The sequence below is a fragment of the Symphalangus syndactylus genome, chromosome 12 (assembly GCF_028878055.3).
Source record: "Symphalangus syndactylus isolate Jambi chromosome 12, NHGRI_mSymSyn1-v2.1_pri, whole genome shotgun sequence".
In the NCBI taxonomy this organism is placed as follows: Eukaryota; Metazoa; Chordata; class Mammalia; order Primates; family Hylobatidae; genus Symphalangus; species Symphalangus syndactylus.
The window spans coordinates 86,492,229-86,564,317 of record NC_072441.2 but is presented as its reverse complement, the minus strand read 5'-3'; the positions used below and the strand labels follow the sequence as shown (position 1 = coordinate 86,564,317).

The 72,089-nt window shown below is 39.8% G+C and overlaps 2 protein-coding genes and 1 pseudogene across 3 annotated transcripts; 2 read left to right on the top strand and 1 right to left on the bottom strand.

Annotated features, from left to right (window-relative positions):
- Positions 1 to 25,062: 25,062 nt before the first annotated feature.
- On the top strand, positions 25,063 to 30,074 carry LOC134734876 (small ribosomal subunit protein eS10-like; annotated as a pseudogene).
- Positions 30,075 to 35,238: 5,164 nt separating this feature from the next.
- Positions 35,239 to 40,349, bottom strand: CD1D (CD1d molecule). Of its 2 annotated transcripts, none has more exons than XM_063624942.1 (7): positions 40,254 to 40,349; positions 38,982 to 39,325; positions 38,417 to 38,683; positions 37,828 to 38,106; positions 36,981 to 37,259; positions 36,101 to 36,203; positions 35,239 to 36,007 (listed from the first exon to the last, which is right to left on the bottom strand). In XM_063624942.1, the coding sequence occupies exons 2-7, from the start codon at positions 39,040 to 39,042 to the stop codon at positions 35,986 to 35,988; spliced, it is 1,011 nt and encodes a 336-aa protein (XP_063481012.1). In that variant the 5' UTR covers positions 39,043 to 39,325; positions 40,254 to 40,349; the 3' UTR covers positions 35,239 to 35,985. The 2 variants fall into 2 exon arrangements, with proteins under 2 accessions (XP_063481012.1, XP_063481013.1); XM_063624943.1 differs by having other exon boundaries at positions 36,101 to 36,200; positions 39,983 to 40,347.
- A 1,935-nt stretch (positions 40,350 to 42,284) lies between these two features.
- Positions 42,285 to 44,291, top strand: LOC134733947 (RNA polymerase II elongation factor ELL2-like). The gene is given in 3 exon segments (XM_063624941.1): positions 42,285 to 42,575; positions 42,578 to 43,786; positions 43,789 to 44,291. Coding segments are annotated over 3 exon segments (1,887 nt in total). The 5' UTR covers positions 42,285 to 42,385; the 3' UTR covers positions 44,277 to 44,291.
- The last annotated feature ends 27,798 nt before the right edge of the window (positions 44,292 to 72,089 follow it).

Below are 72,089 nucleotides of genomic sequence, written 5' to 3'. Positions count from 1 at the left end.
CTGTGGGAATAACAATTCAAGATGAGATCTCGGTGGGGACACAGCCAAATCATATCATACCTTAAACTCATATTTTCACCTCACATTCTTTACATAATTTTACCGTAATTTATTATGTTTTATACTTGAAATACTTTTATTAATCACCCTCTCATACATACTTTGCTCCAATAAAAATTTTATACAAGTTGAAATTTTGAAAAACTTAATTTTCTGTGAATCTAACCTCCACATGTTAAAAGCTCTCTTCTAGATGGAGTTGTTGTTATTATTAATTCAAGATTGATCAAAACAGCCAAAATATATCATAAATTTTAATGTTATTATTAAATGTATAAAATAGAATTGCATTGAAAATACATCTCTTAATGAGATGAATGAAATTGAAATTATTTTCAATTAGTCATATTTACAGATGAATATTACTTATTGCTACAATAAGACAGGGTTTGACACCAACTGTTTTCTAATTTTTTAATTTTTATGGCGGAAAGCAGAGAGATAACATGTTCACGTAAGTTAACATATAGCAATGAAAGAATTTTAAATACAATGTTACATAATTTCTTGAATTCCAGCTAAGTCGTACCTCAAAATTCATAAAATGATGTATCATCAAAAATTATTTTTAATAATTACACAGATGAAAACTCACTTAGATCTTATTTCAGTTTTTTAAATTAAAAAAAGGAACTCCAATTAATTTGAAAAGGGATTTCTTTTTTTTTCTTTTTTTTTAATTATTATACTTTAGGTTTTAGGGTACATGTGCGCAATATGCAGGTTTGTTACATATGTATCCATGTGCCATGTTGGTGTGCTGCACCCATTAACGCATCATTTAGCATTAGGTATATCTCCTAATGCTGTCCCTCCCCCCTCCCCCCACCACACAACAGTCCCCGGAGTGTGATATTCCCCTTCCTGTGTCCATGAGTTGTCATTGTTCAATTCCCACCTATGAGTGAGAACATGCAGTGTTTGGTTTTTTGTCCTTGCAATAGTTTATTGAGAATGATTGTTTCCAGTTTCATCCATGTCCCTCCAAAGACATGAACTCATCATTTTTTATGGCTGCATAGTATTCCATGGTGTATATGTGCCACATTTTCTTAATCCAGTATATCGTTGTTGGACATTTGGGTTGGTTCCAACTCTTTGCTATTGTGAATAGTGCCACAATAAAGATACGTGTGCATGTGTCTTTATAGCAGCATAATTTATAGTCCTTTGGGTATATACCCAGTAATGGGATGGCTGGGTCAAATGGTATTTCTAATTTTAAGTCCCTGAGGAATTGCCACACTGACTTCCACAATGGTTGAACTAGTTTACAGTCCCACCAACAGCGTAAAAGTGTTCCTATTTCTCCACATCCTCTCCAGCACCTGTTGTTTCCTGACTTTTTAATGATGGCCATTCTAACTGGTGTGAGACAGTATCTCATTGTGGTTTTGATTTGCATTTCTTTGATGGCCAGTGATGATGAGCATTTTTTCATGTGTTTTTTGGCTGCATAAATGTCTACTTTTGAGAAGTGTCTGTTCATGTCCTTCGCCCACTTTTTGATGGGGTTGTTTGTTTTTTTCTTGTAAATTTGTTGGAGTTCATTGTAGATTCTGGATATTAGCCCTTTGTCAGATGAGTAGGTTGCAAAAATTTTCTCCCATTTTGTAGATTGCCTGTTCACCATGATGGTAGTTTCTTTTGCTGTGCAGAAGCACTTTAGTTTAACTAGATCCCATTTGTCAATTTTGGCTTATGTTGCCATTGCTTTTGGTGCTTTAGACATGAAGTACTTGCCCATGCCTATGTCCTGAATGGTATTGCCTAGGTTTTCTTCTAGGGTTTTTATGGTTTCAGGTCTAACATTTATGTCTTTAATCCATCTTGAATTAACTTTTGTATAAGGTGTAAGGAAGGGATCCAGTTTCAGCTTTCTACATATGGCTAGCCAGTTTTCCCAGCACCATTTATTAAATAGGGAATCCTTTCCCCATTTCTTGTTTTTGTCAGGTTTGTCAAAGATCAGATAGTTGTAGGTATGTGGCATTATTTCTGAGAGCTCTGTTCTGTTCCATTGATCTATGTCTCTGTTGTGGTACAAGTACCATGCTGTTTTGGTTACTGTAGCCTTGTAGTGTAGTTTGAAGTCAGGTAGCGTGATGCCTCCAGCTTTGTTCTTTTGGCTTAGGATTGACTTGGCGATGCGGGCTCTTTTTTGGTTCCATATGAACTTTAAAGTAGTTTTTTCCAATTCTGTGAAGAAAGTCATTGGTAGCTTGATGGGGATGGCATTAAATCTATAAATTACCTTGGGCAGTATGGCCATTTTCGGGATATTGATTCTTCCTACCCATGAGCATGGAATGTTCTTCCATTTGTTTGTATCCTCTTTTATTTCATTGAGCAGTGGTTTGTGTTTCTGCTTGAAGAGGTCCTTCACATCCCTTGCAAGTTGGATTCCTAGGTATTTTATTCTCTTTGAAGCAATTGTGAATGGGAGTTCACTCATGATTTGGCTCTCTGTTTGTCTGTGATTGGTGTATAAGAATGCTTGTGATTTTTGTACATTGATTTTGTATCCTGAGACTTTGCTGAAGTTGCTAATCAGCTTAAGGAGATTTTGGGCTGAGACAATGGGGTTTTCTAGATATACAATCATGTCATCTGCAAACAGGAACAATTTGACTTCCTCTTTTCTAATTGAATACCTTTTATTTCCTTCTCCTGCCTGATTGCCCTGGCCAGAACTTCTAGCACTATGTTGAATAGGAGTGGTGAGAGAGGGCATCCCTGTCCTGTGCCGGTTTTCAAAGGGAATGCTTCCAGTTTTTGCCCATTCAGTATGATATTGGCTGTGGGTTTGTCATAGATAGCTCTTATTATTTTGAGATACGTCCCATCAATACCTAATTTATTGAATGTTTTTAGCATGAAGAGTTGTTGAATTTTGTCAAAGGCCTTTTCTGCATCTATTGAGATAATCATGTGGTTTTTGGCTTTGGTTCTGTTTATATGCTGGAATACATTTATTGATTTGCGTATGTTGAACCAGCCTTGCATCCCAGGGATGAAGCCCACTTGATCATGGTGGATAAGCTTTTTGATGTTCTGCTGAATTCGGTTTGCCAGTATTTTATTGAGGATTTTTGCATCAATGTTCATCAAGGATATTGGTCTGAAATTCTGTTTTTTCGCTGTGTCTCTGCCAGGCTTTGGTATCAGGACGATGCTGGCCTCATAAAATGTGTTAGGGAGGATTCCCTCTTTTTCTATTGATTGGAATAGTTTCAGAAGGAATGGTATCACTTCCTCCTTGTACCTCTGGTAGAATTTGGCTGTGAATCCATCAGGTCCTGGACTCTTTTTGGTTGGTAAGCTATTGATTATTGCCACAATTTCAGAGCCTGTTATTGGTCTATTCAGAGATTCAACTTCTTCCTGGTTTAGACTTGGGAGGGTGTATTTGTCGAGGAATTGATCCATTTCTTCTAGATTTTCTAGTTTATTTGCATAGAGGTGTTAGTAGTAGTCTCTGATGGTAGATTGTATTTCTTTGGGATCAGTAGTGATATCCCCTTTTTCATTTTTTATTGCATCTATTTGATTCTTCTCTCTTTTTTTTTTTTTTTTTCTTTTTTTTTTTTTCTTTTTTTTTTTTTTTTATTATACTTTAGGGTTTTAGGGTACATGTGCACAATGTGCAGGTTTGTTACATATGTATCCATGTGCCATGTTGATTTCCTGCACCCATTAATTAGTCATTTAGCATTAGGTGTATCTCCTAATGCTGTCCCTCCCCCCTCCCCCCACCCCACAACAGTCCCCGGAGCGTGATGTTCCCCTTCCTGTGTCCATGAGTTCTCATTGTTCAATTCCCACCTATGAGTGAGAACATGCGGTGTTTGGTTTTTTGTCCTTGTGATAGTTTACTGAGAATGATGTTTTCCAGTTTCATCCATGTCCCTACAAAGGACACGAACTCATCATTTTTTATGGCTGCATAGTATTCCATGGTGTATATGTGCCACATTTTCTTAATCCAGTCTATCGTTGTTGGGCATTTGGGTTGGTTCCAACTCTTTGCTATTGTGAATAGTGCCGCCATAAACATACGTGTGCATGTGTCTTTATAGCAGCATGATTTATAGTCCTTTGGGTATATACCCAGTAATGGGATGGCTGGGTCAAATGGTATTTCTAGTTCGAGATCCCTGAGGAATCGCCACACTGACTTCCACAATGGTTGAACTAGTTTACAGTCCCACCAACAGTGTAAAAGTGTTCCTATTTCTCCACATCCTCTCCAGCACCTGTTGTTTCCTGATTTTTTAATGATGGCCGTTCTAACTGGTGTGAGATGGTATCTCACTGTGGTTTTGATTTGCATTTCTCTGATGGCCAGTGATGAGGAGCATTTCTTCATGTGTTTTTTGGCTGCATAAATGTCTTCTTTTGAGAAGTGTCTGTCAACTTCAGCAAAGTCTCAGGATACAAAATTAATGTACAAAAATCACAAGCATTCTTGTACACCAATAACAGACAAACAGAGAGCCAAATCATGAGTGAACTCCCATTCACAATTGCTTCAAAGAGAATAAAATACCTAGGAATCCAACTTACCAGGGATGTGAAGGACCTCTTCAAGGAGAACTACAAACCACTGCTCAATGAAATAAAAGAGGATACAAACAAATGGAAGAACATTCCATGCTCATGGGTTGGAAGAATCAATATCGTGAAAATGGCCATACTGCCCAAGGTAATTTATAGATTCAATGCCATCCCCATCAAGCTACCAATGACTTTCTTCACAGAATTGGAAAAAACTACTTTAAAGTTCATATGGAACCAAAAAAGAGCCCGCATCGCCAAGTCAATCCTAAGCCAAAAGAACAAAGCTGGAGGCATCACGCTACCTGACTTTAAACTATACTACAAGGCTACAGTAACCAAAACAGCATGGTACTGGTACCACAACAGAGACATAGATCAATGGAACAGAACAGAGCCCTCAGAAATGATGCCGCATAGCTACAACTATCTGATCTTTGACAAACCTGACAAAAACAAGAAATGGGGAAAGGATTCCCTATTTAATAAATGGTGCTGGGAAAACTGGCTAGCCATATGTAGAAAGCTGCAACTGGATCCCTTCCTTACACCTTATACAAAAATTAATTCAAGATGGATTAAAGACTTATATGTTAGACCTAAAACCATTAAAATCCTACAAGAAAACCTAGGCAATACCATTCAGGACATAGGCGTGGGCAAGGACTTCATGTCTAAAACACCAAAAGCAATGGCAACAAAAGCCAAAATCGACAAATGGAATCTCATTAAACTAAAGAGCTTCTGCACAGCAAAAGAAACTATCATCAGAGTGAACAGGCAACCTACACAATGGGAGAAAATTTTTGCAACCTACTCATCTGACAAAGGGCTGATATCCAGAATCTACAATGAACTCAAACAAATTTACAAGAAAAAAACAAACAACCCCATCAAAAAGTGGGCAGAGGACATGAACAGATTCTTCTCTCTTTTCTTCTTTATTAGTCTTGCTAGCAGTCTATCAATTTTGTTGATCTTTTCAAAAAACAAGCTCCTGGATTCATTAATTTTTTGAAGGGTTTTTTGTGTCTCTATTTCCTTCAGTTCCGCTCTGATTTTAGTTATTTCTAGCCTTCTGCTAGCTTTTGAATGTGTTTGCTCTTGCTTTTCTAGTTCTTTGAATTGTGATGTTAGGGTGTCAATTTTGGATCTTTCCTGCTTTCTGTTGTGGGCATTTAGTGCTATAAATTTCCCCCTACACACTGCTTTGAATGTGTCCCAGAGATTCTGGTATGTTGTGTCTTTGTTTTTGTTGGTTTCAAAGAACATCTTTATTTCTGCCTTCATTTCATTATGTACCCAGTAGTCATTCAGGAGCAGGTTGTTCAGTTTCCATGTAGTTGAGTGGTTTTGAATGAGTTTCTTAATCCTGAGTTCTAGTTTGATTGCACTGTGGTCTGACAGACACTTTGTTATAATTTCTGTTCTTTTACATTTGCTGAGGAGAGCTTTACTTCCAACTATGTGGTCAATTTTGGAATAGGTGTGGTGTGGTGCTGAAAAAATGTATATTCTGTTGATTTGGGGTGGAGAGTTCTGTAGATGTCTGTTAGGTCCACTTTGTGCAGAGCTGAGTTCAGTTCCTGGATATCCTTGTTAACTTTCTGTCTCATTGATCTATCTAATGTTAACAGTGGGGTGTTAAAATCTCCCATTATTATTGTGTGGGAGTTTAAATCCCTTTGTAAGTCACTCAGGACTTGCTTTATGAATCTGGGTGCTCCTGCGTTGGGTGCATATATATTTAGGATAGTTAGCTCTTCTTGTTGAATTGATCCCTTTACCATTATGTAATGGCCTTGTCTCTTTTGATCTTTGTTGGTTTAAAGTCTACTTTTTCAGAGACTAGGATTGCAACCCCTGCCTTTTTTTGTTTTCCATTTGCTTGAAAGATCATCCTCCATCCCTTTATTTTGAGTCTATGTGTGTCTCTGCACGTGAGATGGGTTTCCTGAATACAGCACACTGATGGGTCTTGAATCCTTATCCAATTTGCCAGTCTGTGTCTTTTAATTGGAGCATTTAGCCCATTTACATTTAAAGTTAATATTGTTATGTGTGAATCTGATCCTGTCATTATGATGTTAGTTGGTTATTTTGCTAGTTAGTTGATGCAGTTTCTTCCTAGCTTCAATGGTCTTTACAATTTGGCATGTTTTTGCAGTGGCTGGTACCAGTTATTCCTTTCCATGTTTAGTGCTTCCTTCAGGAGCTCTTTTAGGGCAGGCCTGGTGGTGACAAAATCACTCAGCATTTGCTTCTCTGTAAAGTATTTTATTTCTCCTTCACTTATGAAGCTTAGTTTGGCTGGATATGAAATTCTGGGTTGAAAATCCTTTTCTTTAAGAATGTTGAATATCGGCCCCCACTCTCTTCTGGCTTGTAGAGTTTCTGCCGAGAGATCCGCTGTTAGTCTGATGGGCTTCCCTTTGTGGGTAAACCGACCTTTCTCTCTGGCTGCCCTTAACATATTTTCCTTCATTTCAACTTTGGTGAATCTGACAATTATGTGTCTTGAAGTTGCTCTTCTTGAGGAGTATCTTTGTGGCGTTCTCTGTATTTCCTGAATCTGAATGTTGGCCTACCTTGCTAGATTGGGGAAGTTCTCGTGGATAATATCTTGCAGAGTGTTTTCCAACTTGGTTCCATTCTCCCCGTCACTTTCAGGTACACCAATCAGATGTAGGTTTGGTCTTTTCACATAGTCCCATATTTCTTGGAGGCTTTGTTCATTTCTTTTTATTCTTTTTTCTCTAAACTTCCCTTCTTGCTTCATTTCATTCATTTCATCTTCCATCACTGATACCCTTTCTTCCAGTTGATCGCATTGGCTACCAAGGCTTCTGCAATCTTTGCGTAGTTCTCAAAACTTGGCTTTCAGCTCCATCAGCTCCTTTAAGCCCTTCTCTTCATTGGTTATTCTAGTTATCCGTTCATCTAATTTTTTTCAAAGTTTTTAACTTCTTTGCTGTTGTTTTGAATTTCCTCCCGTAGCTCAGAGTAGTTTGATCGTCTGAAGCCTTCTTCTCTCAACTTGTCAAAGTCATTCTCCATCCAGCTTTGTTCCGTTGCTAGTGAGGAACTGCATTCCTTTGGAGGAGGAGAGGTGCTCTGCTTTTTACAGTTTCCAGCTTTTCTGCTCTGTTTTTTCCCCATCTTTGTGGTTTTATCTATTTTTGGTCTTTGATGATGGTGATGTACAGTTGGGTTTTTGGTGTGCATGTCCTTTCTGTTTGTTAGTTTTCCTTCTACCAGACAGGACCCTCAGCTGCAGGTCTGTTGGAGTTTGCTAGAGGTCCACTCCAGACCCTGTTTGGCTGGGTGTCAGCAGCGGTGGCTGCCAAACAGCAGAATTTTCGTGAGACCGCAAATTCAGCTGTCTGATAGTTCCTCTGGAAGTTTTGTCTCAGAGGAGTAACTGGCCAAGTGAGTTGTCAGTCTGTCCCTACTGGGGGGTGCCTCCCAGTTAGGCTGCTCAGGGGTGAGGGACCCACTTTAGGAGGCAGTCTGCCCATTCTCAGATCTCCAGCTGCGTGCTGGGAGAACCACTACTCCCTTCAAAGCTGTCAGACAAGGACATTTAAGTCTGCAGAGGTTCCTGCTGACTTTTTGTTTGTCTGTGCCCTGCCCCCAGAGGTGGAGCCTACAGAGGCAGGCAGGCCTCCTTGAGCTGTGGTGGGCTCCACCCAGTTCGAGCTTCCTGGCTGCTTTGTTTACCTGAGCAAGCCTGGGCAATGGCGGGTGCCCCTCCCCTAGCCTCGCTGCCGCCTTGCAGTTTGATCTCAGACTGCTGTGCTAGCAATCAGCGAGACTCCGTGGGCATAGGACCCTCCGAACCAGGTGCAGGACACAATCTCCTGGTGTGCCGTTTTCCAAGCCCGTTGGAAAAGCACAGTATTAGGGTGGGACTGACCCAATTTTCCAGGTGCCATCTGTTACCCCTTTCTTTGACTAGGAAAGGGAACTCCCTGACCCCTTGCACTTCCCTAGTGAGGCAATGCCTCGCCATGCTTCGGCTCGCGCATGGTGTGCTGCACTGACTGTCCTGCACCCACTGTTTGGCACTCCCTAGTGAGATGAACCCAGTACCTCAAATGGAAATGCAGAAATCACCCATCTTCTGTGTCGCTCATGCTGGGAGCCGTAGACCGGAGCTGTTCCTATTCGGCCATCTTGGCTCCACCTCTCAAAAAGGGATTTCTTATCTAGCCAACAGAAGAACTTACTTTCTCAACCACATCAGCAATGTTTCAAATTGTTCTTTTGTTTGGAACCCCTGAAGTTTAGCATCATTCCTTGACAATACATCAAAATAAGGTTTTGAGGGATGAGCTATATGCTTTTCCACATGGGAAACCAATTATGAAAAGGGTCATGGGAAGTTAGAAGCATCAAGGAAATTACCTAAGCATGTGAATTTTGGTGAAGAGTATGTATAAAATTTGGAAATTTATCCGCTTAAACTATCCATCCCTATACCCCCTTTGAAAGTTTTTATGTACCTACTAGGTATATATAAAGTCTTTATGTACCTACTAGAATATACTTTGGCAGAACAATGATTTGTAGGCCTATGAAGATCGACAGAGGGATATCATGCAAAAGGGAAAATTCATCTGGTTCTTGTCCATGTACATTTATAATATCTCCTTGTTCTAGACACTGAAAGAATCTACCCGTATTTTTCTAAGTGATGGAGATTATGAGCCCTGCTATGGTCTTTGTGCATGAGTTGACTCCTTCCATGAAACTTCAATCTGCCTTCTACCACCTCGTGCTCTTAAGAGATTCACAAGAATCCACAAACCAGCCTGGACCCAGTGGGCTTCTGTCACTTGGGATTGGCTTCCAAATATTCCATATAAAAGATTTTAGACTTCTATCAATAACATAATTGACTAGAATACTTATACACAAGAACTAAGAAATACCTTTTGAGAAAATGATAAAGGGGACGTTCCCAACCAGAAATCTAGATTATCGTTATCCATTTAAGGGGTGAAAGTGTTACAGGATCTTTGGGGTGTCAATTTTCTGGCTGGAATCTTCTGTGGCCAGTGGCACCTTTATCCAACTTTCACTCAGAGACTGCTGGGTTCATTCCACCCACTTGGTCTGGCAGGCTGCACTTGACTCGCACTACCAGTCTGGATCCCACACCTACCAAGGGCGAGCCAGGTGCAGAGTGGCAAGAGGTGTGTGAGACAGCATGGGATCCAGCCACTGTACACAGTCAGACACACCAGCTGCTGCCAAGGGATGGGCAGTTCCAGGTACTGGCATGGATGCTGGCTCTCTGCAAGGCTGTGGCTGGATCAGGTGCACTGCAAGCAGGTTCCCTGGCTAGCACCAGGGAATGCAGTGGCACCCAGAAGGTTTAAGACGCCAGGAACTGCAGGACCCCAAAAAGGAAGCCACAGCCCTGGCATGGGGAGCTCTTAGGTCTGGGCTCCCGAAGAGCCACAGCTCTTCTCTCCTTCTCGTCACCCACAATGTGGCAAGTAAGGGGCATGTCTCAGCCCCATTTGTGTTACAGCTCTTTTAGCCTTGCCATTTGGTAGCTCCTGAGTTTCTGTCCTGCAACCAGGAAGAATGAGGTATGCAGACAAGTGGAGGATGAACAAGATGAAGATGAGTTTTATTGAGCAATAGAACAGCTCAAAGGAGGGCACACACTGTAGTCTCAGAATACAAAATCAATGTACACAAATCAGTAGCACTGTTATATACCAACAATGACCAAGCTGAGAATCAAATAAAAAATTCAATCCCTTTTACAACAGCTACAAAAAATAAAATAAAATACTTAGATATATGTTTAGCCAAGGAGGTGAAAGATCTCTGCAAGGAAGACTACAAAATGCTGCTAAAAGAAATCACAAATGACACAGACAAATGGTAACACATCCCAGGCTCATGAATGGGTAGAATCAATATTGTGAAAATGACCAAACTGCCAAAAGCAATCTACAGATTCAATGCAATTCCCATCAAAGTACCATCATCACTAGTCACAGAACTAGAAAAAACAATCCTAAAATTCATATGGAACTAAAAATGAGCCTGCATAGCCAAAGCAATACTAAGCAAAAAGAACAAATTTGGGGCCATCACATTACCTGACTTCAAATTACACTACAAGACTATAACTACAGTTACCAAAAAAGCATGATATCCGTATAAAAATAGGCGTGTAGACCAATGGCGCAGAATAGGGAACCCAGAAATAAAGCCAAATACTACCAACTGATCTTCGACAAAGCATACAAAACCATAAAGTAGGGAAAGGATACCCTATTGAATAAATGGTGCTAAGATAACTGGCAAGCCACATGTAGAAGAATAAAATTGGATCCTCATCTCTCACCTTATACAAAAATCAACTCAAGATGGATCAAAGACTTAAATAGAAGACCTGAAAACATAAAAACTCTATAAGATAAAATCAGAAAAACTCTAAAAGATAAAATCACTCATCGGCTTAAGCAAAGAACTCGACTAAGAAGCTAAAATCAAATGCAACAAAAACAATAATAAATAGAAAGGATATAATTACACTAAAAAGCTTCTGCACAACAAAAGAAATAATCAGCAGAGTAAACAGAAAACCCACAAAGTAGGAGAAAATATTCATAGATTATGCATCTGACAAAGGACTAATACCCAGAATCTACAAGGAATGCAAACAAATCAGCAAGCAAGAAAACAAATAATCCTGTCAAAAAGTGGGCAATTGACATGAATAAACAATTATCAGAAGAAAATATAAAAACAGCCAATAAACATATGAAAAAATATTCAACATCACCAATGATCAGGAAAATGCAAATTAAAACCACAATAAGATACTGCCTTAATCCTGCAAGAATGGCCATAATTTTAAAATAAAAAAAAAATTAGATGTCAGCATGGATGTGTTGAAGAGGGTACACTTTTACACTGCTGGTGGAAATGTAAATTACTACAACCACTATTGGAAAACAGCATGGAGATTTCTTAAAGAACTAAAAGTAGAAACACCATTCAATCCAGCAATCCCACTACTGGGTATCCGCCCAAAGGAAAGAAGTCATTATAGAAAAAGGACACATACATGCACAGGTTTATAGCAGCACAATTCTCAATTGAAAAAATGGAATCAACTTAAATACCCATCCACCAACGAGTAGATAAAGAAAATGTGGTATATATGTACCATGGAGTACTACTCAACCATAAAATGAAATGATATAATGGCCTTTGCATGAACCTTGATGGAGTTGGAGACCATTATTCTAAGTGAAGTAACTCAGGAATGAAAAACCAAATATTGTGTGTTCTCACTTATAAGTGGGAGCTAAGCTATGAGGATGCAAAGGCATAAGAATGATATGATGGACTTTGGGAACTTGAAGGGAAGGGTGGGAGCAAGGTGAGGGATAAAAGACTACATAATGAGTACAGTGTACACTGTTCAGGTGACAAGTGCACCAAAATCTCAGAAATCACCATTAAAGAATTTATTCATGTAACCAAAAACCACCTATTACCCAAAAACTATTGAAATAAAATAAGATAAAATTTGAGGATATTTAATGAGAGTTACAGAAAAACTAGAAAGGAAAAACAAAATGAAAATATATGAGAATATAAAAATGTATGAATTTACAAGGACCAAAACTTTATTCTTAATGGAATATATGTCTTAGCTAGTACAGCAGATTTCTCCTTCTTTTCTTTGCCTCCACTCTACTGACAAATTTCCATGTGAAAGGTCAAGAACCAAAGTTCAATATGTTTGGTCACAAATTCCAAATTCTTCCACTACACCATCTCTCTCCCTCTCCCTCTCACTTTCTACCTTCTTCATTCGCTTTCCTTTTCACATGTGAATTCCAGTCTTCATCCACAATGAAGCAGCAGGTACCTGTATATAAATATCCATCATTGGATAGGGATGAGATATTCACGTTTCTTTGGACGCATGAGCACAACAATCACGGAAGCCATGATAAAGCCCAATGGCATATTTCCCCTTAATTGAGAGGACAAAATATATATCTCTTTAAAGACTCAAACCACAAGAGTTTAGTGTCATATAGCTAAGAAAAAGGAGAATTTAAAAGCTACAGAAAGGATAAAAATAGTTGCTTTTAAAAAGAAAGGATTTTTTGGCCACCAATTACTCCTGTAAAGTTTATGCAGAATTCTGCTTACAGCCATGATGAACTAATTAGACCTGGACTTAACTTCCCACTATAAACAACTAGGAAATGACAAAAAATATGAAACAACTGTTTTCAGATATTAACTAATAGTGTAAGACCATGATCCATTAGTGAATAGAAACAAACAAAATCAGCCATGTGACAGCTGTAGTTTAATGCATAGATGCACTTTCCAGACTACTATGTTGGAGGACAAAGAGTCTCAAAGAGAGCATGACATGCATGCTGAGTTAAGGAGATAGAGAGGGAGTTTGGGGAGGCTGTGGTGGCTGTAATTTGTAAAACAATGTACTAGAAAAGGGGCACTTATGTACACAAAGACTGCATAGGACTTCCCTTGAGTCTGTTGACAAATACAAAGCTGTGCACACATACTACAAAATTCCACAAGGCATGGCAAAGAATGACTAAGGTTTCATGAGCTGAAAAATCCCCGGAACTCACACAGCGTAGAAAAATTTTTGAATTCTGAATAATCAGAGTGGGGAGTCTTAAGGGAATAGCCAGGGCATTCAATATTAACTCCAAGAGCATAATGACTTGTAATATGATTACATAGCCTCAGAATAGACTATTTTATACCTACCCTAATAAAGCTTCAAAACAAGCCTTGTAAAGCTCAATCTGATCCTTAAATAATTTAACAGCATGCCATAACAAAGTCCAACACTTTAAAATAAGAAAACAAAATCTTGAGCTTAACTACACAAAATTCATAATGTTTAGCATCCAATCTCAAATTGCTAGACATTACAACCAACCAGAAAACCACTAACAAAATGGCAGCAATAAGTCTTAACCTACCAATAATAACTTTGAATGTAAACAGATCCAATTTCCCATTTAAAACATATAGACTGGCTGAGTGGATTAAAAAAAAAAAAAAAAAAAAAACAACTACCCAACAATATGCTTCCTAGAAGGGATTTGCTTCACCTTAAAGGACACTTACAGACTGAAAGTAAAGGGATGGAAAAAGATATTCCATGCAAATGGAAATCACAGGAGAGCATAAGTAGCTATATTTATTTCGGCCAAAATAGACCTCAGGTAAAAAAAAACTATGAAGAGAGACAAAGAAGGTCATTATAGAGTGATAAAGGGATTGATTCACCTTAAGGATATAACAGTTGTAAATATATATGCACCCAACATTGGAGCAACTAAATATATAAAGCAAACATTAATAGATTTAAAAGGAGACACAGACTGCAACACAATAGTAGTGGAAGATTTCAACAACCCACTTTCAACAATAGCCATATCATCCAGACAAAAAACAATAATAAGGGAACACTGGACTTGAATTACCCTTTAGACCAAATAGACCTAGCAGAAATATATAGAACATTCCCCCCAACAGCAACGAAACACATATTATTTTCAAATACATATAGAAAGTTATCCAGAATAGATATATGCCAGGCCACAAAACAAGTCTTAATAAATTTAAGAAGATTGAAATTATAACAATTATCTTTTTGGCTACAACAGAATAAAACTAGAAAGCAATAACAGAATAAACTATGGAAAATTAACAAATATGTGGAAATTAAACATTATGCTCCTGAATAACTATTGAGTCAAAGAAGAAATTAAGAAGAAAATTTAAAAATATCCTGAGGCAAATGAAAATGGCAACATAACATACCAAAATGTATAGGATGCAGCAAAACAGAGTTCTAAGGAGGTTTAAAGGAATAAATTCCTGCATCCAAAAAGAAGAAAGATCTCAAATAAACAACCTAACACTACACCTCAAGGAAACTGGAAAAAGAAGAAGAAAATAAGCCCAAAGTTAGCAGAAGGAAAGACATAACAAACATCAGAGTAATACCTAGAAAAACAATAGATAAGGTCAACTAAACTAAGAGTTGGTTTTTTGGAAAGCTAAACAAAATTGACAAACCTTAGCTATACTAAGTAAAAAAAAAAAAAAAAAAAAAAAAAAAGAGCAAGAAAGAAGACTCAAATAAATAAAATAAAAAATGAAACAGGAGGCCGGGCGTGGTGGCTCACACCTGGAATCCCAGCACTTTGAGAGGCAGAGGCAGGCAGATCACTTGAGGGCAAGAGTTTGAGACCAGCCTGGCCAACATGGAAAAACCTCGTCTCTACTAATAATACAAAAATTAGCTGGGCGTGGTGGCAGGTGTCTGTAATTACAGCTACTCAGAAGGCTGAGGCAGGAGAATCACTTGAACCTGGGAGGCAGAGGTTGTAGTGAGCTGAGATTGTGTCACTACGCTTCAGCCTGGGTGACAGAGCAAGACTCCATCTAAAAACAAAAAAAAGAGGCCAAGCACAGTGGCTCACGCCTGTAATCCAAGCACTTTGGGAGGCCAAGGCAGGTGGATCACCTGAGGTCAGGAGTTCAGGAACTAGCCTGTCCAACATGGTGAAACCTCATCTCTACTGAAAATACAAAAATTAGCTGGGTGAGGTGGCAGGCGCCTGTAATCCCAGCTACTCGGGGAGGCTGAGGCAGGAGAATCGCTTGAATCTGGGAGGCAGAGGTTGCAGTGAGCCAAGATCACACTATTGCACTCCAGCCTGGGCAAAAGAGTGAGACTTAGTTTCGAAAAAAAAAAAAAAAAGAGCAATTACAACTGATAAGACAGAAATACAAAGGATCATAAGAGACTACTATGAACAACTATATGACAAGAAACTACATGACCTAGAAGAAATAAATTCCCAGAAAAACGTAACCCAATAAGACTTGAATTATGAAGAAATCAGAAATCTGAATAGACCAATAACAAGTAAGGATATTGAACAAGTATTAAATATCTCTTCAAAAAAAAAAAAAAAAGAAGAGAAAAACCCAGGTCCATATGCCTTTGCAGCTGAATTCCTTACCAAACATTAAAGATCTAATACCAATCCTCCATCCCATCATCTGGGGAATAGTAAGAAATGCAAATTCCTGGATTTATCCCTGAACCAAAGAATTAGAAACTCCAGACCCAGTGATCTTTAAAAAGCCTTCCAGGTGGTTCTGATGCCCACTCAAGTTGACAGTCCCTGATAAAGGAGAATATTCCATAACCTTGGAGTAAAAGTAAATAATTTACTCAAGTAAGTAACAATTACCATAAAGAAAAACGTCAATAAACTATATCCCATTAAGAAGAAATTTCTTTGTATCAAAATGTTGCTTTAAGACAGTAAAAGGAAAACTAGAGATTGGTAAAGAAAAAAATATGTACATAGATATATATTCACAATACATGTATCCAACAATGAACTAGTACCCACAAAATATAAAGAACTTCAAATAAAGAAAACATGGACACCCCTCTGCCGCAAAATAAAAGCTAAAAACCTAAACAGGCATTTCACAAAAGAATATATCCAAATGGTTAAACTGCATATGAAAACATGTTAAGTACCATTCATCAACAGGGAAATATGAACTAAAACAACAATTAGATACACTACACTCCCATCAGAGTGGCAAAAGTTAAGAGTTAGTAACACCAAATACTGGCGAGGATGCAGAAAAGATGGAAGGCAAAACTGGTGTAACCATTATGAAAAACTGTTCTCCAGTATCTATTAAATGTTAGCAATATTTCTAACCTATGACCAAGCAATTTTATTTCTATGTTTATTCACAAAAGACATGAGTGTTTATGTTCACAAAAAGACGTGTACAAAAGTATTTAAAGCAACATTATTAAAAATAGCTAAAATCTGGAAACAATTCAAATGACTACCCAAAGTACAATGGATAAATTGTGGTACATTTTACACAATGGAATACTACACCACAATGAAAAAGAGAGAACTACTGCTACATCCCGCAACATGGATAAATCTCACAGAAATAATGTTGAATGAAAGAAAGCAAGCTGGGGCAACATGGTGAAACCCCATCTCTACAAAAAATACAAAAATTAGCCAGGTATGGTGGCCCCCGCCTGTAATCCCAGCTACTCTGGAGGTTGAGGCTGAAGTAAGCCAAGATCACACCACTGCACAGAGCGAGACCCTGTCTCAAAAAAAAAAAAAGAAAAGAAAAAAGAAATTACGAAGGCAAACAAAAAATAGTACTGGCCAGGATTCCAGTAATGTGAAGTTCAAAAATAGAACGAATAGATTATCAGTTCTCTTTTAAAGAGCGTTGAATGGGAAGAGGAGCCATGAAGGAGAGTTCTGAGTGCTGAAAATGTAGTAGTAGGTTATGCTCGGGGTAGTAGGTTATGCTTGGGTTCCTTACAGGAAGCCGACTCTAAAACAGGAAAGGAGAGAAAGCCAAAGTAAGCTATATTGACGTGGGGAGCTTTATAAATGACTTTACTTTGGGACATGTTACCAGATACTAAGGCTAATCTATTGCGAAGAGTAAAACAAGAAAGGAGAGAAAGTCAATAGAGTGGTGTTATCAAGCTGGTCGCCACTATGGAGAACTGGATCTGACCGCACCGGAATCCTCTGATGAGCAATGAAGATCTTGCCTCAGAATTGTCCACCTGAGGCATATGAGAGGAACAGAAGCCCTGACTCCCGTCCCCTAATAGTCACGAATTGCCCATTGGGTCTTAATTCCCCCACACTTGCAGTTTTGAGCATTCATAAATGCTAAGTAGCTTCCCACAGGTGTCCCAACCACATTGTGAATAAAGACTTAGTGCAAAAAAGCAGGGGATATGCAGTGAGCTGAGCTGAGGTTCTGTAACCAAGAGCCTCACCAAGGGCTGGAGGAAGACAAATGGGCTGAGGTGTAAGGCACGGTACAAGAGATGTCTGCTACTGTCATGTTTTAAGGTCAAGCAAAAAATATATAGACACAAAATAAAAAATCAAATTTTTTTTCCATAGGAAAACTTCGACATTCCACAGCCTGTTCAATAACTGTTTAACTTTCAGCGCCACCTAGTGGTGACATTCACAAGCATCATGTTACAGCTTTTTAACGGTTTCAAGGGAAAATCCTCGCAATATTGTATGTGGTTCAACTTCACTCCATTATCAGTTGAAAATCCCGTGCCTGATGTAGAACACTCACCTGCAGTAACAGCTGTTCATCTGTTGGGACCCTTATCTTAACTCACCACTTTCAGAAGAGCAGACAAACTCAACTTGGTACTTGTAAGTAAACTATATTGATGTGAGGAGCTTTGTAGATAAGACCTTACTGTATATGGAGGATTTTAGCTGCCTCTGGGCTACTTCCCCCCTATTTTATCTCAAAGTTACAGTCATTGCTAAATGAGATCTCCATATTGCATCTGTAATCTAAAAATCCTAATTTCTCTAGCCTCCTGGAGTCACTGTTTACTTAACTCTCCAAATTAAAGTATACCAAATGAATTCCATTAAGCCAAGTTAATTATATTATTATAAAACCACAATTAAATAATTTTTCTCATTTTATCTTTGTTGTATTAAAAGCATATTCATTAGCATCAACTTTTTCATATAAAAAAATTATTCATGGTGAAAAAAACACTAATTGGTGAATCAAATATGAATTTCACCTATACAAAGGGTTTGCATTTGTGAGTTTTCTTTTGTAACCATTATTTCTTAAAAATTCAATTTTTCCAGGTTTCCAAATTGATTTAAATGTTTCTATATGCCATTTTATCCATTATAATCCATTACAAATCATAGTTTATGTTGGTTTTGCTGCTATTCATATTTATTTAAAGTTTTAGATAAAGCAAAGGTAGCTTAACACATTAATGCATTTCTAATCAAATTTCTATGATTGTCCTTTGTCCTGAATTGGATTACCATATTGTTAATTTGCTTCTCTTACCAACTTTGCAAATTGTATACTAACTATGCAGGCTAGAGAATGAGTAAAAAGCTTACACTTTAATTTTCAAATATTAAGCCAATCTTTCTTTTCTGTGATAAACCCCACATAATCATGATTTAATAACCTTTTATATATTGCTAGATTTTATTAAACTATTTAAAGATGTTTGTGTCTGGCTTTCTGAGTAATATTATTCTGAATTTTCTTTTCTTGTAATTTGTTTATAAAGTTTCAGTATTAGGAATATGATATCTTCCTTAAGTAAGATTTTAAGTAAGATTGATATTTTTTCTTCTTTAAATGTTTGATAGAATTCACTAAGCCTTCTGGGTGGTGATTTTTCTTTATAAGAGGGACTTTTAAAACAAAATATGTTAATATTTGTTATTTATTATTTTATTTTTACTTTATCTTATTTATTTACTATTTATTTATTATTTTAATAAATTATTATCATCATAGAGCTATTCAAATTGTTCTGTCTTTCTGTCTCACTTTCAGTAAATTGAGTTCATTAAGGAATTTTTTCATTTAAAAGTACATTTTCAAATATATTGGTATAAATTTTTTCATTAAATTTTCAACTTATTTCTTTAATAATAAGATTTGTTATAATATTCTTTTTTATTGTTAATACTGGTAATTTGTTATTTTTCTCTTTTTTCTTGATCATTCTTGCTAGGAAGCTATCAATTTTATTAATCTCAAAACTAAATGTTTGGCGTTATTGATTTTCTCTATTGTTTGTTTTCTGTTTTATTGATTTCTTCTTTATCTTTATTATTATCTCCTATTTATGTTGGGTTTACTTTGCTCTTTTTGTTCTTGCTTTTTAAGGTGGAAGTTAGCTCACTGATATTAAACATTCCTTCTTGTTGTTGTATAACGTGAATATTTGAAGCTCTGAAGTTCCTGTTTGCACCACGTTTAAAGTATCTCACATAATTCGATACATTGTCTTTATTATCATTTATTTAAAAATGTTTTCTAATTTCTTTTTTGAATTCTTTACTAATCCATGAAATATTTAGAACTGTGATGCTTAATTTTTAAATATTTGGGTATTTTTTAGATTTCTTGTTATTGATTCTAAATTCAATTCCATTGTGATCAGAGAACATACTCAGTGATTTGGGTCCTTTCATATTTATTTAGACTTTTTTATGGCTCAGCATGTGGTCTACCATGGTAAATGTTCTCTGTGTGCAGGAAAAAAAACACATATATTCAGAAGTTATTAGATGTAATGTTCAATAGGTGTATATCAGGCCATATTGATTGGTAGTATTGTTCAAATCTTCTATATCTTTATTGATTTTTGTTCAGTTTATCAGTTGCTGAAAGAAGGTGTGTTAAAAATCTCCAACCATGTTTGTGATTTAATTTTTGCTTTGTTTCTATTAATCTTTTTATCATTAATTTTGAAATGTTATTAAATGCATTGACATTTATAATTTTTATTTCTTCTTTGTGAACCGATTAATTTATTATTATAAAGTATTCCACTTATTTACTATTTTGAATTCTTTTCCATCCTTCTTTTATATCTGAGTTTATAAGGTGTATTATTTCTCTTCATCTTGACAGACTTCTTTTAGCATTTCTTAGTAGGTCCACAGGCAATAAATTCCCTGCACTTTCATTTTCATTTTCAAAATGTCTTTGTTTCACTTTTATTTGTAAAGGGTATTTTTGCTGCATGTAGAATTCTAAGTTGATGAGTTGTTTCTTCATGCTTGTTTGTTCTTAGTACTTTAAAGATGTGTTTTATTCCCTCATCTCTGGCTTCCATTTCCAATAAGAAGTCAATTGCCGTTCTTCCCATTATTCCCCTGGATGTGCTATGTCTTTTTTCATGGTTGTTTTTAAAATTATCTTATCATTAGTTTTCAGCAGCTTATCTATGCTGAAAAGTTTCTCTATACTTTGCTTGGTCAGCAGTTTGACTATGACATGCCATGGCATAGTTTCTTTGTATTTATTCTGTTTGAAATTCACTAGGATTTCTGAACTTATAAATTAATATTTTTCAATTTGGGGAAAATTTGGTCATTATTTCTTAAAAGATTATTTCTGCCTGAGTCTAATTATTATTTCAAAAAGTTGTAGACACTGTATAGATTTATAAATATTTCAGTATTTTTTCTCTATGTCTTATTTTGGATAATTTCTATTGACCTTTCTTCAGAACAATTGACTCTTCCTTCTGCATTGCTTGTTCTGCTGTTAAGGCCACCAGGTATGTTTTTGTTTTTCAGAATTCATTCTATGAGTTTCTTTTTTAATTTTTATTTATTTTATAAGATTCTTCATATATTCATCCATTCATTTCATCTTTTACTTATAATTTCCCAAATATATTTATAATACTAGTTTTTAAAATCCTTTTCTGCCAGTTCCAATGTCTGGGTTATCTGTGAATTTGTTTATTTTGATTTGTTGATTTTTTTATGGGTCCCTTTTTTTACATCTGTGGTCATGTTTTATGTCATGCTAAACACAGTATTTACATCTGTGGTCATGTTTTATGGTGTACTGAACATAGTATATGGATAACAGTGAAGACTGAGTTATGCAACTCTTTTGCTTTGTTTTTATTTCCAGGAGTGCGCAATCTTTTCTATGTGTGGCTGCTCAAGCTGGAAAGTGATTATTCATATTTCACTGAGTATCAGGTTAATCTTGAACTAAGCAGCGATTTTTAAGATTGAATTCATCACTGGTTAGGCTTTCCTCCTGATACCACAGCTGATTCTACCAAAGCCTAATTTCTTTTTTCTTTTTTTTTTTTTTGACGGAGTTTTTCTCTTACGGTGCGATCTCGGCTCACTACAACCTCCGCCTCCCAGGTTCAAGTGATTCTCCTGCCTCAGCCTCCTGAATAGCTGGGATTACAGGTGCCCGCTACCATGCCCGGGTAATTTTTGTATTTTTTAATAGAGATGGGGTTTCACTATATTGGTGAGGCTGGTCTCGAACTCCTGACCTCGTTATCTGCCCGCCTCGCCTCCCTAAATGCTGGGATTACAGGCATGAGCCACCGCGCCCGGCCTCCAAAGCCTAATGTCTTTGATCTTATCAATGTTTAATCCTGGAGCCTAGTGTGTCTTGGACCTGAGTTTTACCTTTTGAATCAGTAGGAGCAGAACTCTGTTCTCAGGCACCACAAGAATACGTAAGACTAGAAAGTTGTTACTGCTTTTTTTTTTTTTTTTTTTTTTTTGAGACAGAGTCTGTCTCTGTCGCCCAGGCTGGAGTGCAGTGGCGCGATCTCGGCTCACTGCAAGCTCCACCTCCCAGGTTCATGCCATTCTCCTGCCTCAGTCTCCCGAGTAGCTGGGACTACAGGCGCCCGCCACCACGCCCAGCTAATTTTTTTTTTTTTTTTTTTTTTTGTATTTTTAGTAGAGATGGGGTTTCACCGTGTTAGCCAGGATGGTCTTGATCTCCTGACTTCGTGATCCACCCGCCTCGGCCTCCCAAAGTGCTGGGATTACAGGCGTGAGCCACCGCGCCTGGCCTGTTTCTGCTTTTTAGCCCCGCCCTACTCTCAGTAAAATGGGAATGGGACACCAGAAAGCATTTCTGAGTTAAGTATATTATTGTTGCATTTGGGACTCTTCTAGACTCCAATGTCCCTGCCTGGCCACCAAAGTGCCAATAGCTCATCTATCTCAGTCTTTGGCAGGCTTTCTTCTCCGCCTTTTCCTCCACAAACTGCCACTGCTTAACGGTCACTCACGAAGGGCTCCCCTCTCTGAAAATTAGTCCTTCTGGACTTGTCTTGCAACTACCATTCTTCAGAAGTTTCATAAACGAGTAAGAGTTTTATAACATCTGAGGGGTGGGGTTTTTTTAATGTTACCATAGGAACAAATGTGTTCCACATCCTTTCACACCCTACACAGAAAATTGTATATTGTGTTTAAATCACAGCCAAATTGCAAAGAAAATTATGGTTTCTTTATTTTGTTCATAACTGATCTAATCTTTCTCATAATTATCTCCTACTAGGTTGAAAGCATTATAAAATGTAATTATGTTTAAAATTCCATGTGACCTAAAATTCCATCATTCTATCATGAGCCCAGGAGCTCCTGCTGCATAAAACATATGCTAATCAATAAATGTGATACATCACATCAACAGAATAAAAAACAAAAAACAATATGATCATCTCCATATATGGAGAAAAAGCATTTGATAAAATTCAATATCTTTTCATAATAAATACTGGCAACAAATTAGGCATAGAAGGAATATATTTCCACATAACAAAGGCCATATATGACAAACCCACAGCTAACATTATACTGAATGGGGAGCAGCTGAATGCCTTTCTTCCAAGAACTGGAACAAAACAAATATGCTCTCTTTCACCACTCCTATTCAACACAGTACTAGAAGTTCTGTCTAAAGCAATCAGGCAAGGGAAAGAAAGATTTTCCAAATTAGAAAAGAAGAAGTCTAATTGCCCCCTCTTTGAAGATTACATGATCTTATATCTAGAAAAATGTAGAGACTCCACCAAAAACTCTCAGAACTGAGCAACACAGTAAAGTTGCAAGATACAAAATCAGTCAACATGCAAAAGTCAGAAGCATTTCTATACACCAACAACAAGGTAGATGAAAAAGAAATCAAGAAAGCAATCCCATTTATAATAGCTACAAAAAAATAAAATACCTAGGAACGAATTTAACCAGGGGGGTGAAAGATATCTAAGGAAAACTGCAAAACATTATTGAAAGAAATTGAAGATGACACAAACAAATGGAAAAAACATCTCATCTGCAAGGAATGGAAGAATTATATTGTTAAAATATCCATACTACCCAAAGCAATATATAGATTCAATGTAACCGCTATCAAAATGCCAATGACAGTCTTCACAGAAATAGAGAAAACAATCCTAAAATTTGTATGGCACCACAAAAGACCCCAAATAGCCAAAGCAATACTGAGCAGAAAGAACAAAGTTGGAGGCCCGTCACACCACCTGACTTCAAAATATACTACAAAGCCATAGGAAGCAGATGTCCTAGCATTTGTATAAAAACAGACACACGGACCAGGACAGAGAACCTAGAAATAAGTCCACATTTACAGCCAACCGATTTTTGACAAAGGCACAAGAACATACATTAGGAACAGGATGCGCTGTTCAGTAAATGGAGCTGGCTCTACTACTATTTGGAAGGTCCTTGGGCTCTACTTTGTCCTTGGCATTGAAAACAGTGTGGGATCAATGTTTGTGTATGTGATTTGGTTGCTGGGCTGGCTTTGCTTTTTCATTTTTTATTTTCCTTATTTAAAAGTACATCTTCTCCTCTCACATTTTACTAAATTAATTTCTGCTTTTGAAAAGTTGAGTCTCCAAGCATAAAAACTAAGCCTTCATTTCTAAGGTGGATGTGAAAGTGATTTAACTTTATTCATGCCTTATCTTGCAGCTTTAATATCAAATAGGTTAGGAGAGCCCAGGGGAAGTACTGGGGGAGGGGAGAAGGCAATTCTTTCTGAATGAATATATTTTTTGTTGTTTTGCATGTTTAATATACAAGTTCCTCGAGAGATCATGACCTTTGAATATACATACAACCTTTAAATTGTGCCTACTAATTTATAGCAGGATGCTTTGGTGTCCAAAAACTTCTGACTTTCTGGGATTATGATAGTAATTCCCAGCCATACTCCAACTTAATTTTGCCAACCATAATTGAAAACTGTAATTTACTGATATATTAATGTTTTATAGCACTTGGGTAGTCTAACTGTGACTTTAATTATGTTTGCCAATTACCTGTTTGAAATCAATTTGTACCTGAACAGCTATTGAAACTGTTAAGTTGTACAGATATTATTCATGACGGTTTGTACTGTGGAAGGTGCCTAATAAAAAACAAAAGGTTTGACCTCTGTCCAATAAATCACTAAGTAATGTCAATAAATCAAGTACAGTATGACGCACTAAAATAAAATATGGTGCTGTGAAAACTTGCTATCCACATGCAGAAGAATAAGACTAGATTCCTATCTCTCAGCATATACAAAAATCAAATCAAAACAGAATAAAGACTTAAGTGTAAGACCTGAAACTATAAAACCACCAGAAGAAAACACAGGGGAAATGCTTCAGGACATTGTTTGGGCAAAGATTTTATGGCTAAGACCCCAAAAGCACAGGCAACAAAAACAAAAATAGACAAATGGGACTATCTTAAACTAAAAAGCTTTATTTGCTCAGCAAAGGAAACAATCAACAGAGTGAAGTGACAATCTGCAGAATGGGAGAAAATATTTGCAAATTATTCATTTGGTAAGGGCCTAGTATCCACAAAATACAAGAAATTCAAACAACAGCAAAAGCAAGGAAGGAAGGAAGGAAGGGAGGGAGGGAGGGAGGGAGGGAGGGAGGGCTTTCCAGCCCCAGACCCGGACCTGGACCTTACAGCCGCCGAGATGTTGATGCCTAATAAGAACTGGATTCCCATTCATGAACTCCTTTTTAAGGAGAGAGTCATGGTGGCCAAGAAGGATGTCCACATGCCTAAGCACCTGGAGCTGGCAGACAAGAATGTGCCCAACCTTCATGTCATGAAGGCCATGCAGCCTCTCAAGTCCCGAGGCTAAGTGAAGGAACAGTTTGCCTGGAGACATTTCTACTGCTACCTTACCAATGAGGGCATCCAGTATCTCCGTGATTACCTTCATATGCCCCGGAGATTGTGCCTGCCACCCTACGCCGCAGCCGTTCTGAGACTAGCTGGCCTCAGCCTAAAGGTCTGAAGGGTGAGCGACCTGCAAGACTCACAAGAGGGGAAGCCGACAGAGATACCTGCAGGCGGATTGCTGTGCCCCCTGATGCTGACAAGAAGGCTGAGGCTGAGGCTAGGGCTGGGTCAGCGACGGAATTCCAGTTTAGAGGCAGATTTGGTTGTGGAAGTAAGTGGTCAGCCACCTCAGTAAAGTTGGAGAGGATTATTTTGCATTAAATAAACTTACAGCCAAAAAAACTTTTAAAAAAATCTCATTAAAAACTCAGCACAGGACATGAATGGAAATTTCCCAAAAGAAGACATACAAATGTTCAACATCACTAATCATCAAGGAAATGCAAATCAAAACCACAATGAGATATCACCTTACTCCAGTTAAAGTGACTACTATCAAAAAAAAAAAAAAAAAAACAAATGCTGGCGAAGTTGTGTAGAAAATGGAACTCTTACACATTGTTGATGGGAATTTAAATTAGTATAGCTATTATGGAAAACAATAGCACTAGTTACAATAGCCAAGATATGGAATCAATCTAAGTCCATCGATGGATAAATGAATAAAGAAAATGTGGTGTGGCCACGTTAATGCATACAAACATACAGTTAGATAGAAGGAATAAGTTTGGTGTTCAATACTATAGTAGGGTAACTATAGTTAACATATTGTATATTTCAAAATAGCTGGAAGAAAAGATTTGAAATGTTACCAAGCACAAAGAAATGGTAAATGTTTGAGGTGATGCGTACGTTAAACACTCTGATTTGATCATTACACATGTATACATGTATCAGAATATCCCATGCACCCCATAAATATATACAATTATTATGTATCAACTTAAGAATTTTTTTAAAAGTAAATAGGAGAGGTTCTTCTTTATGAGAGGGACAATGGGAAGCAGAGAGGAAGGGATACTAATTTTCTTTTCTGTCAGCATTTGTTTGAATTTTTAATCATATGTATGTTACATGATTTTTGTCATCAGGACTTATCCGCTGAAGAGGCACAATTTATTTTCTTTGTGTCACTAATTAAACTAGCTATTAATTATTTTTTAAAGAAATGGATAAAGATGTCAAATCAATAGCTTCAGCTTTTATCTTTAAAAGCTAGGGGAAAAAGAACAAACTAAACCCAAATTAAACAGAAGAAAGAAATCAATGAAAAGATTAATAAAACCAACAAACCTCTAGCCTGACTAATCTGTGGAGAAAAAAAGAGGAACAATACAAATTATCAATATCAGAAAAAGTTATTCAGATTATCTATTTCTTTTTTTTTTTTTTTTTTTTTTTTTTTTTTTGAGACAGAGTCCCACTTTGTCACTCAGGCTGGAATGCAGTGGTGCAATCTTGGCTCATTGCAACCTCCGCCCCCTAGGTCCAAGCGATTCTCCTGCCTCAGCCTCCCGAGTAGCTGGGACTACAGATGCCAGCCACTGTGCCTGGCTAATTTTTATATTTTTAGTAGAGACAGGGTTTCACCATCTTGGCTAGGCTTGTCTTGAACTCCTGACCTCGTGATCCACCTGCCTCGGCTTCCCAAAGTGTTGGGATTACAGGCATGAGCCACCACACCTGGCCATCTGTTTCTTTTTGAGTGAACTTTGGTAGTATGTGTTTTTCAAGGTGTTTATTCATTTAATCAGAGTTGTTGAATAACTCTATATCTGTTAAAGAAAATGCGTTTGTAGTTAAAAGCCTGCCTAAAAATGTCCCAAGAGTGTATCTAAATGTTAAAACCAAATATACATCCAAAACTGAAAATGAAAAGTAATCTGAGAAATGTGCTTTTACCTTTCCAGTTTCAGCAAACCAATTCATAGCATCCACAACCCTGCGTTTTAGATGAAGTATTTCTTCACCTAGATTCCAATAATTTGGAAAAGAAAAGAGAAAATGGCATTTCTACAAAATAAACTATTTTTCCTCCATTTTGAAAAGCTCTTGAATGACTCGCAATTGATTAATAGATTTTGGAGCAAGAGAGCCAGCACACTGATCAGGGGAGCTAACAAAGAATTAATAGATTCCAGGAGGGTGAGGAGTAGAGCCCAAAAAAATGGTCTCCAGGAAGTTAGATACCAAGAGTCAGGAAGATGTGCTGTGGTAGCACAAAGCCATGCATTAAGATTTTACCTATTGGCAGGGCACAGTGACTCACGCCTGTAATCCCAGCACTTTGGGAGGCCAAGGTGGGCAGATCACCTGAGGTCAGGAGTTCAAGACCAGCCTGGCCAACATAGCCAAACCCCATCTTTATTTAAAAAAAATACAAAAATTAGCCAGGCGTGGTGGCAGGCGCCTGTAATCCCAGCTACTTGGGAGGCTGAGACAGGAGAATCGCTTGAACTTTGAACCTAGGAGACAGAAGCTGCAGTGAGCTGAGACTGCACCACTGCACTCCAGCCTAGGGGACAGAGTGAGACTCCGTCTCCAAAGGAAAAAAAAAAAAGTTACCTATTCTTTTGAGGTGATAACCAAGAGTAAAAATTTTGTAAAATTTTAGGAAAGTAAACGGAGGTATTATCAGAGTCATATGGTATCTATTGTCTTAATGTTTTATCATACTTTCATATTAATATAAATTATGGTATCATATTTCATCATGCTAAGATGGTCACCAATTGTAATTATGCAAATATTTTATGTACCACTAAGAAAAGAAAAAAACTGTTAAATAAACCAACACAATATTTTTATCTCTTTGTGTTTTAACTATTCAAGTGGTCTTTTGAACTTTTTTAGACAAGCATATTAATTATATACTGAATAAACAAAAGAAAATGTAAGAGAAATAAATTGGTTACAGATTCTCAAAACTTAGTAAAGTTGTTCTAGTTCTTTCAAGTCAAAGTTAATATATTTAACTCATTTCTTTCAATCACTGCCCATTGTTCTATTGTTTGCCTGTAATAGAAACTACAAGTTGCCTCATCAAATTCAGTAGCAACAAAACCTGATTTTTAGTTAGGCATATTCTCACTAGATTAAATGCTAGATATCCCAGCCTCACTGGCATGTAGGTGTGGTCACATGAATGCTTCTTATCAAGACAGTAGAAGAAGGCTTGTGTTCATGTATCCTACTTCTGTTAATTCACTTTAAAAGTGGGGATAAAGGCGGTGTCCTTTTTTCTTCCTCCATCCTGCTACCCAGAAAACTCTTGTGATGGATCACACTTTAGCATTTAACATGGGGCATAACAACGAGTAACAGAGCAATCAGCTCGACGAAGCCGGGTCCCTATTAACCTCAGGAAGCTAGCCTTTGAGTGCTTATGTCTGGACTTCTATTCTGTAAGAGAACAGAAGTCTTGTTTAAGACTTTTACTTGTTTAAGTCTCTTTTTTGGGGGGCTGTTTTTGCTTTAAGCAACTACACCTAGTCCTAATTAATATCTATTTTCAGTTTTTGGCCACTACAAAATATATGCATATATACATAAAGGGCTGCAACTACCATCTTGTACATACATCCTCAAACACTGGTGCTTTCATTTTAATAAAATATGTTCCCAAGAGTAGGATTTTTCAGTTCGGGGCCCATTAATTTTTCATGTAAAGAGATTTTTGCCAAAAAGCTTTCAAAAAGCTGTTAAAAAATAATATATTATCCTCCTTCATTGTTACCAATTTGATAACTTAGAATGGACATCTCATGATTCTGCTGTGACTACTAATGAGAATAGTTATCTTGGTTATGTTGGCAATGTTAAATTTTTCTTCACGCGTTATCTTTTCATAGTCTTTGCCCATTTATTATCTGCGTGTTGAACTTATTCTTATAAATTCGTGAGTGACGATGCTCATTATTAATATTAACTAACACTATCTGTCATTTGTAATATAGATATTTTCCCAATCTATAGTTGGTTTTTGCCATCTATTGCCTTAAAAACTTTTTATTTGTTAATATATCTATATTTTATTTTATAGTTTCTGTATTTCTGTTTTGATTAAAAATATTCAAAACTTCCATGTCTTTAATACATCTGGATTTTGTTTATGGTTATTCTATGAGGCAAAGTTCCAATTAGTTTTTTCTACATGAATAGGAAGTCCATCCATTAATTATTCTTTGCAGTAATATGCAATAACATCTCATACATAGATTAATTTCCGTATATACTGACATCTATTTCTTAGCTTTCTATTCTATTCCTCTATTCTTCTATTTGTCAACTTCTATTTTATTACCATGATGTTTTGATGACATTGGCTCTGGGTTTTAATATCTATTATGGCAGATTCCCCATTTCTACTATTTTTTATATGTTGGGGTCATTCTAATACTAAGAATTTTATTTAATTTACAAATTTGAAGAGATAATTGATATTTAACTATATTAAATGTTCTAAACTAAGACTATAGCATGGCTTTTCATAAATTCAGAACATGTTTATTGTCCTTCAGAGGACTCTATACTTTTCTTGATATGGGTCCACAATATTCTTGTGAAAGGTATTCTTAAGTCTCTAAAATTCTTGTGTTTTTTTAATGGACTATTAATAGACTATTATTTCCCATTTACATTTCTACTTAGTTATTGTTAACAGGAAAAATAGCTTTGATTTTCATATATTCATCTTTTTTACCTGTTGAAATTCCCTTATAAATTCTAGTATTTGTTTTTCCAATTAAGGTTGCTTGGGTTTTCCAGGTATATTGTGACATCATCAGTGAAAAGAACTAAGTGTATCTGTTCCTTTTCCATGCGTGGGTGACATGATGGTCCCTTTGCCTTAACAGCCAGCTCTCAGGCCCAGTAGAAGGCTGCTTTTGCTTGGCTCCCCAAGGGCTGCAAAGTCAGTAGGCTATTTCAGCCACTACATTTTTGAACTACCTCACTTGGTCTAGGATTATACCACCAACATTACATTAACTATGTCAGGTTTCTTTTGATCATGGTGGTGAGAAACCAACTGCACTTCTGTTTCTCCTTTATGAGCTTCAGTTCTTTGAAGGTCTATAAGGCAGTATGACTTTACACCTACCCAAAACTGTTCCCTGTGAGCCAGATTCACATTTTTCAGTGGAAATTTCTCCAGGCCCGTGTCCATCTCTTACCAAGAAGCCGATGTTGCTGTGATAGCTGTGTTACTATTGTTACTATTGTTGAAATGTAGAGACTGGAATACAGGCCATTTATGTAACTTTCCACTTTCCTTCCTTTCTAGTTATTGTTCTGAAACTAACAGAATTTAATCTTCTCAGAAAATTCTAACAAGACTGGTTTTACCCTGTTTTTTTCATCTTCCAACCACCGTATGTCCACTATGGGCTATAGATCATTCTTTAGTCATCTTGCAAACTGTGTTTCCTATAGTCCACAGAAGTTTCAGGAATCAGTATTAAATTCTAAGTCCAGCTCCAGACTTCAAATAAATGTCCCCACACAGTCACAGCAATTGTCTCAAAATGTACTGGCTCCAGTGCTAGAGGTTATGATTTATCCAGGAGGTAGACATGTTCTGTAAAATAATTCTTGGTAATCCACACAAATCCCACAGGTAATACATGTGAATCTTAGACAATATGTTGGATATCACTTTATTTTCCATTAGTTAACGTAATTTCTAACTCTGAGCATCATTCGTCCAATGGTAGAAAACATGTAATTTTAGTTTTTCCTGATTTCTGCCCCCAATCCGTAGAATTCTAACCTTATACTCACTGACACTCATTTGTTAAGCCATACTGATTATCCCTGAAATAAACATATCACTTTCTGCACAGCCTTTTAGGACACAGTATCCTTTCTGATATTTCTGTGCCACAATTATAGGTATGGGTGTTTTGCTAAGGCTACCCGTGACCTGTTGTCCAGCAGAACCTCATAGTCGTTCTCTCTGGGTTTTTGTCCCCTCCCTGATAGTGCTGCTGGAAATAACACAGAATGACTGGGAAACTATTTCTGTTTTCTGTCTTGCCACATTCTTCCCCTGAGGCAAAGAGAAATGTGTAAATATCTTGCATAGACAAGGAGGAGAAAAGAGGAAAAATGTAAGAAAAGAAATAAATGCATATGTTAAAATGTCAAAATATTATCCTCTGCTGAAGCAGAAGGCTCTCTTGAGCCCAGGAGTTCGAGGCTGCTGTGAGCTGATTATTCCACTGTACTCTAGCCTGAGTAACAGAGCAAGACCCTATCTCCAGAAAAGAGACAGAGACAGAGAGAGAGAGAGAGATTGTCCTACAACAAAAAGCATGTACAAACTCATCAAAATATATTAAACAAGTGTTTTCAGACATTGAGAAAAACAGAAAGTGAGTGTTGTGATACCGGGTATGGGAAAATAATCTAGGTGAGCCTTTGATTATTCCCTGCCTTTCCACCTAGAGGCAATTTTCAAATCACATCACAGGGAGTGGGAAGTGAGAAGACATATGTGGCCTGAGAATAGGGTCCAGGCCACAAAGGAAGAAGAGCCAGTTTAAGCAACTGCACGGCAGAAATAGAAAAGAATAAATGAGCAAAGTTTGTCTGAGCCAGTCTCAGTTTACACCTGTCATCCTGCTTAATTATTGAGTGTGCCCTCTCAATTACAGTTACCCTAAGCAACAGAGACCCCAGGGAATGAGAGGAGAGGATACACTAAGAGTGGGGCAGCATCAACTCCAGATTGGATGAAGAAAATGTGGTGCATATACACCATGGAATACTAGGCAACCATTAAAAAGACTGAAATCATGTCCTTTGCAGCAACATGGAGGCAACTGGAGGCCATTATCCTAAATGAACTAACGCAGGAACAAAAAACTAAATAACACACATTCTCACTTATAAATGGGAGCTAAACATTGAGTACACATGGACATAAAGATGAGAACAATAGACACTGCGGAGCACAAGAGTGGGGAGGGAGGAAGGGGGGCAAGGGCTGAAAAACTACCTATTGGGTACTATGCTCACTCTCTGGGAGACAGATTCATTTGTGCTCCAAACCTCAGCATCACACAATATACCTTTGTGACAAACCTAAACATGTACCCCTTGAACCTATAATAAATGTTGAGGCTGGGTGTGGTGGCTCATGCCTGTAATCCCAGCACTATGGGAGGCTGAGGTGGGTGGATCACGAGGTCACAAGTTCGAGATCAGCCTGGCCAACATGATGAAACCTCATCTCTACTAAAAATACAAAAATTAGCCGAGTGTGGTAGTGTGCACCTGTAATCCCAGCTACTTGGGAGGCTGGGGCAGGAGAATCACTTGAACCCAGGAGGTGGAGGTAGCAGTGAGCCAAGATCATGCCACTGCATTCCAGCCTGGGCGACAGAGCAGGATGCCATCTAAAATAAATAAATAAATAAATAATTGAAGAAAAAAAAAAGTGGAGCAGGCACTTCCTAGGATGGTTTTGGCAAAAAAAGAACATCCATTCTCAGCTCTTAAAGAAAGCTACACCGCAAAGCAAAACAAACCAACTCCATGCCATAGACTCATGAGCAAAAGCAAATTCAAGTAGTAGCTTTGGAAAGTTCACAGACTTCTGTGTATAGCTGAGAAGACACATGTATCCTCCTGAGTCCAATCAGGAAATAGAAACTCCACCATGAGTTGAACAGAGGAAGCTTAACAGAATTATTAAACATAATAAGAAAACAATTATAATATATAAGAAAACTCAACAAATAACCCTAGGGTGGAAGGAGAATATCCAAAGAAGAGCAACTCAGAAGTGTGACTCCTCCCCAAGGCTGGGGCGCAGATCTTATTGGAGAAGGTATGGTTCAGTCCCATACCTTGGGTAGCAGAGACATTCACAGGTTTACCCAGGCCAAAGCTGGCCTGAGGTAGCTAGACAAGCTGGAAGAAACCCTCCTGGCTTGAGGCAGGGGCTTGCAGAGGAAGTACTGCTCAGTGGAAACCTCCAGGCAGTGAGCGGATTAAGCACAGGTGATGTGAGGGTCTGCAGATAAAATGGGGTACTGGGCGGGGCAGGGACCACAGGCAGCGCCACACAGGATGTCTTCACACCCCCTTCATTGACCCACCATGCAGTAGCTGGAAGCTGCAGGAGAGCCCCTTCCTCCTGCTGTGTCCCTCCAGGGCCCTTTACTGAAAAAGCTTAACAATGTGCTGATTTAAAGGAGAAAGTCATTGTGCTGACTTTAAAGGAACTCTGTTCATTATCACTGAGCCTATTATGAAGAATGAATTTGGAGCAGAGTGGTAATAAATCGACAATCAGCACAACACTCAATAAGAAACATGATACTCATAAAAAGAGTATTAACATGTTCTAAAATGAATTCTCAGGATTTTCTGAGATATTTGGAACTGAGTATTTATTTGAAGGAAGAAAAAATTTCCTGGAGAGATAAGCCTTTATTTTCTAAATAAATTAAAATTGTTTAAAGAGGAGTCAGAGCTACCATAAATTCATGCAGAGGCATTTCCAAAAGCACATCAGTAGAGACTTTAACACATGTGCCCTCAGAATGCAGAAGGACAGTGGGGTTGGTTCACAAACTTGACACTGCTAGAGGAACCTAAGCTGAAGAGCGCCACCTGAGGGCGATGTGGTACCAAACACAGCAACAGCCTCCACATCTTTTAAGGCATTACACACTTGAACTCCACAAGTCTAGGAGATAATCAAGACAGACATTATCATCCTCCTTTGGCACAGGAGGAAACTGGTTCAGAGGCTAGAACTCCAGTCCCCTCAGCCAGTGCATTTGCTGGTTCACCTCATTGTCTTTGTTTCTCAAAGCCTGGCTTCAAATTCCCCTCCCTCCAGGACGCCTTCCCCAACTAACGCCAGGCCAATCTCCTTTTCACTTAGCATTTTGAGGAAGTTGTTGTATAACACTGCACAATGTCTAAGAACAGTGGTTCTCTAATTTTAGCTAAGCAACAGAATCACTAGAGGGCTTGACTATCGAGCCCGCTCCCAGACCCAGAGTTTCTCATTCAGCGGGTATAGGATGAGGCCCAAAACAATTTGCATTTCTAACAAGTTCCCAGGTCCTGCTGAGGCTGCTGGTCAGGTTACTACAATTTGGGAACCGATGATTTAGAAGCTAGCGTAATTTATTTTTTAAGACAGGGTCTCCCTCTGTCATCCTTACAGTGTAGTGACACAATCACGGCTCTCACTAACCTGGAATTCATGGGCTCAAGGGATCCTCCCACCTCAGCCTCCAGAGTAGCTAGGACTACAGGCACTCACCACCACAGCTGGCTAATTTTTTAATTTTTTGTAGAGACAGGGTCTCACTATGTTGCTCGGGCTGATTTCAAATGCCTGGCCTTAAGCAATCCTCCTACCTCAGCCTCCCAAAGCACTTGGATTATAGGCATATCCAAGTGCTTTGAGACATATTGAAACTAGCATAATCTTCACCCACATCCTAAATTCATATGTGCAAGTCTGGTATAGAGAGTGTGAAATGTTACTTTTCTCAAGCAAACACTCCCCAACAGTTAAGTCTCACTTATTTTTTCTGGGTGTTCAGGGGCCCTGACTGCCAGGAGATTTATCTCCCAGCTAGGCAAACAAGATTTTGGCCTCCTTATTTTTTTTGGCCTCCTTATTTCTTTGGCATCAGAAAGGTCTGCTGCCCCTGTAAGTTTCCTGCTCTGTCCTCTCTAAGATAAGAACACAGCATAGCTGGGCTACCATCACCATCATTGCTGCAGCTCATGCTTGCCCAGGTGGTGCTGGCCCTTTCCCTACATTGTCTCTTTTAATAGCCATAAGTAAAGGAGACTGCTGTTGTTGCTGTTGTTGTTTTGGGAAGGAAGGGATGCCTTCATGACAATCTTCTTCCAGGAAAAAAAGTGATGGCCATTTGAGAGAAATATCCTTACTCAGAGTAGTTTTTTACAACATAATACACATACACTATGATTTCTCTTCATTTATCAATTACACCAAGTAAAAATGTGAAACGCCTCTGTTTCTTATAACCTAACTTTCTTTTAAAGAGAAAATGTCCTTCTTCAGTTATAAATCCAAGTTTACAATAGAAACTGTGTCCTCTAACTGCCAATATGACATCCAGAGCAAACTTTTTATAAAACAGACACAAACTCCTGGGTTTGCCATCAGTCAGTAGGTATGTATTTGGGGTGTCCCACATAGTATTTTGTAAAAACTTGAGTCGACCTTTTAAAATCAGGCATGTTTGCTGAAAATCCAGATTTCCAGTTTTCTTGAAAAATGGTTAAAGCCAAGCCAGGTCCTGACTTTATACTTGACAACAAGCAGCTGCAGCTGATTCCTTTGGATAGGACATGTGTGTTCCAGTTCATTGCAGATCCCATCACACACACTCACACAAGCTCTTACCTGCTTGTCCCTGGTAGGTTTTCAGATACAAGTTTGCACACATTTGCACTTCTGATTTCACAGAGCCATTTGGGCTTATAAACTTGTAGTGTAATTTTTAAAAAAGAATTTAAATTCTTTTAGATAAATGTTAAAAGGGTGTGATGAAAGCTGCCTTATGACTGTTCTCTACTTTTTCAAGGTATCTCTCCTTTCATCTTTAATTCCTTTCATCTTCAATTCCTGAGCAGACCAGGACTGAAGTCTTGGGAACCTGAGGTCCAGAGGTCCCGGGTTCCAGAGACACAGATGTGGCAAGGCAAGTCACAGGATGCCCTGATAGGAACTGTGAGAGAATAGAAAGGGAAAGACCATTAAGGAAAAGGGAAGCCAGGAATGAAGGGGAGAGAGGTTGAGGAAAGGGAAAGGGGAGACTTACGTTCGCCTCTTAAACCAGGAGGTAAAGCCTACAATGAGGAGGAACAGCAAGCATGCCAGGACTGCCAAGGCGATCAAGCCCACGGAGGTGTAGCTCCCACCTGCTTTGGAGGAACACAGGCTGTCTCTTAGCACGGGACCCCTCCCTCTCTATATCCAATCCCCTGGTCTAGGCATGTGTGGGAGGGTACCAGGTGCTTCTTATTTCCTCCTCCACTTAAAACCCCAATTTCTATTCCTCATAAGTTTAGATTCCCCATCTTGTTTTCAGTGCCTGGGCATCCCAAATTCAGCCCACTTTGGCATTTGCTAGTGTAGCATAGAGGGAAAGGGCAACAGCTTTGTAGCAAGGCAGACCTGAATCTAAATCCAGCCCGTCTACTTTCTATGCGGCTCCAGGCAGTTAATCTATCTCAGCCTTCATTTCCTCATCTATAAAATGAAAAGAGCAGTACTTGCTTCAAAGAAAACTGTGAATGATGAGATGAGATACTATATGCAGATTCATCAGCCCCTACAGAGGGAGCACTCAACCAACCAAGCTATCTTTGCTAACCTGACTTCCCAAGGGCCTGGCTCCCTTTATGCTGAGGAATGAATCCTCCTGGGATTGTTTATTCACTGCCTACTTCTGGATCCTTGAGTTTTGTAGTCTTGTTTCTTCTTGTATACAGAACACTATTTCAATCCTTTTTGACTTTCAGGTCTTTATTTCCCTCCTTCCTGTATCTGGAACCCCTCTCTCTATCCCTTTTATTAGGGGCCTCATCTCTGAAACTCCTCTAACCTGCATATATCAAGCCACATCCCTCCCCAGTGCCTCCCTCTATGTCTGAGGACCACCTCCTGCCATTTCCAGCCTGGGCCCAGCTCTTTCTTACCCCAGTAGAGGACGATGTCCTGGCCCTCTAGACTGCTGTGCTTCACCCGACAGGACAGGCCAGCCGCCTCCCCAGCCACCACATCCAGGGTTGCTCGGAGATACCATGTCTCATCAGCATTGGGCAGGATGTCCCCGGGCTGAGTGCCCTGCTGCTCCTGCTCACCCCGCATCCACTTCACCCATACAGGCTTTGGGTAGAATCCTGAGACATGGCACACCAGCAGCAGATGGCCAGGGCCAGGACTGGGGCCACGGGACAGCCAGGCCTTGGGCTTCACTGTATCCAACATGGGAACGGCGGGGGGGGGGATCTTAAAGTGAAAACTCTGCATTAGAGGCTCCAGGCCTTATACCATCCTTTTTGACTTTCAGGTCTTTATTTCCCTCCTTCCTGTATGCCCCTGACGTGTTCACTTCTGGAAATGAAGTCTCCCACAACTTTCAATCCATTTGTCCCACCTTCTTCAGGGAGCCTGCCCTGATACTCTTTCTCCTTCTCTGGTCCCAGCCTCCTATGAATGTCCCTTGACTGTTCCCCTATAACACCCTTTGTTTTGAAGTAACATATGTAGCCTATTTCAAGCATTGCGTTAATTAACATCCCCCTACCAAGCAGGGATCCTAACTGCCTGACACCGTTCACCCCCAGTTGTTCATTAATTGAATTCATGGAACCCAAGAGGTGCTCAGTTGATGTCTGTGAAATGAATAAATACCCTCACCCCTTATCCAGCCCCTCCTGGGCCTTCCTCTTCTTTGAATGCTCAAAGGGAGGAGAACCCTGGAATGGAAAACCTGTTTGGAGCCCTGAAGTGGAGTGCAGGGAGTAAGGAAGGTAGGCTGACCTTGCTTCTCCAGTTCCGACTTCCCTGACTCAAGGAGGCCACTGACAAATTGGGGGCAGGTGCCGTTAAGAAGCCACTGCACTGTTTCCCTCGTCCACTTGTCCTGGTTGAGCACTTGGATGGCCGAGTTTACCCAAAGTGGAGCCTCTTGGGCTGGCTCCCAAGAAGTTCCTTGGAAACTCAGGATATCTCTTCCTTGAAATGCTACATGGAAGAAGTTATTTGAGACGTTCCCAGAGTGCACCTCACAGCCAGCGGACACCTGGAGCTCCACGGGATCTGTGGAGAGGAATGGAGAGAAATCAAAGAAGGGTTTAAAAGACTGGGAGAGATGAAAGAGAAGAAATTGATGTGCAGGTTATAATGGGGACCCAGACTTCACGGAAAGAAAAGTAAGTGACCTGGAGTAGGCAGGAACGAGGGATACTTTGAAGAGCCAAAGGCTGGGACATCTCCAGGTAGAAGGGAAATCAGAAGAGGGTGGACAGAGCAGAGAATCTGATCAGGTGGTGCCACAGTCTCCCAGTTGAGTTTCTGTGGCCACTCTCTCCCCTTGGGTACCGGCCCAGGATCCTATCCCTCAGCTCACAGGCTAAGCGTAGCATTTTGGCGAATTCCTTCACGTCCCTGGTGAAGCTGCTTCGATAAACCCGAAATACATGCTGCAGCGTCTCCCACTGCTGGTCGCTGAACGTGCCCTGGGACCAAGGCTTCAGAGAGCGGACGGTGTCCGAGTCGTTGCTCCAGCTGTGCGTCTGCAGCTCCCCCAGCCACGCCAAGCCATCGGTGCGCGTCCAGCTGCTATTGGCGAAGGACGAGATCTGGAGGCAGCGGAGGGAGAAAAGCCTTTGCGGGACTGGGAGAGAATGAAAATTGGAGGCGCGTAGCAAGTGGCCGGGAGAGCAGCCAGCGTAAAGAGAAGGAAGAAAGAAAGAAAGAAACAAGAGGAGATGAGCTTCAGGAGGGGGCTGATGCCAGAGAACTCTGTGCCGCGCTGCCTCTCCCCGGAGCCAGGGAGCAGCGAGTTTTCTACCTGGATCGCGCCAGTGCGTCCCGGGTCTCACCAGTCCCCATCAGACGTTGCCCTCCGTCCCTACCCAGCTCCCTCTCTCCGCCCTCCCGCGAGCGCACCCAGGCGCCCTCGTTCCACCCACCTACAGCGCTTCCCCAAGCCTGGAGGAGCGCCCAGAGCAGCACAAACAGCAGGCACCCCATATCGCCCGGCGTAGGGACCTCGCGTAGCGCCGCCGCGCGCCGCCCTCTGACTTGCGCACTCTTCTCCCCTTCCGCTCAGCTCACGTCCCTTTGCGCTGGGTGCCAGCCAATTCCCAAGCCCGGACCCTGGCAGCCCTCCTCGCTGGGCTAGCCGGCGGTTTGCTGCTTCCGCCGAAGGGCGCCGTCGCCCTTAGCTGTGCGAGCTGCAAAGAGGTCGGGGTCCCAGGAATCCTGGTGCCGCCGCTCACTTCAGTAGGTTTCACAACCGGCGTGTCTCAATTTCCTGTTTCAACGGAGACTTTGGGTCAACGTGTGGGACGCTTTACAACCATTATTTATGTTTTGGAAGCAGGACATAAGGTTGTGATTGTGTTACAATTCCAACCATGGTAAAAATGCAAAGGGAAAAAGGGAGCAAAGTCCTTGCTTTAGCAGTAGATGTCTCTAGGTGGAAAGACTATGAGTGATCTTAATCTGCTTTACATCTTTGTTTTCCAAAATTTCTCAAGTGCGAGTACCACATTTACAATAAAGTAAACGCATGAAAATTAATTTCCTCATTGCACATTGAGAGAACTGGATTAGGTTGGCTACAATTCTTTACAACTGTCATATCCCAGGATTCCTCCACCTCAGTGTTCCCTAGCCTCTCTTTCCTCCTGTCATGGTCCTTGCTCTCCCCTCCCCGGCCTCTGCTCTGTCTTCCCTGACTCCTTTTTGGGGGCGCGCCCCCAGACCGTCTTCTTCCTCCTCTCCTCCCTGGCCTCTGCCGGCTTACCTTCTCCTCTGGCTCCTCACTCATTCACTCTCCAAATATGCGCCTCTGTTTTAAACAATAAGTGTTAAGATGACAGTGTGTACCTGGACAGCCAACTCGCCACTTCTCACACTGAAAATAAGAAAAAGTGACCAAAAATCGTGGTTCCAAGCCTTAGCTCACCTTGAGGAAAAGACCCATCTTTGGCAACTCAGAACCTGGGCTGCAGCCTGACACCTCCCTCTCCCTCACTCTTTTTATCCAATCTATCGCCAACTCATCTCTATTTCACTTCTTTTTAAATACCTCTTGAATAAATTCCTTTTTCTACATTTCCACCGTCACCATCACCCTAACCTTTTGCCTGATCTCCTGAAGTAGCATTCCTGGGTAGAAAACAAAATCAAATTAGCACAGCCCACAAGATTATGCGCCCTCCAGCCCTGGTGTCTACCTTTTGACATCACCTCACACCCCAGCATCATTTGCTCCGTACTGTGTAGCCTGGCTGTTAGCTTTCAGTTCCTCCACTATGCAAAACCTCTTCCTGCCTAAGGTCTCTGCACAAAGTTCCCTCTACATGAAAGTTCTTGACCTTCTCCTCACCTCACCCCCTCCCAATGCCTAGTTATTTCCACTAAGATATCAGTTCCAAGGTCACTTTCTCAGGGAAGTCTTTCCAGATCTGCCAGACTGTGTGACCCTAAGCAGGAGAAGTAGGCCAGTCCCCACCTCCACTGCTTGTACACTAACTGGCTTTGAGAAGCTATCCTCTCAGCATGTAGCAGAGTTTATAATTATAGAAATGGCCATATGTCTGTCTCCCTCTGTGTCCTCTTCTAAATCAGCTGGAGAGGGGCCGGAATGCAAGGATCATGTCTCCCTAATCTGGTTCCTCCCATTCTGCTAAAGTTAATGTTTCCCTTCTCCCATATCCTGTTGCAGCAAGAGTCCTAGAGAAAATAGGCTACTGCACCACACTCTAGGCTGGGATCTTGTAGACAGTCGTAACTCAGCCTATCTAATTATGTGTAATTTGCCCAGAAAGGCTTAAAATAACATAGTAACCATGTTCTTGTAACAAATAAGGTGTTAAATTATTAAATTCAGATACAAAAATGCCTAAATAATGGCTAGGAGGGAAGCTATGAGAAGTAAAAAGAAAAATAATTATATAACTCATGGGGCAATATTTTTAACTTTACTTTCTTCAAATTTCCAAGCTCCCTTTAAAAACTTGAACAGTTCTGTTTAGTTTTTGTGTATCTTAAAAATTTTAAGTGCTAACATTCTTGCACACTTAAAGACAAGAAGCTGGTTTGTGTGTGTGGTTTTTTTGGTTTTGTTTGTTTATCAACAGAGGCCAGGCAGTATTACCTTCAGAAGTTAGGACTATCTGGAGTTATACCGATATTTTTTCCCAAAGGTCAGTTGAGTTAGACACTTTTTGGCTATTGGAACTTTCACTGCTTTTTTTCTGGGAAAGGAACCATTGAATTATGAAATGTTTTGCAATATGTTACCTAAACAAAATATTTTATAACAAGACTGACTCAGAATACCCTAGCACAGAGAGATGGTGATTTACTCAGAGCCTTAAAATAAGTCCACGGTGGGTACTACATGATCTCACTTATATGTGGACTCTAAAATAGTTTACTATTTTATGGAAACAGAGTTAGGGTAGTGGTTTCCAGGAGCTGGAGGGAAGGGGCAAATGGGTTAATTTTGGTCAAAGGGTTTCAGCCTCTCAAAATTGAGAGGCTGACCAAAACCTTGGAGCCTGATCATAAGGGACTTACTTGGTTTCAGTTAAGAATTCACAATTTACAATGTCAAATTAGTTGGAATCTTATATGCTTTCTTCATGTTTTTGTTATCCTAACCATAAGGAGACCATTTAATGTACAAAGGATAGCTGCATATGAGAATTTAAGATTCTTGAGGGGATGCATAAGGGAAACTTTTGTAATAGCTATCAGGAGGATAATACCAACGAACTAAAGAACTCTTCTTAATAATACTTTTCACAAGCCAAACTAATCAAAATCAAACAATTCAAAGTTCAGTCAATAAAGAAATTTCAACAGTATTCAAGTGCAATTGGTCATAGTCTTTGTTCAGAGCATAATGGTGATCAAGGACCATAGTTTGCTGTAAAATGGCCTGATTTAAAGAGGTATTCATTTTTGTAAGTGGCCTGATAATACAAACCACAGTAACCTGGAGATCCACTAAAAGAAACATAAGGATTATAAAACCCTGTAACAGTTCTCTTACCTCTGGGACGCCCAGTCCCAGGAGCAAAACTCCAGCGACGTTGGGCCCCGCCCCCGTGAAAGTGGAGGGCAGCCAATGAGGGCGGTTCTGAAGGGAACGAGACCAATGAGACGAGCCCGGGGCGGGGCCAGAGGGTGGGGCGGGTGGCGGCAGTGGCAGTCCGAGGTCTGCCTCCGCGCAGTATATGACAGAACGTCAGCAGCGGGATGGCCCTAGCAATGGCAGCGGCTGCAGAAGCCCAAGCAGCCTCCGTGGCAGTGGAGGCTAGAGCTGGAGCGGCTGCGGCGGCACCCCGGGGAGTTTAAGATGGCGGCGGGGGTGGGGCAGCGCTATGGGCTGTCCTGCCGACGGCTGGGGCAGGACCACATCACCGTACTGCATGTGAAGCTCACGGAGAAGGCGATCCGGGCGCTGGAGACTTACCAGAGCCACAAGAATTTAATTCCTTTTCAACCTTCAATTCAGTTTCAAAGACTCCAGGGGCTTGTCAAAATTCCAAAAATGATCCCCTCAATGAAGTTCATAACTTTAACTTTTATTTGTCAAATGTGGGCAAAGACAACCCTCAGGTCAGCTTTGACTGCATCCAGCAAACATTCTCCAGCTCTGGAGCCTCCCAGCTCAATTGCCTGGGATTTATACAAGATAAAATTACAGTGTGTGCAATAAACAACTCGGATCAGATGACACGAGAAAGAATGACCCAGGCAGAGGAGGAATCCCGCAACCGAAGCACAAAAGTTATCAAACCCGGTGGACCATGTGTAGGGAAAAGAGTGCAAATTCGGAAAGCACCTCAAGCTGTTTCAAATACAGTTCCTGAGAGGAAAAGGTCAACCCCCATGAACCCTGCAAATACAATTCGAAAGACACACAGCAGCAGCAGCGTCTCTCAGAGGCCATACAGGGACAGGGTGATTCACTTAGTGGCCCTGAAGGCCTACAAGAAACCGGAGCTACTTGCTAGACTCCAGAAGGATGGTGTCAATCAAAAAGAAAAGAACTCCCTGGGAGCAATTCCGCAACAGGTAGCCAATCTGAATTCTAAAGACCTCTCATATACCTTAAAGGATTATGTTTTTAAAGAGCTTCAAAGAGACTGGCCTGGATACAGTGAAATAGACAGGCGGTCATTGGAGTCAGTGCTCTCTAGAAAACTAAATCCATCTCAGAATGCTGCAGGCACCAGCCATTCAGAATCTCCTGTATGTTCTAATAGAGACGCTGTATCTTCTCCTCAGAAACGGCTTTTGGATGCAGAGTTTATTGATCCTTTAATGAATAAAAAGGCCCAAATATCTCACCTGACAAACAGAATACCACCAACACTAAATGGTCATTTGAATCCTACCAGTGAAAAATCTGCTACAGGCCTCCCGCTGCCCCCTGCAGCTGCTGCCATCCCCACCCCTCCACCACTGCCTTCAACCCATCTGCCCGTCTCACATCCTCCTCAGATTGTAAATTCTAACTCCAATTCCCCTAGCACTCCAGAAGGCCGGGGGACTCGAGACCTGCCTTTTGACAGTTTTAGTCAAAATGATAGTATCTATGAGGACCAGCAAGACATATATACCTCTAGGACTTCTCTGGAAACCTTACCCCCTGGTTCAGTTCTATTAGAGTGTCCAAAGCCTATGGAAGAAAACCATTCAATGTCTCACAAAAAGTCCAAAAAGAAGTCTAAAAAACATAAGGAAAAGGACCAAACATTGAGACTATTGAGGAAAAGGAGGAAGATCTTAAGAGAGAAGAGGAAATTGCCAAGCTAAATAACTCCAGTCCAAATTCCAGTGGAGGAGTTAAAGAGGATTGCACTGCCTCCATGGAACCTTCAGCAACTGAACTCCTAGATTATTTGATAAAATATATCGCTATCATCTCCTATGAGCAATGCCAGAATTATAAGGATGACTTCAATGCAGAGTATGATGAGTACAGAGTTTTGCATGCCAGGATGGAGACTGTAGCTAGAAGATTTATCAAACTAGATGCACAAAGAAAGCGCCTTTCTCCAGGCTCAAAAGAGTATCAGAATGTTCATGAAGAAGTCTTACAAGAATATCGGAAGATAAGGCAGTCTAGTCCCAATTACCATGAAGAAAAATACAGATGTGAATATCTTCATAACAAGCTGGCTCACATTAAAAGGCTACTAGGTGAATTTGACCAACAGTAGGCAGAGTCATGGCCCTAGAACTCTGCTTGGACCAGAAGATGCGAATAAATTTAAGTTTATTTATTTAAAATTCCAAATGAGTTGCTCTAGATTCTAAAAAGGTGAAACTTTGGCTGTTGGAAGTTTCAGTATTAGTAAACTTCAGTTACTTTTTCTTTTCCATTTTACTTTGCTTCCCTGCATTTTGAAGCTGCTCTTTCTGGTTCTCCCCACCACCCCACTCCCAAGACTTGTGTTTGTTAATGGAAATAATTTTTTAGGTATTGGGGATCCATTGTCTATATTTCAAATCATTTTTTTTCCTCAAAAACTTGTGTTTGTTATTAGAAATGATTTTTTAGATATTGGGGATCCACTTTCCACACTTAAAAGTTGTATGTGTTTAAAAAAGAACAACAGTAATGTGCAAGGTGAAATGCTTTTGGATAAACGTAAGCCTATTTTCTGACCTTTCCTAATGCAAACTCTTTGCCTTAAATGGTAGAATATTTAGAAATTTGCACAAAATTAAAAAAATAAACATTGTCTTGGAGGGTTAAAAAATAGGTGTATGTCATGGATACATATGTAACAAACCTGCACATTGTGCACATGTACCCTAAAACCCTAAAGTATAATAAAAATAAAATAAAATAAAATAAAATAAAATAAAATAAAATAAAATAAAAAAATAGGTGTATGTGTATAGATTCACATACACATATGTGTATACAGGCTGATTTGATCTAGAACATTAAATCCGCCCTGCAAGTTAACCCCCCATTGCAATGGTTGCCTTAAGGTGTTTGCTAGTTGTGTACATAGTGTGGTTAATCACTAGCTACACTGTTTCCCACTTGATTAGAGCAATGGGAAGCATATTGTGGCCTACCAGCATCTGGAAGTGTGTGCTCAATCTGTATGTGTGCAGAGGTGGTGTGGATGTGAGCGTGCATGAAGGAAAAAAAGCTGCTACTCCTAGTAGGCCAAACGCTCAGGTTAAACAACTGACTAGTGTTACTGTAGCTACCTTATTAGCTACCAATATTAGCTACCTTTTTAAGTTACTGTAGGGTGTTTTTTTGTTTTGTTTTGTTTTTTCTATCAAATTGCAACTTTTGTTGTGGAAGACAAAAGCATTTCCATTTCAACGAGTTTGTCAGCTTTATTAATGTTGGGCAAAAATTGATATGTCATTAAAATGAAACAGATCTATAGTTTTGGGACAAAATTATAAAATTAAATGTGTAGGTAACCTATTTATATACTGTTATAAAGTATTTTTTGAAGAGAGATATGCAGAGAAGCTATTACCTACATAAGATGTATATTTAAAGATTTTTTTCATCCTGGTGCCAGGAATACAAAAAAGAGTGGATATATTTAACCATAACGTATTGTGATTCATCAAACCGCACAAACTTCCATTTCACGTAGTTTATGTGTTGATGTTGATTTAAACTGTCACTTGTTTTATCATGTGGGAACAGAAGTTATGTGGTCAAAAATATAAGGATTTTGAACTAATGTTGATTCAAGTTGCATTGTCTTATTGTATTGTCTTTTCAAAGTGCTGCCAGTGGAAAAGGGAGGCATTGTGTTTACAAATCTGTTTTGAAATGTTTGCCAAAATTTTGGTAGTGTCTTTAATAAAGATGTTTGTCTCCAGCATCCAGAAAAATAACTAAATAACTTTATTGTGAAAAAAAAAAAAAAGAAAACCTTGTATTAGCCAAGTTTGCCATCCACTATGCAGGATGCCTGCAAACCAATTGTTAGCTGCTCCTGTAAATACATTATGTGTCTTTCCCCTAAACAAAAAAAAAATTCCTTAATGTATTTGGTGGCAGCATCTAGAGGAACAGCAATATCAGCTACCTTTTTAAGTAAGTGTCAGATAGTAGTAAAATCAGAGAAAAGATAAGTGCAACATTCAGTTTTGTTCAGCACCACATACAACGCCCAATAGGGGCAAAAAGGAGATCTAAGGCTATAAGATGTTTCATTAAGTGTTTTAGTTAAACAAAAATGTTTTAGAAAGCGTCTTCGACCCTGGAGGTCTCATTGGCTCCAAATTCAAGATTTTTCCCCAACTTGAACAGATTGGTTTCAAACTCCATGCAACTAGTACCCCACTGCTGCCAACAGTGAGCCCCCAGGAACTTTATTGGAACCTTTCCTCAATAGAAAATAACTGATCTTCATCTGTTTTGAGGTTGGTTCTAATTTCAGTTATTGACCTCTTTGGCATGTGAGTACCATGGGAAATTTCAGGCAGAGCTTTTTGGAAGGCAGGAGTGAGCAAAACCAAACAGAAAGATCCAAGCTGGCAAGGAGGCAGTGTACAACAGGGTACACAAATTCTCCACAGACCCAATATAGGATCTCGGGGCTGAAAACGAGGTGAAAAATACCTAGTGGTGTTTGAGCAGAGGTCAAGTTATTAATAAATTTATCTGCCCATAAGTCAGCATAGCTCCTGAACATGGTCCAGTAGGAAACTGACCTTTTTGTGGTCCTTTTATAGCATACTGTAAGGGTACATAACCATGTTTAGTGGAAAGACACCTTACTACATTTAATCTAGTAAGATCATATAAGCAATTACTCTTACCCACATAGGTAGTCCCCAGGTCTTGAGTTTGCAATACCTGGAGGCACAATATCCCTTCTGCAGGCATCACTTGGATAGATTTCATATACTTGGTAGTGATTAGGTTAATTATTGGAAAGGTTAGGGTATTGTTTCCATTGAGTGCAGGAAGCCAAATAGCAGTGATGCTAGAATATCAGGGATAGCTTTCCAACCTTCCTTTGAGATTTCAGGTGGACCCTCACTGGGAAAACAAAGAGGCACTGGCATTAATGGAATTGTTTTGTCATTTGGGGGCATTAGTCCACACGCCCCAAAATTGCTCTGGTTTCTTGCTAGAGCATAAGCCTTCACTGAAGCCATTCACAGATTATGGTCCCATGGATTTTCCTGTAAGAAAAGAGAAGAGATTCAAATAAAAAGAAACACAGTAAAAAAGACAAGACTTTTATGATACCAGAGAAGTCTTGATCATCAATCTTGGGAGAGCTGTCCACATCTAGAATGCCATCTGCTTATGGCCAAATCTTCTGTAGTCAGCTTCACCTTAAGATCTCTAATAGGTGTACAGTTTCAGGAGTCTCGAGGGCCCATTTTGAGCTGAGAGATGTGGATCCAAGACTTAAGGCCCTGAAGTTTGCTGCAGAAAACTTGGTATTGTTCCCTTCCACTAGAGGTCAAGAGCAGTCTTTCCCAGATGTCACTTCCAAAAGACCCAATTTCTGAGTTTTAGACTGTGACAGATATGATTATCATCATTTGACAGGCCACAACGGGTCTCTTTTAGCTAGTGAAAATATGCTTTGGGATAATGCATTAAAGCCTGGCACTATTCAGCCATGTGAGAGTTTATAAGAAGGGCCAATACCTGCGTTTCCATTATTAAGGGCATAGGTATTTCAGTAACTCTTTTATAAGAGGTCAATGTATGTTTTCCAGTGGTAGTGGATCTAATTGCCATCAACTGGTAACATCTTTGAATAAAGCAATTCAATCAGTTCAGTTAGCCGTACCTAATACCACTGTGTTTGAAATATCTTATTTGACTGACTTATAATTTGATCAGTGGGAGACAAGATGGCCGAATAGGAACAGCTCCAGTCTACAGCTCCCAGTGTGTCCGGAATTGGTGGGTTCTTGGTCTCACTGACTTCAAGAATAAAGCTGCAGACCGTTGCGGTGAGTGTTACAGCTCTTAAAGTGGCGCTTCTGGAGTTTGTTCCTTCTGATGTTCAGATGTGTTCGGAGTTTCTTCCTTCTGGTGGGTTCGTGGTCTCACTGGCTCAGGAGTGAAGCTGCAGACCTTCATGGTGTTACAGCTCTTAAGCAGTGTGTCTGGAGTTGCTCGTTCCTCTTGGTGGGCTCGTGGTCTCGCTGGCTTCAGGAGTGAAGCAGCAGACCATCGTGGTGAGTGTTACAGCTCATAAAAGCAGTGTGGACCCAAAGAGTGAGCAGTAGCAAGATTTATTGCAAAGAGCAAAAGAACAAAGCTTCCACAGTGTGGAAGGGGACCCAAGCAGGTTGCCACTGCTGGCTCAGGCAGCCTGCTTTTATTCTCTTCTCTGGCCCCACCCACATCCTGCTGATTGGTAGAGTTGAGTGGTCTGTTTTGACAGGGTGCTGATTGATGCATTCACAAACCCTGAGCTAGACACAGGGTGCTGATTGGTGTGTTTACAAACCTTGAGCTAGATACAGAGTGCCAATTGGTGTATTTACAATCCCTGAGCTAGACATAAAGGTTCTCCACGTCCCCTCCAGACTCAGGAACCCAGCTGGCTTCACCCAGTGGATCCCGCACTGGGGCTGCAGGTGGAGCTGCCTGCCAGTCCTGTGCCGTGCGCCCGCACACCTCAGCCCTTGGGTGGTCGATGGGACTGGGCGCCGTGGAGCAGGGGGGCGGCGCTCATCGGGGTGGCTCAGGCTGCACAGGAGCCCATGCAGGGGGTGGGAGGCTCAGGCATGACGGGCTGCAGGTCCCGATCCCAGTCCCGCAGGAAGGCAGCTAAGGCCCTGCCAGAAATCAAGCGCAGCGCCGGTGGGCTGGCACTGCTGGGGGACCCAGTACACCCTCCGCAGCCGCTGGCCTGGGTGCTAAGCCCCTCATTGCCCAGGGCCAGCAGGGCTGGCCAGTTGCTCCGAGTGCGGGGCCCGCCAAGCCCACACCCACCTGAAACTCCAGCTGGCCCATAAGTGCCGCATGCAGCCCTGGTACCAACTGGCGCCTCACCCTCCACACCTTCCTGCAAGCTGAGGGAGCCAGCTCCGGCCTTGGCCAGCCCAGAAATGGGCTCCCGCAGTGCAGTGGCGGGCTGAAGGGCTCCACAAGTGCCAAAAAAGTGGGAGCCCAGGCAGAGGAGGCACCGAGAGCGAGCGAGCGCTGTGAGGACTGCCAGGACGCTGTCACCTCTCACCAGCACGGGCAACGCAGAAGATGAGTGATTTCTGCATTTCCAACTGAGGTACTGGGTTCATCTCACTGGGGAGTGCCGGAAGGTGGGTGCAGGACAGTGGGTGCAATGCACCGTGTGTGAGCCAAAGCAGGGCGAGGCATCGCCTCACCCAGGAAGTACAAGGGGTCAGGGAATTCCCTTTCCTAGTCAAAGAAAGGGGTGACAGACGGCACCTGGAAAATCGGATCACTCCCACCCTAATACAGTGCTCTTCCAATAGGCTTAACAAATGGCACACCAGGAGATAATATCCCGCACCTGGCTCTGAGGGTCCTATGCCCACGGAGCCTCACTCATTGCTAGCACAGCAGTCCGAGATCAAACTGCAAGGTGGCAGCGAGGCTGGGGGAGGGGTGCCTGCCATTGCTCAGGCTGGAGTAGTTAAACAAAGCAGCCAGGAAGCTAGAACTGGGTGGAGACCACCACAGCTCAAGGAGGCCTGCCTGCCTCTGTAGGCTCCACCTCTGGGGGCAGGGCACAGACAAACAAAAGTCAGCAATAACCTCTGCAGTCTTAAATATCCCTGTCGGACAGCTTTGAAGAGAGTAGTGGTTCTCCCAGCATGGAACTTGAGATCTGAGAACAGACAGACTCCCTCCTCGAGTGGGTCCCTGACCCCCGAGTAGCCTAGCTGGGAGACACCCCCCAGTAGGGGCGGACTGACACCTCACATGGCTGGGTACTGTTCTGAGACAAAACTTCCAGACAAACGATCAGGCAGCAGCATTTGCAGTTCACTAATATCTGCTGTTCTGCAGCCACTGCTGCTGATGCCCAGGCAAACAGGTTCTGGAGTGGACCTCCAGTAAACTCCAACAGACCTGCAGCAGAGGGTCCTGACTGTTAGAAGGAAAACTAACAAACAGAAAGGGCATCCACACCAAAAGCCCATCTGTATGTCACCATCACAAAAGACCAAAGGTAGATAAAACCACAAAGATGGGGAAAACACAGAGCAGAAAAAACAGAAACTCTAAAAATCAGAGGGCCTCTCCTCCTCCAAAGGAATGCAGTTCCTCACCAGCAACGGAACAAAGCTGGATGGGGAATGACTTTGACGAGTTGACAGAGGAAGGCTTCAGAAGATCAAACCACCATGAGCTAAAGGAGGAAGCTTGAACCAATGGCAAACAAGTTAAAAACTTTGAAAAAAAATTAGATGAATGGCTAACTAGAATAACCAATGCAGAGAAGTCCTTAAAGGACCTGATGGAGCTGAAAACCACAGCACGAGAACTACGTGATGAATGCACAAGCCTCAGTAACCGATGCGATCAACTGGAAGAAAGGGTAACAGCAATGGAAGACGAAATGAATGAAATGAAGTGTAGAGAAGTTTAGACAAAAAGAATAAAAAGAAATGAACAAAGCCTCCAAGAAATATGGGACTATGTGAAAAGACCAAATCTACATATAATTGGTGTATCTGAAAGTGACAGGGAGAATGGAACCAAGTTGGAAAACACTCTGCAGGATATTATCCAGGAGAACTTCTGCAATCTAGCAAGGCAGGCCAACATTCAAATTCAGAGAATGCCACAAAGATACTCCTCGAGAAGAGTAACTCCAAGACACATAATTGTCAGATTCACCAAAGTTGAAATGAAGGAAAAAATGTTAAGGGCAGCCAGAGAGAAAGGTCAGGTTACCCACAAAGGGAAGCCCATCAGACTACCAGCGGATCTCTCAGCAGAAACTCTACAAGCCAGAAAAGAGTGGGGGCCAATATTCAACATTCTTAAAGAAAAGAATTTTCAACCCAGAATTTCATATCCAGCCAAACTAAGCTTCATAAGTGAAGGAGAAATAAAATACTTTACAGACAAGCAAATGCTGAGAGATTTTGTCACCACCAGGCCTGCCCTAAAAGAGCTCCTGAAGGAAGCACTAAACATGGAAAGCAACAACCAGTACTAGCCACTGCAAAAACATGCCAAATTGTAAAGACCATCAAGGCTAGGAAGAAACTGCATCAACTACCGAGCAAAATAACCAGCTAATATCATAATGACGGAATCAAATTCACACATAAAAATACTAACCTTAAATGTAAATGGGCTAAATGCTCCAATTAAAAGGCACAGACTGGCAAGCTGGATAAAGAGTCAAAACCCATCAGTGTGCTGTATTCAGGAAACCCATCTCATGTGCAGAGACACCCATAGGCTCAAAATAAAGGGATGGAGAAAGATCTATCAAGAAAATGGAAAACAAAAAAAAGCAGGGGTTGCAATCCTAGTCTTGGATAAAACAGACTTTAAACGAACAAAGATCAAAAGAGACAAGGCCATTACATAATGGTAAAGGGATCAATTCAACAAGAAGAACTAACGATCCTAAATATATATGCACCCAATACAGGAGCACCCACATTCATAAAGCAAGTCCTTAGTGACCTACAAAGAGACTTAGACTCCCACACAATAATAATGGGAGACTTTAGCACCCCACTGTCAACATTAGACAGATCAATGAGACAGAAATTTAACAAGGATATCCAGGAACTGAATTCACCTCTGCATCAAGCGGACCTAATAGACATCTACAGAACTCTCCACCCCAAATCAACAGAATATACATTATTTTCAGCACGACACCACACCTATTCCAAAATTGACAACATAGTTGGAAATAAAGCACTCCTCAGCAAATGTAAAACAACCGAAATTATAAAAAACTGTCTGTCAGACCACAGGGCAATCAAACTAGAACTCAGGATTAAGAAACTCACTCAAAACCGCTCGACTACATGGAAACTGAACAACCTGCTCCTGAATGACTAGTGGATACATAACAAAATGAAGGCAGAAATAAAGATGTTCTTTGAAACCAATGAGAACAAAGACATAACATACCAGAATCTCTGGGACACATTCAAAGTAGTGTGTAGAGGGAAATTTATAGCACTAAATGCCCACTAGAGAAACCAGGAAAGATCTAAAATTGACACCCTAACATCACAATTAAAAGAACTAGAGAAGCAAGAACAAACACATTCAAAAGCTAGCAGAAGGTAAGAAATAACTAAGATCAGAGCAGAACTGAAGGAAATAAAGACACAAAAAAACCCTTCAAAAAATCAAGGAATCCAGGAGCTGGTTTTTTGGAAAGATCCACGAAATTGATAGACTGCTAGCAAGACTAATAAAAAAGAAACGAGAGAAGAATCAAATAGACACAATAAAAAATCACAAAGGGGATATCACCACTGATCCCACAGAAATACAAACTACCATCAGAGAATACTATAAACACCTCTGCACAAATAAATAAACTAGAAAATCTAGAAGAAATAGATGAATTCCTCGACACATACACCCTCCCAAGACTAAACCAGGAAGAAGTTGAATCTCTGAATAGACCAATAACAGGCTCTGAAATTGAGGCAATAATTAAGAGCTTACCAACCAAAAAAAGTCCAGAACCAGATGGATTCACAGCTGAATTCTACCAGAGGTACAAAGAGGAGCTGGTACCATTCCTTCTGAAACTATTCCAGTCAATAGAAAAAGAGGGAATCCTCCCTAACTCATTTTATGAGGCCAGCATCATCCTGACACCAAAGGCTGGCAGAGACACAACCAAAAAAGAGAATTTTAGACCAATATCCTTGATGAACATTGATGCAAAAATCCTCAATAAAATACCAGCAAACAAAATCCAGCAGCACATCAAAAAGCTTATCCACCATGATCAAGTGGGCTTCATCCCTGGGATGCAAGGCTGATTCAACATACAAAAATCAATAAACGTAATCCAGCATATAAACAGAACCAAAGAGAAAAACCACATGATAATAGATGCAGGAAAGGCCTTTGACAAAATTCAACAACACTTCATGCTAAAAACTCTCAATAAATTAGGTATTGATGGGACGTATCTCAAAATAATAAGAACTATCTATGACAAACCCACAGCCAACATCATACTGAATGGACAAAAACTGGAAGCATTCCCTTTGAAAACTGGCACAAGACAGGGATGCCCTCTCTCACCACTCCTATTCAACACAGTGTTGGAAGTTCTGGCCAGGGCAATCAGGCAGGAGAAGGAAATAAAGGGTATTCAATTAGGAAAAGAGGAAGCCAAATTGTCCTGTTTGCAGATGACATGATTGTATATCTAGAAAACCCCATCGTCTCAGCCCAAAATCTTCTTAAGCTGATAAGCAACTTCAGCAAAGTCTCAGGATACAAAATCAATGTGCAAAAATCACAAGCATTCTTATACACCAATAACAGACAAACAGAGAGCCAAATCATGAGTGAACTCCCATTCACAATTGCTTCAAAGAGAATAAAATACCTAGGAATCCAACTTACAAGGGATGTGAAGGACCTCTTCAAGGAGAACTACAAACCACTGCTCAATGAAATAAAAGAGGATACAAACAAATGGAAGAACATTCCATGCTCATGGGTAGGAAGTACCAATATCATGAAAATGGCCATACTGCCCAAGGTAATTTATAGATTCAATGCCATCCCCATCAAGCTACCAATGACTTTCTTCACAGAATTGGGAAAAAACTAAAGTTCATATGGAACCAAAAAAGAGCCCACATCGCCAAGTCAATCCTAAGCCAAAAGAACAAAGCTGGAGGCATCACGCTACCTGACTTCAAACTATACTACAAGGCTACAGTAACCAAAACAGCATGGTACTGGCATGAAAACAGAGATATAGACCAATAGAACAGAACAGAGCCCTCAGCAATAATGCCACATATCTACAACTATCTGATCTTTGACAAACCTGACAAAAACAAGAAATGGGGAAAGGATTCCCTATTTAATAAATGGTGCTGGGAAAACTGGCTAGCCATATGTAGAAAGCTGAAACTGGATCCCTTCCTTACACCTTATACAAAAATTAATTCAAGATGGATTAAAGACTTACGTGTTAGACCTAAAACCATAAAAACCCTAGAAGAAAACCTAGGCAATACCATTCAGGACATAGGCATGGGCAAGGACTTCATGTCTAAAACACCAAAAGCAATGGCAACAAAAGCCAAAATTGACAAATGGGATCTAATTAAACTCAAGAGCTTCTGCACAGCAAAAGAAACTACCATCAGAGTGAACAGACAACCTACAGAATGGGAGAAAATGTTTGCAATCTACTCATCTGACAAAGGGCTTATATCCAGAATCTACAATGAACTCAAATTTACAAGAAAAAAACAAATAACCCCATCAAAAAGTGGGCGAAGGACATGAACAGACACTTCTCAAAAGAAGACATTTATGCAGCCAAAAACACATGCAAAAATGCTCATCATCACTGGCCATCAGAGAAATGCAAATCAAAACCACAATGAGATACCATCTCACACCAGTCAGAATGGTGATCATTAAAAAGTCAGGAAACAACAGGTGCTGGAGAGGATGTGGAGAAATAGGAACACTTTTACACTGTGGGTGGGACTGTAAACTAGTTCAACCATTGTGGAAGTCAGTGTGGCGATTCCTCAGGGATCTAGAACTAGAAATACCATTTGACCCAGCCATCCCATTACTGGGTATATACCCAAAGGATTATAAATCATGCTGCTATAAAGACACATGCACACGAATGTTTATTGCGGCACTATTCACAATAGCAAAGACTTGGAACCAAGCCAAATGTCCAACAACGATAGACTGGATTAAGAAAATGTGGCACATATACACCATGGAATACTATGCAGCCATAAAAAATGATGAGTTCATGTCCTTTGTAGGGACATGGATGAAGCTGGAAACCATCATTCTCAGAAAACTATGACAAGGACAAAAAACCAAACACTGCATGTTCTCACTCATAGGTGGGAATTGAACAATGAGAACACATGGACACAGGAAGGGGAACATCACACACTGGGGCCTGTTGTGGGGTGGGGGGAGTGGTGAGGGATAGCATTAGGAGATACACCTAATGCTAAATGACGAGTTAATGGGTGCAGCACACCAACATGGCACATGTATACATATGTAACAAACCTGCACGTTGTGCACATGTACCCTAAAAGTATAATAATAGTAAAATAATAATAATAATAATAATAATTTGATCAGTAAAGTGGATTCCTCTGTTGCTGGATATTTTTCCAGGGATGCCCCATAAACAGAACACATTTTCTAATAACTTCTTTTTTTCTTTCTTTCTCTTTTTTCTTTTTTCTTTTTTTTTTTAGACATGGGGGTTTGGTGCTGCTGCCCAGGCTTGAGTGTAGTGGCACAATCATAGCTCACTGCAGCACTGAACTCGTGGGCTCAGACTCAGGCAATACTCCCATCTCAACCACCAGAGTAGCTGGGACTTCAGATCATGCTACCATGCCTGACTAATTTTTTTTGTTTTTGTAGAGATGAGATCTCAGTATGTTGTTTTAAACTAAAATGGTTTGTTGTTCGAAAATGAGAAAAGTATAGGACAAAAAGCGAATGAATGAAAAAGTTGTAGAAAGTTTGTGGAAGATGAATCTTGTGAAAGGAATTTTATGTGTGATCAAGCTGGCTAAGATTAGAAGAGAATTAGTCATATGTTTGCTCAGGCTGCAGGCTGATCTTGAACTCCTGGCCTCAAGTAATCCTCCTGCTTCAGCCTCCCAATGTGCTGGGATTACGAGTATGAGCTACTATGCCCAGCCACTAATAACTTCTTAACTGTCATCATAGCATCAGCTTTTCTACATGGGAAAGCTTTTATACAATCAGAAAACATGCAAAGTATTACAAGAACATTATGACACCTCATTAAGGGTAGAAATTGAAATTCACAGTCTATCTGTGAAAGTTCAAGTGATCCCACAAATGGTAAAAATACACCACCTAGTTTTGATTGTCTTATCAGAATTATAGGTTTGACAAGTCAAACATTTAGCACTTTTAGAAGAGTCGCCCCATCAATATTTTTTCACAATTTGGATCCTTTTATCTCTTCCACGATAAGTCCTGAAGTGCAGAGCTTTTGACAATGGAAACTTTAAGGACTCAGGAAGAAGCAGGTAGCCATCCAGGTGCATAGCATTGTTTGTTAAGTAAGTTATCATAGGTAATTTGACTTAACTCAATCTTTTGGGAGTTCATTCAAATTGCATATCTTAATAATTTCAGTACTGGCTGACTTAGTAGGAAAATCTGCCAGGTCATTTCCTTGGTATTTAATTAATTCATGTTCTGCCTGATGTTGGGTTACGAGTTTTATGAACCAGTCACTTGCTCCACTAAAGTTCTGGGAGTTCTTGCCCAGTCCAATGGTATGATCTTGAAGTTATCAGAAACCTGTACTTGTTATTTTTCATTAATCTCCATGAAGATGAAACACTTTAGGCTTATAGTTACTCAGGAAAGTATCAGAGTAAACAATTAACCACCTGTGAATGACAAGACCTGAAATGGCCATGGTTAAAGATATGATGACAGTTTATTATAATAATGATTCAATTGACAAAGTGTTTTGGTTATTTCTCTTCAGAAAACATTTTAAGATAATAACTAGAATTATAACTGTTAGAGTTATACTAGGACTATTAGATTTCTATAAACTTTATACAGTTTCTGGAACACATTAATAACATATCTATGCAAATAGGGCTTAAAGAAAATTTGGCATTACTTTTATTATTTGACAATGCTTCCCATATAATTTAATATGTCAAATAAGCCCAGTTATTTTAGTATCTCTCTTTTTATCAGGAGAGGTATTCATTTGAAAAGTTCCAAAAGTTCATCTTGAAAATACCAAAGTTTATTTGAGGTCCAGAAAAAGACTTAATTTAAAATTTGATTTTAGAAGTTTATCAAAAATATCAAATAGTTAAAATATTTGATCAAAATAGGATCACAGGTCACTGTGAACAATTTATTTATTTAACCAAGGTAATATTAAAAGACTTCAAAGACAAATATAGAAAGTTACATAGTTATAGAAAAACCTGAGCTCTTTCAGTAGAGAAGGCTCAGCATTCTTAAGTAATCAAAAACCTGAAAAAGACAACATAAAGCAAAGGAAATTATCTTGGTAAAACACGGAATCTTTGTTTTTTGGGCCAATTACGCAAAAGGTAAAGGAAGACCTTTCCCAATTTCCAATTTAGAGCAGATAAATACTCCAAAAAAGATGTATTGTTTTAACAGGAGGACCAAGTTCTAGTTTTGTATCAATGTATTTTTATATTAATGCTCAATTTTTAGAAAAACATATAAATAATTCCATTCACATACATAAACATATAGACAGAAAAAGACCTTAGAGCTTTTATTCAAAAATTTTAGCCATGCACCAGGTACAATAATGCAAACTCACTAATTTATTAAAGAGTATCTGGGCTCAAATTGTTTTTCTAGTCCTTAGAACAAGATTTCCAGCACAGATGGCTAAAGTTTTTGACTAATAATTATTAAAAAGACTTTTAAGATTTGTTTTCATTTGCCTTTTTTAAGGAACCTTTCAAAGAGGCAGACTTTGATTTAATTTAAATGTTTAGATCCTTCTATGCACCAATTAAAGAATGTATCACCTTTCTTTTTTTGGCATTTTGGATCCTTTCTTTTCTAATGCACCTCATAAGTGAATATTTTTAACTAGGTTAAAACTTCCACATTGTGGTGACTGTAATTCTAAGTTGTTCTTAGTAAAGTTAACCAGTTTTTCCAAAAATGCAGAGGTTGTGGGCTCATAATTTTTGTACAAAACATTAGCTATTGTCCCAGAAAATGGAGTCCTAGGCTTTTTAGATTTGGAGGAACTCATTTCAAAAGGTACTTACCCGAGGTCTCTAACTGGAACCAATCCAGTTAGTTATCGGATACAATCTGATACTGGATCCAGTTCAGTAAAAATTCCTCAAATGAAGTTGAAGAGGAGGTTGAATTCCATGAAGGTTGAATCTGGGAAAGAACTTACCCAGATCCCAGTTGCTATGAGAGATCAATGGGTACATTGAACACTAGCAAATACCTTTACTTGGTAACTCAATGCTCCTGTTGGTTACTAGATGTCTACTTCAGATCCCACTTCTTACACCAATCTATTAAAAGAAAATCTTTAGACAAATTAAATTTAGCAGAGTTTATTTGAGCAAGGAAATGATTCATGAATTGTGCAGCACCCTGAACCACTGAAGATTGAGAGAGCTCCACCCAGCAACATTAACAGGCAGTATTTATAGAAAGAAAAAGGAAATTACATACATAAATAGCCTGATTGGTTACAGCTCTGCATTTGCCTTATTTCAACATGTTTGAGCAGTTTGCAGCCTATAATTGGCAGCTATGATTGGCTGAGGCTTGGTTACTTGGTTGCTTGTATTTTTGTTTTTTTTTTGTTTTTTGTTGTTTGTTTTTTTTTTGAGACAGAGTCTTGATCTGTCACCCAGGCTGGAGTGCAGTGGCACAACCTCAGTTCACTGCAACCTCCACTTCCCGCATCAGCCTCCCAAGTAGCTGGGACTACAAGCATGCACCACCACGCCCAGCTGTTTTTGCATTTTTTTAGTAGAGATGGGGTTTCAACATATTGTCTAGGATGGTCTAGAACTCCTGACCACAAGTGATCCACCCGCCTCAGCCTCCCAAAGTGCTGGAATAACAGGCATAAGCCACCACACCCTGCTTGTTACTTGTCATAAGAATATACTCTTAAGTTATGTTGCTGTTTGTTTACATATTAAGTTAGGTTACACTTCACTACGTACAGAGGCAGCTTTAGGTCAAATTTAATTTAACACAATGTATACAAATATCAAAATACCAAATTCTATGCCTTAAACATATACAATTTGTATATGTTAATGATATCTCAATAAAGCTGTTTAAAACATTTAAAAAAAAAGCCCAGGGTGGGAGCAAAGTCAATCCACTGTACTTTCTGCTTTTCTCAGGGACTGGCTGCGATCTATGCCCTTAGACTACTAATCACTTCCTTCACTTTTAAAGTAGTTTTAGTTTCCAAAGACCTTTCACATATACCATTTTGTTTAATCCCCACAGCAACTATGAGAGATAGGGATTACTATTCTTAATTTGTAAATGAGGAAACTAAGTCAAAGAGAAACTAAATCTAACTAAATCCAAAGCAGCACACAGTTAATGATTCGGGGATGGAACTGGAATTTTGATCTTCTAACTCCTGGTCCAGCATATTTTATTTCTCATAGCTGCATTCTGAGGTTGCACCTTCCCCTCTGAGGAGGTGTTTAAGTAATATGAATGGTGTGGTTTCTTTTCTTTTGGTATTCTATAATCCTGGGCCATCACAGCTGGAGGAGAGCATAAGAATTTCTTGGATGGGAGGAAAACAGAACTAGAATCAAAGAATTACAAATGATTTGAGTAAAAATAGCTACAGATGGCCAGGCGCGGTGGCCCACGCTTGTAATCCCAGCACTTTGGGAGGCCGAGGCGGGTGGATCACGAGGTCAGGAGATCGAGACCGCAGTGAAACCCCGTCTTTACTAAAAATACAAAAGAATTAGCCAGGCGTGGTGGCGGGCGCCTGTAGTCCCAGCTACTTGGAGAGGCTGAGGCAGGAGAATGGCGTGAACCCGGGAGGCGGAGCTTGCAGTGAGCCGAGACTGCGCCACTGCACTCCAGCCTGGGCGACAGAGCAAGACTCCGTCTCAAAAAAAAAAAAAAAAAATAGCTACAGATACAAATTGTCATTGAATATTTAAGGTATGAGAAGCCAAAGTAATATGAGGGCAGTGTTTTTTTTTTTTTTTTTTTTTTTCATTTTATTAGTGAGAGGAATAATGGGTGCCACCTGCTTACTCCTGATTAGCTGTCTGGCATCAAAGTCTCCTGTCTCTCTAGATTGTATTCTGATTGGTTCTGATTGCCATATGTTGATTTGCTTAGTTCTGTTTTAACAACCAGCATTACATTTTGATTCTTTTTTTACTCCTAGCCATACTGTTCAGTTGGCTGGCTTGATTTAAGTTTCTAAAATAAAACTTTCCCATTGATCTCCAAACTACTTTTTGTTTGCTGTCACTGATTTATGTGAATTATACACCCATATCACTATCTGAAATTAAGTGGCTCATTTATGTTGCATGTTTATTTACTGATCTCTTGCCTCTGATCTTAATACTCTGTCCCCAGTGCCTACTACACTGATTAGAACATTATAGATACTCGTCCGGGCATGGTGCCTCACGCCTATAATCCCAGCACTTTGGGAGGCTGAGGCAGGTAGATCACCTGAGGTCAGGAGTTTAAGACCAGCCTGGCCAATATGTTGAACCCTGTCTCTACTAAAAATACAAAAATTAGCCAAGCTGGTGGCATGTGCCTATAATCCCAGCTACTCGGGAGGCTGAGGCAGGAGGATTGCTTGAACCTGAGAGATGGAGGTTGCAGTGAGCAGAGAACACACCAATGCACTCCAGCGTGGGCAACAAAGCAAGACTCCACCTCAAAAAAAAAAAAAAGAAGAAGAACTCAATAAACATTTGTTACACAGATAAATTTCCAAGCATGTATCCTACATCTGCAACTATTGTAAGTGCTTTATAGCCTCTTCTTATTTAATCCTGGTATAGACTCTACAAGAAGCTGGGCACGGTGGCTCAGCCTGTAATCCCAGAACTTTGGGAGGCTGAGGTGGGCGGATCACGAGGTCAGGAGATCGAGACCATCCTGGCTAACACAGTGAAACCCTGTCTCTACTAAAAATACAAAAAGTTAGCCGGGTGTGGTGGCAGGCACCTGTAGTCCCAGTACTGGGGAGGCTGAGGCAGGAGAATGGCGTGAACCCGGGAGGTGGAGCTTGCAGTGAGCCGAGATTGCGCCACTGCACTCCAGCCTGGGCGACTGAGCGAGACTCCACCTCAAAAAAAAAAAAAAAAAAAGACTTCACAAGAAACTTTCTTGGTTTTGTTCACTGCGGTCTTCGGCACCTAGAATAGTTCCTGGGAGAATGTAGGCACTCAATACATATTTTTGAGAGGAAGGAAGTAAGATAGAGTGAGGGAAAGCAGAGCTTCAACCCTGAAGAAACAGGAAACTTCCTTTCCTAGGAGAATCAAATCTAAAACATATAGATAGTGAGTGCAAGCATGTTTGTAGGGGGAGGATATGTGGAGAATGTTTCTGCATGTAGACACAGTATTCAGGGTAACATGACAATACCAAAAGCATAGCAAGCATTGCTGGATAAATAGAAGCCTAGGGAGCTATGAACACTGTAGATATACTCTTTATATGTTCTACAGGTAACCAAAGAAGAAATGTGCCCTATAGGCTAAGGTCATATAGCAGAGTCAGAGAATCTAAAATTGGATCAAAGAGTCTCACACCACTTCTGTAGATCCACAGTGGATAGAGACCTACCGTATACCATAAACTGAAATAGAAACTATATATATCAAACAGCAATCTAGTCTAGATTTGACCTAGCAATTTCACACCTCTGATTTTATTATTTGGGTATTTTCTTTTTTTCATAGTTAGTCTAGCTAAAGTTTTGCCAATTTTGTTTAACGTTTTAAAAGAAACAACTTTTCATTTCATTGATTTTTGTACGATTTTTAGTCTCAATTTCATTTATTTCTGCTCTGATTATTATTATTTCTTTCCCTCTAATAATTTTGACTTTGGTTTGTTCTTGCTTTTCTAGTTCTCTAAGGTGCATCATTAGATTGTTTATTTGAAGTCTGACCTAGCAATTCCACTCCTGAGTACATACATAAATGCATGTCTACGTGTGTCAGGAGATATGCACAAGAATGTTCACAACTACCTTGTTCGTAACGACCCCAACCAAAAATGTTTTCATATACTAACCCAAGAGTAGTTGTACTTTTTAGAATTAAACCCCAAGTTTATGCAGCCAAAAAACACATGAAAAAATGCTCATCATCACTGGCCATCAGAGAAATGCAAATCAAAACCACAGTGAGATACCATCTCACACCAGTTAGAATGGCCATCATTAAAAAGTTAGGAAACAACAGGTGCTAGAGAGGATGTGGAGAAACAGGAACACTTTTACACTGTTGGTGGGACTGTAAACTAGTTCAACCATTGTGGAAGTCAGTGTGGCAATTCCTCAGGGATCTAGAACTAGAAATACCATTTGACCCAGCCATCCCATTACTGGCTATATACCCAAAGGACTATAAATCATGCTGCTATAAAGACACATGCACATGTATGTTTATTGCGGCACTATTCACAATAGCAAAGAGTTGGAACCAAGCCAAATGTCCAACAACGATAGACTGGATTAAGAAAATGTGGCACATATACACCATGGAATACTATGCAGCCATAAAAAATGATGAGCTCATGTCCTTTGTAGGGACATGGATGAAGCTGGAAACCATCATTCTCAGTAAACTATCGCGAGGACAAAAAACCAAACACTGCATGTTCTCACTCATAGGTGGGAATTGAACAATGAGAACTCATGGACACACGAAGGGGAACATCACACTCCAGGGACTGTTGTGGGGTGGGGGGAGGGGGGAGGGACAGCATTAGGAGATATACCTAATGCTAAATGACGTGTTAAGGGGTGCAGCAAAACAACATGGCACATGTATACATATGTAACAAACCTGCACATTGTGCACATGTACCCTAAAACCTAAAGTATAATAATAAAAAAAAAGAATTAAACCCCAAAATTTTCTTTAGTTTTGTGGTTTTCTCATTGTTTTAACGGTTGCTTTGCCATCTTATCCTCTATGTCTCTTTAGCTTCACTGTATAATTTCCTTACGTTTATCTCTGCTGTGGGTTGAATGTGGCTTGTCCCCACCAAAACTCATGTTGAGACTTGGTCCCCAATGTGTCAGTGTTTTGAGGTAGCACCTTTAAGACACGATTTTAGAATTATAAAATCATTAAGATGGATTCATATCTTTCTGATAGACTAGGTTAGTTCTTGTGGAAATAGATTCGCTCCTGCAAGACGAGGTTCATATAAGGCAAGGTTGCCTGTCATGTTTTGCCCGTTTTTGCACATGCCCAGTTCCCCTTCCATTTCTCCACCATATTTTGACCCAGCACAAAGCACTCACCAGAAGCTCAGATGCAGTCACCCAATTTTCAACTTCCCAGACTGTAGAACAGTGAACTAAATAAACCTCTTTTCTGTATAAATTTGACATTCTCAAGCATTCTGTTACAGCAACAAAAAATGGACTAGGATAATCACTCAATGCATTTTTGAGTAGTTTCTTCAGAGCTATTTTCTACTTTGTTAAATTTACCATCAACTATCCCTGATCTGTTATTTATTTATTTTTAAATTGTCCATTGATTTCTCAATATTTTTCACTTCTTGAAAATGCTTTTTAAACATCTTTCTGTTCTTTTTATCATACTGTCTTCCTTTTCAGTATGGTTTCTGTTCCTTCCTTTTGGTCAATAAACATTTTAAGCATACTTACCTCTTTTATATTGCTTTATTACCCTTAATTATTGGGATGTGAATTATGTTATTGTATGTGTTGACTCTTTTCCCAATGTAACTTGTGCTTTCTATTGTGTCCTCATCTTCATAGATATTTTTGTGAATGTTTTATCATTGTCTTCCCTTGTGGAAGTACCATCCTTTAGGTTATGAAAAAGTCCATGTAGAACTATTTCACAATTGCTTCTGCCAGGGCCCTAGGAATGACAATGGCTCTGGACCAGTTCTTGTGTTTCTCAGCTTTTGGTTCATGCCCTATGAAAACAACAAAATACTGAGGCCCCCAAACCAGTGCATATTACAGGCCTGGGGTTTTCATTTCTCCAAGATCCTTTTTTTTTTTTTTTTTTTTTCATTAACCCAGAGCCCTAGCAATTTTTCTCATCACTTCCCAGGACCAGTGGGCAAAGGTTTTTTTGTCCCTCTGTTATAGACTTTACACTTATTAGAGGATCTAGTTTTAGGGGACCTCTTTTGCAGAGTGTTGCCTCCCACTATCCCAAGGTAAAGTCTTCTGTCCCTTCATGGACATTAGAAACTCAGTCCCCAGCACCTAGGCAAAACCAGTACCAAGACACCATGAGCTGCTGCTCTGTCCACTCACTATTTAATACTTCTTTTTGTTATAGGAAGGCTCCCTTGAGCTCAGCTGTGTTGTTTTAAATCTTTAGATTACATTTCACTCAGTATTTACAAGTCTTTGAAGTATGCATTGGGATGGGTGGGCAGTCTCTGTTATCTTACTCTGCCTTGTTGCCAGGAATTGTCCACTATGATGTTTCATATTGTATTGTTTTGAGCACTTTGACTGAAGAATAACATTTACAATTACAACATTCCTAGAAGAGGCCCTACAGAATGAGGAAAGGCCTTAAATCATCAAAAGAAGAACAATTTAAAGGACTAGCCAGTATTTAAAGATATGTCAGGAAGAAATGGGAACTCACTTTTCAGTTGCTTTGGCTGGTGACATCAAGCTCAATGTGTGAAAGTTATCAAAAGGCAAACTTCAGTGCAATTGAAAATTGTATAGCTGTTAGACTTACCCAACAAAGGATGGTCTGATTTTTGTGAACTCTGCCGGTAGTGATATCCATATTGGACCTGGATGATCATCTGCCAAATATGCTGTTGAAGAGATTACTGCATGGAGGGGGGTCTTCCAATTCTGAAGTTCTTTCACTTTTTAACAAAAGTTTGATTTCATGGGCTCACCTTTCACGATCTATGGTTCAAGTAAGATGGAAATCTAAGACATATCAGAACAATAACCACCAGTGAAATGGAACAAAGTTCATAGAGAAGCCAAAAAACGGAGAAAAACTGGTTTTAATGGGTGCTTTCTCAGAATCTCCAATTTTTATTTCAAGGAGAGAAAGGAAGCACTTGTCATTTTGTCAACTTCCTTTTTCTACTCCATGACTCACAAATTTACAAAGCAAATGCCTCTGAAGAGTAAGTTTCATGTAACAGACACCTAGCTACACCTGCAGAGATTTTTTAAAAACTGTATGTTGCCTTATCTCTTGGATCTTTCATTCCTCTGGATTCCTTCTCCCCCATCACACTCTCATCCTCCTCCTCCTCTTCCTCCTCCTCCTTCTCTTCTTCTTCTTCCTCTTCTTCCTCCTCCTCCTCCTTCTTCTCTCTCTCCCTATCCCTCTTCCACTTTCATTTACCTATCTCATTCTTCTCTCTTTCTATCTGCCCTTCATCTGCATCTGTATCCAGCCAGGTCATCCAATTTCTCCTTCCCTCTCCACATTCTTTTTCCCTCCACGTCTTTACTTCATTGTCTCATCCCTCTCTCAGCTAGGTAGTCACCCACATCTCAAATAGAAATGTGCCTATAGTATTCCACAGTGGCATCAAAATTGAGTTTCTATCTAGCTGGCTTCTCTGGCAGAGCCCTGGCCCTGACCCCTGTGGTCAGTTTCTGTTTCATCCACAGCAGACAACCACAGTGTAGGCTTCAGAGAAGATGAAATGTCAAACAAGGTTCAAATCAATGAGTGAAACTTGAGTTTAGGGAAGTGAACTTGACTGTTCACTTTAAAGTGTATAACACTTTAATCGCCAATATTTCTTGAGCAGTTTCTATGTGCTAGCAATACATTAAGCAATTTACATTTATTTTTCTCTTTTGATTCTCACAACAGCCTGACAAGTTAGGCACCATTATTAATCATATTTAAAAAAAACACATCTTAGAAGCGCAAAGTAATAGTTAAATAATGGTAGCCATGGGATTGTAGCCTGGAGCCGAGTTCTTGACTCTGAAACAATAAGCTTCCCACTAGGGGAGGGAAATGTGGAGAAGACGTTTCACAGCTCCTCTGTTCTATCTGGTGGTATGCTTTCAGCAGAAAATGTCCAGATTATCCAAAGTGAGGCCAGACATCCCTGCAAACAATAATGACAGAGTTTTATTTTTCATAGTGACGGTAAGAGAAATTGGGCTAGAAGCTTAGCTTTAACTATATCCTTTTTAAAAGTGGAGACACTGTGGACTAAAAGAGGACTTTAAAACATGTTTTTTTTTTCCACTTTATTGGCAAGCCGTTTAATCTCTTTGAGCCTCAGCTTTCTCATTTATGAAATCAGAATCTCATATGAGGCTTATGTGAGAGATTAGATAATGTATATAAATCACCTGGAACATAGTAGATACTTGGTATTTTTTAGCTGAATCTTAATCCAATTTCTCTTAGTAACACACTCCAGCTTCTCCAACCTACCCATTCCCATCTGCAGGCTAATTCCAAGTCACTCATCAGTCTCATGCCATTTAATCGAGGAACCTCTCTCATCAACCCCATTCCTCACCCAATCTGAGCTAAGTGATAGTTCTGTTTTTCCATAGAATCATGTGCATGCCTCTATTACAGCTCTCATCACACTGCCACTATCTACCATCCTGTCTCCCTAACCAGTCTGTGAGTTCCTGGAGTATGGAGACTTCTCCATTCATCTCAATATCTTCAGTGCTAAGCACAGGGTTAGGCACATCTCAAGTACTCAGTAAATGTTTTTTAATTAAGCCCTACTTTTAAAATATGTTAAACTGTGGACCTAATACACTTTGACTTCAATGGAAGTATGAGAGGAGTTGCCCAGATGAGCCAATAGCTATTGTGAGCCAAAGACTTAGTCACATGGTTCTCACTTAGGTTAGAAATCCTCAGAATGCAAATACTCCCTTAAAAATATTCCAGGCTTGGTCCATATTCTTCTTGGTTTTATACACTAATCATCTGTACCCTCGTTTTTCTTAGTATTCATCTTTAGAGGCTAAAAATTCAAAATCTTTTAAGCCTGTGCTCAGCAGGTCAATTCCTTTTATCTAGCTCCCCAAATAAATATATAAAAATTCCCTCCCCTTCTTTTAGGGCTACTCAATCTTTTACCAAGATCCTGCCTCCTTTCTCTTTCTAGCTCTGCTGTCCTTACTTTGTTTAAGCATGGATTTGTCCAATAATAAAACTATGTTTATTGTTTGGCTTTCAAGACATGTAATTCCTAATGGTTTCTGGCATTGTTTCAGCTGCGGCAGCTTAAAATTAAGCGTCTCCAGAAAATCAGCTGTAATGAATCTGAGATTCATTCCTGTCCTCGTATGTGGCTGGTAACTTTGAACAAGGTAGCCTGTGTAATTTTGAGTCCCTACTTTAAAATTGCATGACTTCGTAGATTACAGCTATAATCTTGTCTATGTACAATTAGCCTCTGGAGATTTTTTTAAATGTAGAGGCTTTTGTTTTTTAAATATTATTGTTAGTACTTCATGTTTTTTTAATCTAATGCTAACAATAGCTTGCATTATTTTCTTCCAAATTATGTTACCTTTGTATTTCCCTATTTAAAGGCTTGCTTTGCACTATAACTTACTTTAACCTAAAAAGTTTTGTAAGAATTTTCTTCCATTTGAAACCCCTCTCTTTTCCAACTGAATACTGAAAGAATTTAGTGTAATCTATGAACTTGGGGCACCTGGCAAAATTATTGAAGAAGCACTGACACAACACCAATGCCTTCTGTGTCATGACTTGCCCTGCATGTTTTTTGCTGCTTCTTTCAAAGAAGGGGAAAAATCACGGAACTAATCTATATTGAAAATCCTGTGTTCTTCTGACTACTAGGAGCACAAAAAATTTATCATTTTCCATTCAAAAAAGTATTCGTTTATCCCCACCCTATATTTGGTATCTTTAAACAGCTCCCTCACACTATATCACAACTAGCCTCCAATATTTCTACAATTCAATCTTTCAGCAGTCTTTGATAAACAATTCTGTTTAAGTCCTTCATAAAACAAAAATTTGTATAAAATAAGTTATCTGGGCATAAAGAAAAAAATTAACTTTTTAAAATGCAATAAATACTTAATGAACACTGAGTAGATCTTAAGTTCTATTTTCCACTGAGTAGATCTTAAATTCTTTTTCCCCTGGGAAGAGGAAGTGCTTAGCCTGAGCGCTACCCCAGAGGCTAGGGCCCTTCCATCTTGACATCCTGTCTCACCCCCAGAACTTTCATTTTAACTGCCTCCCTGTCCCTCACCATTTCTTTAAACTTTCCACCACAGAATCCCAACCACAGTCAAACAAGTCCTCTTCTTTTCCCAGACTTACCTGTTCTTGACTCTAAACTTTGTCACTGGGCACATGTCTCCTCATTAGTCTTCATGAAGGCAGAGATGTTTTATCAGTTTTGTCCACTGCTATATCTTCCAACACTCCGAATAGTGCCTGGCGTTATTGAATGAAGGAATAGTTGAATGCAATTATTACTTGGCGTTTAAGACCAAGTAATAATGTAATTATTGGTCTTAAACACCAAGTAATAATTGCATTCAACTATTCATAAGTCAAAAATTGCACAAGTTTATCTCATTGAATAAAGAATGTATCTGAGGAAGTTCAGTGAAAATTAACCTAATGAATATCAAATGTTAGTTTCAGATTCACATTGCTATTTCAGGCTATTCTAGCTTGCCTTTCAGATTCACCTCCAATTGCAAAGTTTTATTTTCTCTTTGGGTTGTGCTACCTTATTTCTTCTCTGCCAAGTTGCTAACTATCTGATAGCAAATACTCATCTGTAGAGAAAAAATTCCATATAAAAAAAACCTAGCGATTCATCCTTTTCTGTAGTTAAGAATTATCACCTAATATAATTGTTTGGTAACTGCCTGATTTTTTAAGCTTTATACTGTCAAGTTAAATCTATGAGAAACTAAAATGATCATAAAGATAGCACCCTCATTCAAAGCTCAGACCCAGCAAAATTGCTATATGAATAAAATATGTATACAAACTAATCTTTTTAAAAAACTTTTCCCAAGGCTGTATATGAATATAAAAACCCAGATTTGAATTATACATGCAAACTGTAAAAGCAGAGAAACATGCTCCCTATTAAGTCTGTGTTTTAAAATATCCAGTTACCAATCAAGAAACCCCAGTAGATTCCAAAGAAGCATAGTCTGTAAGAAACCATGACAAGGTAAAAGATTATTATCTGGCAAGTGGTGCCTAGAATCAGGTCTGAGGGGGCCAGAAGGGACTATGAATCACAAGGTGAGAAAAGATAATTTGCAGCAAATTGATAAGATATGAGGGAGAAGCTAAAGCAGTTGGGTCTGCCGGGTGAGATGGCTCATGCCTGTAATCCCAGCACTTTGGGAGGCCAAGGCAGGTGGGTCACCTGGGGTCAGGAGTTCTAGACCAGCCTGACCAACATGCCAAAACCCCATCTCTACTAAAAATACAAAATTAGCCCGGCATGGTGGTGCATGCCTGTAATCACAGCTACTCGGGAGGCTGAGGCAGGAGAATTGCTTGAATCCGGGAGATGGAGGTTGCAATGAGCTGAGATCGCACCATTGCACTCCAGCCTGGGCAACAAGAATGAAACTCCCATCTCCAGATAAATAAATAGATAAGTAAAATAAAGTAGTTAGGTCAGGTCATGAACAATAAGAGGACATTAGAGGCCTGTTTGTGTTGCTTTATTGTGGCGCTATCAACTGTAAAAAGCTAAGGCAAGCCTGAGAGCTTGTGAGAACTACAGGACCAGCCAGTAAGTCCTTGTTTCAGCACCAAATTTAATTTATACTGGCTATGTTAACTTGCACAAGACCCTTACCTTCTTGAATCTGAATTTCCTCATTGGAAAATGGAGTCCGTTAATGCCCCCTCACAGAGTTGTGGTGCTTGGATTGATCACAGTGTTGCACGTATTTACTACATTATTATGCACTGGAGAGGAGCCAGGCCTACCCTATACCAGTTTTCTCTTTTTAATCACCGGCACCTCCTTTCCTACAGTTGTTGAAGCAAAAAACAGAATCGTTTTGTCCTCCTTTCTTTTCTCCAGCTCACATTCATCCCATGAGGAAATCTATCGACTCCACCTTTAAAATATATCCAACAACATGCTACCACTGCTCACCACCTCTACTACAACTACCTGGGCCCCTATCACCAGGTTTCTTTTTTCTTGTTTTCACTCAGGCTATTACAAGAGCTTCCTCACTGGTCTCCCTCTCTGTCCTACCTTTGCATCCTACAGTTCTTAATCTTAACACAGAGAGAGCCCTTTAAAATATGTCAGGTCACACATAGGGTTCATGCCTGTAATCTTAACATTCTGGGAGGCTGAGCGGGAGGATCACTTGAGCCCAGCAGTTCAAGACCAGCCTGGGTAACAAAGCAAAACACTATCTCTACAAAAAATTTAAAAATTAGCTGGGCATGGTGATGTGTGTCTTTGGTCCCAGCTACTCAGGAGGCTGAGGCAAGAGGACTGTTTAATCTGGGTAGATTGAGGCTGCAGTGAGCTGTGATCATGCCACTACCCTCCAGCCTGGGTGACAGAGTGAGACCTTGTCTCAAAAAAAAAATTTTAAAAAACAACAGGTGCTGGAGAGGATGTGGAGAAATAGGAACACTTTTACACTGTTGGTGGGACTGTAAACTAGTTCAACCATTGTGGAAGTCAGTGTGGCGATTCCTCAGGGATCTAGAACTAGAAATACCATTTGACCCAGCCATCCCATTACTGGGTATATACCCAAAGGACTATAAACCATGCTGCTATAAAGACACATGCACACGTATGTTTATTGCGGCACTATTCACAATAGCAAAGAGTTGGAACCAACCCAAATGTCCAACAACGATAGACTGGATTAAGAAAATGTGGCACATATACACCATGGAATACTATGCAGCCATAAAAAATGATGAGTTCATGTCCTTTGTAGGGACATGGGTGAAACTGGAAAATATCATTCTCAGTAAACTATCGCAAGGACAAAAAACCAAACACTGCATGTTCTCACTCATAGGTGGGAATTGAACAATGAGAACTCATGGACACAGGAAGGGGAACATCACGCTCCGGGGACTGTTGTGGGGTGGGGGGAGGGGGGAGGGACAGCATTAGGAGATACACCTAATGCTAAATGACGAGTTAATGGGTGCAGGAAATCAACATGGCACATGTATACATATGTAACAAACCCGCATATTGTGCACATGTACCCTAAAACCCTAAAGTATAATTAAAAAAAAAAAAAAAAAGAAACTAAATGTGTCACATCACGTTATTCATATACTGAGGCCCTTCCAGTGGCTCAGATCTCACTCAGAGCCCTTACAATGGCCCACAAGGCCTGTAGGATCAGGTTCCCTGCCATACCTCCCTGACCCAAATCTCTTCTTCACTAACTTGTTAACAGTCACATTGAAATAGGAGTTCAGCAGGACTTGGTTTTTAAGACACAGGTCAAAATGACCCCACTGATAAAACAAGATACAGTAAAGAAGCCAGCCAAAACCAGCCAGAACCAAGATGGTGATGAAAGCGGCCTCTGGTCGTCCTCACTCCTCATTATATGTTAATTATAATGTATCAGCATGCTAAAAGACACTCCCACCAGCTGCCAAGACAGTTTACAAATGCCGGGCAACATCCCAAAGTTATGGTGGAAAGATATGGTCAAAAAACGGAAGGAACCCTCGTTCCAGGAATTCCTTGCCCTTTTCCTTTCCCAGAAAATTCATAGAGTCCACCCCTTGTTTAGCTATGATCAAAAATAACCGTGGAAATAGCCAACCAGCAGCTCTCAGGGCTACTCTGCCTATGGGGTAGCCACACTTTTTATTCCATTACTTTTTAATAAATTTGCTTTCACTTTACTCTGTTGGCTCAATCTTGAATACTTTTCTGTGTGAAGCCAAGAACCCATGTGGCCTCCCAGCCTGAGCCCCAGTTTTGAAGTTTACCCTGTGACAATATGTCCTACCGTTGCCTTGATTTTAGCACAGTGAGACTCATTTCAGACTTCTCACCTCTAGAACTGTAAATTTGAGAAATTTCATTGTTTTAAGCC

Coding starts and splice junctions, on each gene's coding strand:
- CD1D (XM_063624942.1), bottom strand. CDS start 39,042: ATGGGGTGCCTGCTGTTTGTGCTGCTCTGGGCGCTCCTCCAGGCTTGG. Junction 38,684..38,981: donor GGCTTGGGGAAGCGCTGTAG/GTGGGTGGAACG, acceptor ATTCTCTCCCAG/TCCCGCAAAGGCTTTTCTCC. Junction 38,107..38,416: donor CAAAATGCTACGCTTAGCCT/GTGAGCTGAGGG, acceptor TCCTCTCCACAG/ATCCCGTGGAGCTCCAGGTG.